The 72,089-nt window shown below is 37.6% G+C and overlaps 2 protein-coding genes and 3 long non-coding RNA genes across 7 annotated transcripts in view; 3 read left to right on the forward strand and 2 right to left on the reverse strand.

Moving 5' to 3' along the window:
- Nucleotides 1–3,722, reverse strand: part of LOC132862088 (purine nucleoside phosphorylase-like) — a 4,640-nt gene extending 918 nt beyond the window's left edge. The window contains exons 1-5 of the mRNA XM_060893939.1: nt 3,573–3,722; nt 1,585–1,754; nt 1,259–1,362; nt 720–895; nt 363–553 (exon numbers count right to left, since the gene is read on the reverse strand). Of these exons, the coding sequence (XP_060749922.1) occupies nt 363–553; nt 720–895; nt 1,259–1,362; nt 1,585–1,754; nt 3,573–3,595 (664 nt within the window). The 5' untranslated portion in view covers nt 3,596–3,722. The remainder of the gene's footprint in view (nt 1–362; nt 554–719; nt 896–1,258; nt 1,363–1,584; nt 1,755–3,572) is intronic.
- An 8,051-nt stretch (nt 3,723–11,773) lies between these two features.
- On the reverse strand, nt 11,774–14,050 carry LOC132858932 (uncharacterized). Its single transcript, XR_009649663.1, has 4 exons — nt 13,767–14,050; nt 13,394–13,485; nt 13,176–13,243; nt 11,774–12,715 (listed from the first exon to the last, which is right to left on the reverse strand). It is a non-coding gene; the product is annotated as an uncharacterized LOC132858932 (long non-coding RNA).
- A 28,490-nt stretch (nt 14,051–42,540) lies between these two features.
- On the forward strand, nt 42,541–56,822 carry LOC132858946 (uncharacterized). The gene is made up of 3 exons (XR_009649669.1): nt 42,541–42,866; nt 43,078–43,145; nt 56,787–56,822. It is a non-coding gene; the product is annotated as an uncharacterized LOC132858946 (long non-coding RNA).
- LOC132858939 (uncharacterized) lies at nt 54,518–55,862 on the forward strand. Its single transcript, XR_009649668.1, has 4 exons — nt 54,518–54,580; nt 54,933–54,998; nt 55,082–55,184; nt 55,303–55,862. It is a non-coding gene; the product is annotated as an uncharacterized LOC132858939 (long non-coding RNA).
- A 10,295-nt stretch (nt 56,823–67,117) lies between the features above and the next one.
- LOC132862324 (NACHT, LRR and PYD domains-containing protein 3-like) overlaps nt 67,118–72,089 on the forward strand; it is a 15,821-nt gene continuing 10,849 nt past the window's right edge. The window contains exons 1-6 of one of the 3 annotated variants that reach the window (XM_060894293.1): nt 67,118–67,565; nt 67,724–67,838; nt 68,279–68,395; nt 69,044–69,092; nt 69,299–69,503; nt 69,733–71,509. In XM_060894293.1, the coding sequence (XP_060750276.1) occupies nt 67,786–67,838; nt 68,279–68,395; nt 69,044–69,092; nt 69,299–69,503; nt 69,733–71,509 (2,201 nt within the window). In that variant the 5' untranslated portion in view covers nt 67,118–67,565; nt 67,724–67,785. Of the gene's footprint in view, nt 67,566–67,723; nt 67,839–68,278; nt 68,396–69,043; nt 69,093–69,298; nt 69,504–69,732; nt 71,510–72,089 lie in introns of those variants that run through there. The other 2 variants (XM_060894302.1, XM_060894309.1) reach the window with 2 other exon arrangements.

A 72,089-nucleotide genomic window follows, 5' to 3' on the forward strand; every position in this document is an offset into this window, starting at 1 on the left:
TAAATAATCTTAAGTACAATATATTTATTCCCATTACATTTGTTTATAGAATTGTATATTTTTAGTACATTTTACTACAGTATATGTCTCTGATTTAATCATAACTGCATGTGTTCTTAGCTCATTTTTGGTTCTGTTCATTTTTGCACTGAGGGATGAGTCACTAAGGAAACCCTTTCACTCCATTACATCACATGTATAAAATGTATATCTGATAAATAAAGAACATTCAGGATAATAAACGACTCATATTATTTTGTCTTATTTTTCACATGTAAATGAACTTTTGTAATCGTCTGCTTGATAAATAACTCTGTACTCATTTTATGTAAATATTAGATAACGATTTCATCCTAACTCACCCACAGCATCGGCACCCAGGCGGTTAAGCATTCTGCATTCAGCGATGGTCTCGAACGACGGCCCGCCGAGCACACAATACACACCTTCTTTAATGAAGTGAGAGTAGCCGAGCTCAACACCCACATCATGAGCCAGATGAATCATCTGCTTGTCATAGGCATCAGACATGCACGGGAAACGAATTCCAAACCTGAGAGAGAGAGAGAGAGAGAGAGAGAGAGAGAGAGAGAGGAGCACTTAATATGATTCAACATGATATGGCATGTCCAAAATATATCATGATTAAACACGAACACTGCTCTGCACATTACACACAACCACACCCTTACACACAGTGTCCTTTCCCTCTCCCTCACCTATCATCGTTTTGTCCGCACAACGGATTATTTCCAGCGAAACCTGGCATGTTTATGTGGTCTTTAATTATCATGACGTCTCCAACTTTGTAGTCTTGGTTCAGTCCTCCTGCAGCGTTCGTCAAGATGACCATCTCGACGCCCATCAGCTTAAAGATGCGGATGGGCATGGTGACCTAACACAGAAGGAACTTAACATGTTAGAACATCATCCACCATCCAAGGACACTAACATAACATTATAGATATTTGCTACAGTGATACTGAGGTTTCATTTTAGTTCAAATTTGTTGTTGGCAAATGAAAACAATCCTACATGCACTCAGCATTGATTGAAGTTGTAATGACATCGCTATTGTTCCATTCACTAATTTCATCAGCATAACGCTTTAGCTCTGATAAACAAATAAATCTATCAACAATCCAGTTATAAATGTGTCATTATATATGTTATTATATACGTTATTATATACGGAATATACGTTAGTAATATAAGGAATATAAGCGACTAATAAAAAATGCTGGTGACGGAATTTTACCTTTTGAATGGGATATCCTTCATAGAGGTGGAACCGTCCCTGCATGCAAACACATGGCTTTCCTTTAAGTGTGCCAAACACCAAGCGACCAGCATGACCATGCACTAGGGAGCACACAGAATGGAAATATGGCAGTCATTATCCAATCACGCTCACTCAATAGAAAAGTAAGAGTTAAAAGTCACATCAAACTGATAGGAATGCATGATAAACAATAATCTCATATTCAGATCTTTGGATTGTTGCCATGACACAACTGTTATATGAATTCATCAACACATGACATGTTAGATGTTTAAACATATTCACATAATGTAGCAGCTCACCTGTGCTTTTTGGAAAGTTGGGGATATTGCTGTAACTAAAAACCTTCTGATCCTTCAGCATGTCAGCGAGGCCTCCAAGGCCTGAGCCACATACGATGCCCACCAGGGGGCGGACTGGAGCCTGTTCCAACAGCCAGTCAGCTGTCTCTTTGCAGGCCTCATAACCATAACTGAAGAAATGGGTGGGAACAGAAAGGTATCCAGTCAACATAACATGTTATAAAACAGTGATCACAGTGCCTCTGTACACAAGGTGAGTCACGAGGATGAGGGAGTGGATGAGAGAGTCACACGTGTCATAGCCGGAGGGTATACGAGACAGAAAATGAAATACGAAGCACCAGGATCTGAATGTATGTAAATCTTAAAGTATGTAAATCATACTTTTTAATTTTTTCCCCCCACATGCCCTCACAAACACACCCATAAATAATGCAATGATTCCAAACATCTCAGAATACAACCATCATTACATACAACCACTTTGTTAAATGATGTTTGCTTTAGTCATAATGATTAAACACAGTAACAACATAAAGCCACAGTATCTAACAGGAAATAAAGCCACATGACCATATCTCAAAATCTACAAATAAGTGACAAATTAAAGGAAAGCCCAAAGATAACCAACCTTTTTAGGCCTCTAAATGCCTCAAGACCAGTTTTTTCTCTACAGCTGTATTACTACTGTATATAATAGTATAATATTAACTTATACCTTGAATTCATAGAAAATAGATGTGCCACAATGTACAAGCTACGTCTTTCCCAGTCACAACGCACTCGCATGACAACGTGATACTTATTTTTCATCAAGACTCATTTTAACATCCAGACATACAGCTGTGTCCAGGCAACATGACAGATACAGATAGCTGATGCTGGGACAGTTGTAGATTCCATAAATATGTTGTTAGAAGAACGTGAGGAATAGTTAATAACGGTACACACAATGGAAATGTATGGTTTCATGTTTATGTACTTGTTTTTGTAGATTCCAGATTTATTACTGGTGCCGGATGCCGAGGAGAATCAAGGATTTATACTAAGATATGAACTTCAATAAAGTCAACAAATGAACTACAAAGTCAAATAAACTCATGCGAAGACGCTGCATCTGTCATTTATATATAGATCTATTTTATTTCTTAGTATTCTGACTATCATGACTGAAAATGTTCCAATATTTCAAGCCAAGAAGCTTTTTCCTCTGTAAGGACAAAATAAACCCGAATATATAGCAAAAATAAAGATGCCTGAAATGTGAATGCGAAGTCACTTTAGATATTAGACATCAGCCATGTCCTAATTCAGACAAATAACAAAAGGAAATCATCTCCATTGAGAAACATCCAGAAACATGACGGAAGTCACGTCGCGTCCGCGGAGGAGGAGGAAGAGGGTTTCCATGGTTACGTCACAAAAACACAAAAAAACCGCACAAAAAGCGCATTGTTTAAGGATGCTGTTAATACGGAAAAGTTTGGGACGTTGATATCATTTACAATCATTATGAGTCACAACATCATGTCTACAATAAGATAATTATTTACCGCGTTTTAATGTACTTGTTCGTGTATAAATGATTATGGATGATTTTTCTGATCATAATAAAACGGTTCAAAAGTAAAACAACCGACAGCGAAAGGATAACATTATAATGTGGATTATATAAATGACCCACATCACGTCCTCTGATGGTCTACTGGGTCTTGCATCATCCCATAAAACACACAAAAGTCTCACACGCTTGTTTAACGGCTGACGTTTTAATCATCAGTAAAAATAAACTATTATAAAATATTATCATGGTAAATATAAAGATCTCCGTTATTCCGTTACATTGTAGAACAATCATGACTTTTTCCACGTGAAATCATCTTCCGCCTTCTTTCTCATCGTGGTCATGATGTTCAGCCCTAATCCTCCATCTGCTTTTCATCATCACTGTAAATACACGTGAAAAGTGTAAATACACGTTTACTCACTCTGTGGAAGACTCGGGAAACATGCTAGGCTTTTTCTCAACCTCTCGGAAATAGAAGAAAACACAGAAATCGTCGCGCGTTCTCTGTCTGTCGTCGTTACTGAGCGGGATTTTCACGAGCGCACACGATTTTACACGCGTTAGTCTCAGATTCTCGCGCTGCTATTGGCTGAACGCGGAGGCGTGTGTTACGTCACAATACTAACCCACAGCCCCACCCACTGTTTGTAGGAAAAAATGACGTTTTATGAAAAAGTACGTGTAAAAAAGGAACTTCACAATGTAACCCGTTATATCGTGAAATATCACATATATACTGACATATTGGTGATGTGAATAGGGCTTAATGATATTTATTTGTTTGTTGGTGCTGTATTTTCACTAGTGATTAGTGAATAAAGTGGTCCTACCGGAGTGATGTCACATGGGACACCGTGAACGCTAGTGCACGTGTTTCCTCCAGTTCTGACATTAAAACATCACACAGTCATTAAAAAACAGAAACAGAACTTACGAGTAGATCCAACAGTATCCACACATGCAACCTGATGTAGCTGTTATGGCAGATAGATTGATTAGTGCCACAAATTCAGGAAGTCACTAAAATAACAGAAATAAATACAGTTATTGCAAATTATTTGATAGGACAATAAAACAGAATAATCCATAATAGAAAAATAAAACAATGCAAAATCACAGACTTTGTTAAGCTCACAACACAAACAGTATAAATTATACAAAAACTATACATCCTTGGATTATGGTATATTGTATAGTTATCATTAACTAATAATAGTTAATAGTGTGCTTTAACTCTCTTCATTTGAATATATTGTCTTCTGGTAAAGTAGGTTCCTGACTTTTGTATACTATCTGCTTAACTCACTTTGTTCTAGAGTAGTGTGATTTGAATTGTTATATTCTATACCATTGTTGATTTTTAGTGTTGGTCTTTGTTGTTCTCTCAGCTGATTAATCAGGAGTAGTTTCAGTCTACCTTAAGGTGTGAATTGGGGGCAGGGCTTACCTATTTAAATTGAAGGTTCTCCGCTATAGACGCTAGCGTAAGTATCTCTCTCTCTCTCTCATTGTAAACTTAGTGTCTAATACTGTTTTGCTATATTCTACCATACATTAATTCTCACTCTTGTTTGACTGCAAATATGTGCCTTAAACCCATCTCTGTACTCAATTCCTACTCTCGCCGACGCTCTCATCCACAGAGCAGAGGTCACAATCCCAGTAACCTCATCTACCCTCCTCTGTTGTGTAAGTCTCAAACAGTGGTGGTAGGTGGGCTCTGGAATTGCCAGTCTGCTGTGAAAAAAGCTGATTTTATCTCTGCTTTAACTTCCCATTACTCCTTTGATTTTCTTGCACTAGCAGAGACCTGGATATCCCCACAGAACACTGCTACACCAGCTGCTTTATCCTCTGCCTATGCTTTCTCTCACTCACCACGAGAAACAGGCAGGGGTGGTGGTACAGGTTTATTGCTGTCAAAGAAATGGTGCTTTACACCTCTCCTCTTTTCTCATTTAACCATCTCTCTTTTGAATTCCATGCCATTTCAGTTACTTCTTCTGTAGCTTCTGGCACTCTTTCTTCCCTTCCTGATCCTGAGTCTTTTTCCTCACTACCCTTGGACTCGGCCACAGATACTTTCCTCTCATCTCTTTCCTCAACTATGGACTTCCTCTGCCCTATGTCCACTAAACCCAAGAAAACTTCTTGTTCTGCTCCTTGGCTTTCAGATGTGCTGCGCAACAATCGAAGAGAGCTAAGATCATCAGAGAGAAAGTGGAAGAAATCACAACTTGATGCAGATCTTGATGCTTACCGAACACTCATGGCCAAGTTCTCCTCAGATGTGACTTCTGCCAAGACTTCCTTCTACAAGGAAAAGCTTGAAGCTTCCTCACATGACCCTCGGAAATTCCACAACATCATCTCTTCTCTGCTCAACCCCCCGGCTCCACCTTCTTCATCCTCCCTGACTGCAGAAGACTTTGCTTCTTTCTACCAGGAGAAGATTGAGGAAATCTGCCGGAACTTCACTTCAGCTCCGACTGCACTTACATCTCAGAGTATGGATTCCCCTACACCTTTGTTGTCGCATTTCTCAACTGTAACAGCAGAAGAGATTCTAAAACTCATCCAGTCTTGCAATCCTACCACCTGCCCATTGGATCCACTCCCTTCCACTATGCTCCAGACCATCTCGCAAGACCTTCTGCCCTTCATTACCACTATCGCCAATAGATCCATAGCATCTGGTCAGGTACCAACTACTTTCAAGAGAGCAAGGGTTATTCCCATCCTGAAGAAACCTGCTCTGGATCCATCAGACATCAGTAACTACAGACCGGTATCACTTCTCTCGTTTCTTTCAAAAATTCTTGAACGCATTGTCTTTAATCAACTGTCTGTCTATCTCTCACAGAATAACCTCCAAGACCCCAACCAATCTGGCTTTAAAGCAGCTCATTCCACAGAGACAGCCCTTTTAGATGTCTCTGAGAAACTACATGCTGCTAGATCAGCCAAAATCTCATCCGTCCTCATCCTCCTCGACCTTTCAGCAGCGATTGATACGGTCAACCATAAGACTCTCTTAGCCACCCTCAGGAGTCTTGGGATTTGCGGATCAGCTTGGGAATGGTTCGCTTCCTACCTGGAAGGATGCTCATATCAGGTAACATGGAGGGGAGTGACATCTGCTCCACGTAGACTCTCCACTGGCGTCCCACAAGGCTCAGTACTTGCTCCTCTTCTTTTCTCCCTGTATACTCACTCTCTTGGTGAAGTTATTTCCTCACATGGGTTCTCTTACCACTGCTATGCTGATGATACACAACTTATCTTCTCTTTCCCACCCTCAGATGCCACAGCTTCTGACCAGATCTCAGCATGTCTGGCAGAAATTTCATCATGGATGACTGCTCATCAGTTAAAGCTTAATCCTAGCAAAACTGAGCTGCTCTTCATCCCAGGTGATTCATCCCCAGGTCATGATCTTGCTATATCCTTGCACAACGATCTGATCTCCCCTTCAGCCACAGCTCGCAACCTTGGGGTAACCATGGACAATCAGCTGTCCTTTTCCTCTCATGTTGCTAATGTGACTCGCTCATGTCGGTTTCTTCTCTACAACATTAGAAGGATTCGGCCATTTCTGTCCACACAGGCTGCTCAGGTACTTGTTCAGTCTCTTGTCATTTCTAGACTTTCTAGACCGTTCTACCTATGAACGCAATCCGTCCTCTGCAAATGATCCAAAATGCAGCTGCCCGGCTTGTTTTCAACCTACCACCCCGCTGCTGCGATCCCTCCACTGGCTTCCGGTAGCTGCACGCATCAGATTCAAAACACTGATGCTGGCCTACAAAGCCAAAAATGGACCAGCTCCCTCTTACCTCAAAGCCCTCATAACTCCTCGCACTGCACCCCGCACCCTCCGATCTACCAGCACTGCTCGATTGGTTCCACCATCTCTCAGGGTAAGAGGCAAGTATACTACAAGACTCTTCTCTGTTCTGGCACCAAGGTGGTGGAATGAACTTCCCCTAGAGGTCCGGACAGCTGAGTCACTGGATATTTTCAAGCGGCGGTTGAAGACCTACTTATTCAGGAAACACTTCAACTAGCACTTCTTTCCTTATCTTTCGCATTTAAAAAAAAAAACAAAAAAAAAAAAACCCTTTGACACTTTTTCATTGTAACTTTGAACAAATGTTTTAAACTCATGGTATCTTAAGTATGTAACTTAGTGAGCCAGCATTAATGTATTCAATGTTAGAGATTTAAGCACTTATGTATGTCGCTCTGGATAAGGGCGCCTGCCAAATGCTGTAAATGTAAATGTAAATGTAAATAATAATATTTAATATAATATATTTAAATGTGAATAATATTTAAAATAAAATAATAACAATAAAAATAATACAAATATTTAAAATAATAATTTTAAATGAGAGCCACAAGTACAATTAATCCAGATATGTTTATGGGCAACATGTTATGAGTTAGTTTCCTTCTAGAAACATGAAGGAAGTCACGTAGCGGTTCACACATGGGTCAGAGGCTACATCCAAGCAGCATTTTATGGTGCTCTATTTAAGGATACTATTAAGAAAAACATGATGTTACAGTGCTGACCTACTGCTGAACTTTGTGACCTACACAAATGAAAGTATCTCATGAAATGATCTTTGATAGCAATGAATCAGATCGCACTAGATGGATGATGCAAGTCTTGGTACAGTTTCATGCACTTTGTTGCATCAGTCCACTGTAGAAAACCACACCATCTTTGGTTTTTGAATGTGTCCCAGAAGAAGAAATTGAAACCTAAACATCACTTCCTTGAACATTATCTATGGCTTACAGCTGCTTTTAGACCAGTTTTCCTGTACATCACTGTTCTGTTGTCCTGTGTGTTTTTTATTCTGTGTGTTTGTTGTCCTGCACCTTTATTTACATGTTCACAATGGTTCTGTGTTTTGTGTAGGGACTCGTGGCTGGTGAGGCACTGACCCTTTCAGAGTAATATTTACAAAATTATGAATTCAATAAGGAGTTTGGGTCGCATTGCCGGCAGTAAGTCAGAGGGACTGTGGAGGGACTATGTCTCTCGGCTGGCCTGGGAACGCCTCGGTATTCCCCCGGAGAAGCTGGAGGAAGTGTCTGGGGAGAGGGAATTTTTTAAATATTTATTATAATATTAAAATATATTATTATATTTAATATATTTTTTGAATATTTAAATGTCTACACAATGACTTAATTAACATTTACTTCTGTTCAATTTCTGAAAAAGGTTTTGAAATGCTGGAGCCACATGAAGAGGTTCAGAAGGTCCTTCAGAGGTCCTACATTAAAGCTCTATTCTATAACCAGTGTATAATCTGGAAGTGGAGGAGCAGCATTTCATTTTCTTATTAGTTGTAAAAAATGTCAGCAGAGCATCTCTGTTCTATAAAACATCATACTGTGAAGTCTTTTATTATTTTTTTTTACTTTAAACCATATTTAAAATGTATATACTGTATAACCACACACTTGTGTGATGCACATTAAAGGTGCAAAAGAGAGTAAACAAATTCAGATTATGTTGAAATGTAGAGAACATTAGTATTTGTGTTATAGGATCATATTTGCTTTTGTTCTTTAAGGGTTAAAATAATTCTGTACTCTCCTGTTGATGTTATTCATATTAAATTTAAATAATTTGAATGAATATTTTAATAACAATAACGTGCAGGGCTTTTTATTTGTTAAAATGATTAGTTGTAGACTATTTCCACAAGATTACACAAATTCTGTTTGCAAGGTAGGTTAATTGGCATCTCTGGAAAATTGTCCATAGTGTGTGAGTGTGTGAGTGAATGAGAGAGAGTGTGTGTATGTGTGTGTGCCCTGCGATGGGTTGGCACTCCGTCCAGGGTGTATCCTGCCTTGATGCCCAATGACGCCTGAGATAGGCACAGGCTCCCTGTGACCCGAGAAGTTCGGATAAGCGGTAGAAAATGAATGAATGAATGAATGAATGAATGTTTGCATTATTAATATAGATTAGATTAGATTAGATTGGATTAGATTAGTAGTACAGCTAATAGAACTAGATGTTTCAATCCCTTCAGTAGGAAACTTAATAGTAGCAGTGGGTATGGAGTGGTGAAAAGGAAGGTAAGGTATGTCATTGGGGTCATCAGGTGGGAACTCTGCTTCATCAAAGTTTCATTCAATGAGGCCCACAACATCTCCAGAAGGCTCAACAGTGTACGCAAAGTCCCAGGTAGACCCCCGTCCATGCCATACCCTCTATATCCCTGATGGGCTCTGCATGGCAGGGGCGTCCTTCTCCCTGAGTCAGGCCTACACCTGACCACATACCATCTGTATCTACTTCGCTGCCCAGATTGGGTCCTTACGCTTGATCCAGAGCCAGTTACTGCTTTTTTCGGCAACACTTGTCACTGACTTTATGGCCTGTTAGAGAGCGTGACCCTTTATTTTTTTTTAGCAAACTGGTGGTAGATCCCTCCCACCTCTACCGGGAAGATTTTGATCTTCCAACCATTTTGGGATGCTTCAGCTGCAAGGTTGAAATATTTGTTCTTTTTCCTTTCATAAGCCTCTTCAACCCCATCTTCCTATGGTACTGTTAATTCCACAAAATATGCCATTCTATCTCAATATTCTATCTTGTTTCTTGTCTTTTCATGAATTGTTGTGCAGAATCGACTCCAGTGATTCATTGTCACTCAAATGAGAATCGGAGTCAACTACAGGATTTCTCATTTTGAGCAGCATAGTAAGGTATTATGTTAGAGTATGTCATTATATAAGAGCTGGATAACTCAAGTACACATCAAGGCACATTGGTGACTTCTCTATTATCTGTTTGGGTGGGTATCTGAGCAGTAGGGTTGTGAGGCGGAGCCATGTGTGAATGTGACAACCTCGAACCAATCGGCAGACATAAAACATTCCAACACTTGGGGTAGGTTAAGGGTTAGGGTTATTTGAATTAAACAAAACATATTAAATTATACAGTGTAGTGCTGTTGGTTAGTAGCCTTATTTTTCTGAGATTTAATTACACAGAATTTATGTTAAATTCATTATTTTAAAAAATGTCATAAAAACCGGGGCTCCCTGGCACCATCTCAGGGCCCCCAGTTTGAGAACCACTGGCCTATAGACTACTTGTTCTGAGCAGGTGTTGTCAGTGAACCGGGGCCCCCTGGCACCATCTCAGGGCCCCCAGTTTGAGAACCACTGGCCAAGACTACTTTTTCTGAGCAGGTGTTGTCAGTGAACCGGGGCCCCCTGGCACCATCTCAGGGGCCACAGTTTGAGAACCACTGGCCTAGACTACTTGTTCTGAGCAGGTGTTGTCAGTGAACAGGTTGTAAAATTGTTGCCTAAGTTACAGACACTCATGAAAAGCTGATGCTGATTATCCGGGAAACGTCTCTAACAGCAGTCACAATGTCATTGTTTATGTCAAACAAGTTGTGAATTAGTTGTAACATTACAACAGGAGATCATGACTTACTCTGTGCTCAAAGTGATGCTCGCAGCTCCAGTGCTTTTCTCTTTGGGTGAACGAGGATGATGCTGAACAATTCCAGGATTTACTTTTTTTCACTGGTTGTTGCATTGAAAAAGACTCTTTGAGAATATTAAAAGGAAATTGGTTTGGACTTAGAATAATAAATATTGCATTAATAATAAAATTAGTGAAGTATATTTTAAAATTATCCACCTAATTTATCCAACTAACCAATTTCTACGTAAATTAAAAAATAGCAGATTCTTGTACATTCTGTAACATAAATACAGAATCTGCACCTTGTTATTGATTGTATGTGCACTTGTTTTTTTTTGGATTGACACCGAACATGTTTTTGAATCATTACGTGGGACAAAAATTAATATACAGAGTAAAATGTAAAATGGTCATATTTTTATTTGAAATCTTTCCAATTTTAGTTGGAAAGTTTCATATCTATAAATGTAAGTGGTCTGAAAAGAGACCAAACATTTTTCATTTTAAGCTGGAAATAAAAACTCGTTTTGAACCTTTAAAAGGTCTTACAATCCAAAAAGCTGTCAAAACTCTGGACTTTTACAAGGCTGTTAATTCCTCTTTTCCGTGTTAATTGTATTGCTCGATACCCCTTATGTGTAAATTTTTCTTTTTTTTTTTTTTATTTATGTTATGTTACTATGCCAAATATTAATAACGATTATTGTCAAATGTTTTTTTGTGTGTGAAACTAAATAATTAAAAAGTTTAAACTTAACAAGTTAAACATCACAGAACTATTCGGTCTGTTGTGGATAATATGATTTACTACTTATATTTGTTTCATTTTATACAAACAAGTTTCAATTAAAAAAAGAAAGACAAGGCACATAAATATACGCATAAAAGCCGTTGCTAAGCACCGTATCTAAGCTATAACTTCTCTTCCTGTCTTGATTTGATTGGATGAATCGCGATCCAATCAGCACAAAACAGGAAGCGACGTGATTCGGTACTTTGTAAAATACGATACAACACGTACATCAGTGACTAGGCAAAAAAATACAGAAAGTCAACATGATTTATTTTTGTAATCTTAAATACACACTGTTTATATGTCTGTTAACATGCAGAATGATTTTCCTTAAGATCATTGTCATGTTACACAGTAAATCTACATTGCACTTTTTAAATATAAAAATGTATTAACAATATATTTTGCAATCAGTAATCAGCACATATTTTCATATTTAAACTTTCTGCGAAAAAAAAAGTCATGTGAAATGATCCGCATTTATTTTCCTGTGTGTTTTATTAGCCCCTTCTTCGACATACGTGTTGTTCTGTACCACTTACAGATCATGGAAATTTCTTCTGACACAACACACACTGGTTACGTTTAATCGACGCACTCAGTAGATCTTGCATAATTTCTCTAAATGGTTGTGAAAGACTTGTAAAACATCATAATGGCTTGTTCTGGACAAAAACGTGATCATTCACAACAATTGTTAATATAGTATCTATTACTAAAGCAAATAGATATATATTTCAGTACACTGATTTAATCTAATGCTTAAGTCTAATCATATTTTAAATATAAAATAAATGTTACTCTCCATATTTAAATAGAAATGTACAATAACATTTAATACTACATTTTTTTATTAGTGCTCTTTGCCTAGGGTTCTGTCACAGCACATGACTCCACAGCTTCTGCTAACTCATAGTGACCAAACATGCTTATGTTGATGTTTATTAAAATATATAAAACAAGTGATTTGTTACATTATTCTGGAATAAAAGTTTAGCTAATCATTAGTGTTTGTCTTTATAGCTTTCAGCATAAAACAGACAGTTTTTCCATTAAGAGGATCATCCCGGTATCATCATTATTCTCAACTATGGTTTAATACTTCCTGCAGCTTTAATACAAAGTTGTGTTATAAAAACATTTACATAAGAGCAGTACGATATATAGACCAGAAATGTCTATCAAACTACACACAGTAGACTACACACTACCTACAGCATAGTATATGGCAAAATAAATTTGCAGCTTCAATCTTGTGTCTTCTCACAAATCCAGCACCTCATTAATGGATCTCCTGTAGGACAGAACAGATAAAATTAATATACCACTTCTCGAAGGGCATGTTGCTGAACAGATCGATCACAAATTCTTTTGTATGAGGTTTCTATAACTTGACAGCTAAGGAAATGCTGTCAGGCCTCAAACCACCCCGAGTTTCTCTAGCAGACATACAGGAAAGGACAAAGTCACGTGTTAGACCAAGCCTTGCTGAACAGCCTGCAGGCTCCAGGAAAAGGGAGACGGAAAAACACACACACTTCACATGACTAAATTAAAGTGTTAATTTAGTAACGTGAATTGGTTATGCCACCTGTATGTATGTACGTACATACATACATACGTATGTACGTACACACACACACACCTTATCAGTCATGTTAAGACTGAAGATTTTCTGATCTTTTCTGGTGTGTTGCAGCTTCATTTGCATTAAAAAAAGTAGTAGTTATATCCACAAAGAAATCATATCTTACCGATAATCCCAAGGCATCAGGGCCCGAGGATCCAAAATCATTAGAGATATTATCTGCAAATGATGTATCTGTGAATTAAGTAACAATAACAAGTTAAATATCAAAACAATAACATTATAAATGATCAAAATCTATACACAATGAGGTTTCTTCAGCATCACTGGACTTCAAACCACCACAAGACTCTTTTAAAGGACAGAGACAGAGATTACACTCACCTGATTTAATGCAGACTTTAGAGATCTTTAATCTCAGATTTCTTATGAAACACGAGGAAGTCTCTGGTCATCGAAATTAACTATGAATCCACCTGAAATATAAGTTCACAATAAAACATTTATTACACCTAAACACAAAAGCAACACATGTTTACAGTCATACATGAGAGACTTATTAAACGCATTATCAGATCTAACTTATAAATTAAACAGATAACTTGTGAGACAGAAAAATCCAAAGTGTTTCCTGAACACGTGGCACAAATCTCTACAATTATATTCCCGCGGAGTCAAATGAAGCATTTTACATCTTATTTAATGACCACCAGGAGTGTTTATTAAAGGATCTTTAACCTTTTTTATTCATATTTACCTTCGTTCCTCTTCTTCATCTGTTCACCTCCACCCACGTGTTCCACTGAAGTGTTTTAATCTGATTCTACGCCGATCAGTAAACATCTGAATCATAAGAATTTTAAGACCAGATATAATACAATTTGTTTTGCAAGTAGAATCTGGAAATTCTGACATTTTAGCTTGGAAAAGCTGATGACTTCACAGAGAATACAAAAACACGTGTTCTTGCTTTCTTTCTTCTTTGGTGTTTATTGGCGTTTGGCAGCCAACCTAGAAGGTGCTTTCCCGCCCCCTACTGGATTGGAGTGTGAAATGCGACTCATACATGTTCTGCGCATGCGCTTTTTAACTTCTAGTTCTTTGAATTGAGGCGCTGTTCAGATGACTTTATGTTGTATTTATCGCCATCTCACGATATAAACTGGTATTCCTGGTAATCAATGTATTTCTGAATTTGCATAATAGTTTTGTTATTTGTTTTTGTTTTATAATATTATAGTATTGTTTAATTATTTATTATAGATAAATAAAAAGCTTCACGTGGATTTAGGTTGGATGTTTGTAACAAATAAACGACGACGGGTGTGTTTTGTGTTTTATTGTATGTTTGAGCATCTTCAAATCTCAGCAGCTTCATTATCGGAATCAGATCTCTGGCTCATCGGCCACGTGACCTCATCAAGCAAGAATAAATCTCTCTTAGGTCAATAATGTTTAAGGAACTAGGTTTAAGACTCCATAAACACACAGGGTCACTTTAGTGTGTGTAGCTGAGTCCTGACCATGGTACTCAGGGGCGATTCTAGAATTTTCATTTTAGGGGGCTCAGCCCCCAGGGTAGGGTTGTATACTACTAACCTTATTGCAATCCACTATTCCATTGTATTCGCTGTATTTCACTGTAAAAAATGTGTATGTAAAAAAATGTAAAAGATGTGACCAGTCACTAGAAGATTTTGAGTTGTGAATGTAGTATTTTTTTACAATGAAGACTTCCTGATTCATTACTCACTGTACAAACACACGTACACACGTTTCCAGTACAAACACAACATTTTACTGTTTGCATTTCTATGCTCACATAAAAACCTCAGATAAGGAACTTTTTTGACAAAATAAAATAAACTTTTGACCAACTTTTAACCAGAAAATAACAAAAGCCGTCCCTGCGGATTGAAAAACGCGCTCAATCCACGCAGACTCAGTTCAGGGGAGGAGCTGAAATATGACGCAGCTTGTCGCCGCTTCAAACGCGTTTTTAAAGGGGACTAAAGCGATCAAAAAATAATTAATCAAATAATTTTTTAGGGGGGCTGGGCAGAAGTTTAGGGGGGCTAAAGCCCTAGTGGCCTAGTGACGCCCCTGATGGTACTGATGTTAGAGAGATTGCGCGCACCGCCGCTGGCCAAGGTGCTGAACCACCGCCTTTTACACTCTATCTCTTCTTGGCTGCCGATGCAGAGGCGAAGAGAAGTTCTTCCTCCATGAATTTGCGGCAGTCACTATATGTATTTACTAAGTTATAGTAAATACTGTTCATCAGTTATTACATAGTTCATAACTGTGGGTTTAATGATGTTCAGCTATTAATTTCTAATTCTGTTTTATTGAGCTGGAATTTTAGAGCTGATTATTTTACAGCACTTTTACTGCTGCTGTGTGAGTCTTTTACACCAACATTTATAAGGGAAGCATGTATATTGAGACAAGCACATGTCCTAAAACTGATCCTTGAGGGACCCCATGATTAACTGCCAATTAACTGGAGGAGTAGTGTTTTCAAATATCAAATTTTTTTGTTAATAAAGCCACTGTGCTAAATAAGGGATTGTATTGACTATTTTCTAGCAGCTTTTAGAGCCTGTTTTCAGCTGGAATGTAACATATGTGATATACTGATAACAAGATGTACAGTGTGACAAACTGCTAGCAAAATAGTGTTGTCTAAAAATGACACATTTATAAAAATGTCCTGATCATTTAAATTACATGAGAAAATGCTGAGACCAGATTTAATCTAAGCCTGCAGGATCTTTAGCGTTCCTGTACATCACTGTTTTGTTGTCCTGTGTGTTCCTTTTATCCTGTGTGTTGATTGTCCTGTTCTCATCTCATACTGTTGTGTATTTGCACTTTATGCTGCAATTTTATGTACTGTTATGTGTTGCACCATGGTACTGGAGATATTTTTGTTCCATCATATATAAGATAAAAACCCACTTGACTTGATATGATGTTTTATTTGTGTTCCTCTACAACAGTTCGAATACCTCAAGCATAACCCTTTTAAATAAATGACACGTCTCTATAGTTTGCATTGCATCCAGGAGGAAGACAGTAACAGACTTCCTGCAACCTTAAACTATTGTCACCCTTTGACAAAAGGGGAAAAAAAAATTAATCCAAATCCGTGAGCATTTTACATCACCTGTGTGTGTATATTCTTTATTTTTAATGTTTTACTGTAAGGTGGATGAAGGAAAATGAACTCTAAATGAAATATGGAGTATAAAATATTATTGATTGTATTATTGTCACATCCAGGAAGGAAGGAGACAGACCCGTATGCAGGATAGCTTCAAATGAAAGGGGTTTAATAAATAATGAAGACAAAGACAGAAAAGATGATAACTGAAACAATACAAATGACGACACTTAACAACGACTAGACATAACGAAGGGGTAAACATAATGATTCCGCGCTGCCATCGGCAACACGGCTCACTTAAATATAATAGACAATGATGACACAATATGGATCAGGTGTGACGACAGGGAGGAGCAGACGAATGCGGTGCAGACACGTGACAAGGAACAATAACAAATGCACATGGCCAAAAAGTCCGGGCTGAGTCCTGACAATTATGTTCATTGTTGTGTTTGTTTAGTGCTGCCAGACTCCAGCAGTCACACAAAACAAAAAGGAAACACAATTTAAAGGCATTTTAAATGTCTACACAACTCCTTAATTAACATTTACTTTATTTTACTTTATAAAACTTCTGAAAAAGGATTTGAAATGCTGGAGCCACCTGAAGAGGTTCAGAAAAGATCTTTCAGAGGTCCTAAGAGACAATTCTTTAACCATTTCTTTTTCTCATTAGTTGTAAAAAATGTCACCAGAGCATTTTATAGAGCAAAACACACTGTGAAGTGTTTTATTAATTTTGATTGTGATTATTTTGACCATATCATCATTTTATCCATAATTTCCAACTCCAAGCTGTATAAACTTGTATGCTAATTGGATTCAATGCGTATCAGGTGATGTGCATTTGTGTAACGAGGGAGGGTGTGGCCTAAGGGGATCAACACCCTATATCAAGGTGTGCATTATTATTAAGCAGATTCTTCTCCTCAGGAAAAATGTGCCGTAAAAGAGATTTAACTGACTCTGAAAAGTCAAAAATTGTAAAAAGGCTTTCAGAGGGATGCAGCACTCTTGAAATATCTAAGATTTGGGGGTGTGATCACAGAACCATCAAATGTTTTGTTGCAAATAGTCAACAGGGTCTCTCGCAAGAAACGTGTCAAGAAGAAAAGACTTAAATTAACCGCCAAAGATTTGAGAAGAATCAAACATGACTCTAGCAGGAACCTGTTATCCTCCAGTGCTGCCATATTCCACAACTGCAACCTATCTGGAGTGTCAAGAAGTACGAGGTGTTCAGTTCTCAGACACATGGCCAAGGTAAGAAAGGCTGAAACCCGACCACCTCTGAACAAGACACATAAGTTGAAACGTCAAGAATGGGCCAAGAAATACAGCTTTTTCAAAGGTTTTGTGGGCCGATGAGATGAGAGTGACTCTTGACAGACCAGATGGATGGACCCGTGGTTGGATCACTAACGGGCACAGAGCTCCACTTCGACTCAGACGGCAGCAAGGTGGAGGTGGGGTACCGGTATGGGCAGGTATTATTAAATATGAGCTAGTTGGACCTTTTGGGGTTGAAAATGGACTCATCAACTCTCAGACCTACTGCCAATTTTTAGAAGACACTTTCTTCAAGCAGTGGTACAGGAAAGTCTGCATCTTTCAAGAAGACTTTTATTTTTATGCAAGACAACGCTATAGCGTTATGTATACATCACATGCATCAAAGTACTCCACTGTGTGGCTGGCCAGTAAAGGCCTTAAAGATGGAAAAACTAAAGACATGGCCCCCTTCACCTGACTTAAACCCTATTGAGAACTTTTGGGCCCTTCTTAAGCAGGAAATTTACAGTGAAGGTTAACAGTACACCTCTCTGAACAGTGTCTGGGAGGCTGTGCTTGCGACTGCACAAAAAGTTGATTCTGACCAGATCAAGAAACTGACTGACTCCATGAATGGAAGTCTTGTGACTGTTATCGAAAAGAAGGGTGGCTATATTGGTCACTGAGGTTTTTTTTTTAATTTCAGAAATGTTTATTTGTAAATTGAGTTTGTTTATTCTCAGTTTAACAGGTAGAAATAAACAAATGAGATGGGAAAATCTTTGTTTTTTATTTAGTTGAAGCATAATTCTGCACACTAATAGTTTCTAATAAAGGTGTACATATAGATATTATCTTAAGAAAGCCAAACCATCACTTTTACTATTTAAATGTTCAGGTTTGAGGGTTTGTTAACATTTTGGATTGACCAAGAGCACTGTAGTTGTACAATAACAAAAGTAATCCTCAAAAATACAACTGGCCTAATAATTGTGCACACAGTGTATATACTGTATAATGATACACTTTTGCGATGCATGTTAAAGGTATGAAAGATAAAATGTTCCAAAAACTGATGGACAAATTATAAAATTAGAACGTGTTGAAATTTAGAGAAGAGTTCTCTCTCTCTCTCACACACACACACACACACACACACACACTTATGAGTAGGTAATATATAAATAATAACACTAACATGTTAAAAGCAGGACTTTTTTATTTGTTATAATTTTGCTTTGTAGATTTCCACTAGATGGCTCCAGATTAGAAAAAATCTTGCTTGCATTAATAATATAAATCTGTTTATTTATTTTTTAACTATTTAGTTTTCGATAAAGCATCATGAAGAGAAATCACATGTTTTTATGACAAAAAAGAATTAAAAAGAAGCGAGATTGATTATTTAACTACCAACAGATAGTTGTTTCTCATTAAGTGTTCTCCGTCTGGTCTATTGTCTTTGGCACTGTATTATTAACCCTGCCACTGTACAATACATGTTGGACTATCTTTTTTGCTCAATGACTCAATTAAAAACAGAGGATGTATTATGAAATTTGTTTTATTGAAAATTATGAACTTATTTAATGCCATAACATAGAACATTTTTCCTATTGAGAATTGACAGTCTGGAAATTGTATTTATAATATATTTTTTAAGTAAATTAAATGTTTATTCATTACTTTCTATTTGTCTGTTTTTCATGAAGTCGCACCTACAACCCCAACTATCCGCTCTGAGTTCTTCAAACCTTGCCAAGACAGCCAAGAGTTAGCCTTCTGTCTGAATGAAGGAGAATGCTTTATCATCGAGACAGTGGCAGGAGTTCTGCAGGTAAGACTTTATTTACTCTCACAGGTGAAACTATTTTTAGGGTTGCTTCATTCTTTGCACATGTTTCTGCTACATGATGCTGCAACAATCCGTGTCTATGATTCAAGTTTTTGTTAGTTATTTTACTAATAAGTATCCATAAACAACATAAAATAAGCTTTTGATAAGCTAATAGCATGCGTGGTGGGCAGTGGAAATCTGTGTATTTTACGTCAAGCCTACACATTGAACGTGAAGTGCCTACACATTACCTGGACTTTATTACGATTCGCCAATCACCTGTACAGTATATACATACATACATACATATATAATGGCTGTCAACGTTAATGCATTAATGCATGCAATTAATACAAAATCAAATTCATAAAACACACAAAGGTGCATCATTAACGTAATTTGCGTTATGCAGACAATATTGGGGTCGGGAGTTTATCACTCTTTGCATCATACATATATATATGCAGCATGTAGGCTCGAGTGGACAGAGCACTTGCTTTTCAAGAAAGATTAGTAGGAGAATATCTACAACAGCTGAACCAGCTCAATGTTAGACACAGTTAAGCAGCATGCTGCCATGGCAGCCAGCGCCACAGGTGGCACCCACTTATCAAGCTCTTCCACTCATTGCACACCCAGAAATATACCTATAATCCAGTCCTGTGTAAGAGTTTCTTGTTACATTGTTCCCTATATTCAAGTGAATAGGGCGGAATTTCTAAGAAAGAGGTGAGCCTGTGTCATTTTTTGAATGTTTCATTGAATGCTTTCCTCAACTGTTTGCACCCTACTCAGAGGGAAAGGATTCAGGGAAAGGGTTCCATGATATCAAACAGGGAAACCAGATCTTCTCTATATATTGTCTAGAGTCCGGGGCACTGGTTGCCAGTGGTAGATGGCTAGTAGAACAAACCAAAATTAAAGACAGTGTACCAGCAAAGGATTATGTCTGGACATCATAACATTTCCATGACAATCAGGCTACACTAAATTCATTTACTGACCTGTCTGTTTGCCCCTGCCAGCTTCTGAAATGGTGAGGCACATAACCCTTGGAAGAATAGTCCTCTCCTAACCCAAGAATCATAAAGCCTATAAAAATAGAGCCTGCACAAATAGAACACCCAGAATAATGGCATCATAGCACACTAGGTTCTAGTAAAAGAACATTGCCTTGAAACCCTGTCCTTTTCAGTCTCCACTCCAAATACAAACCCTCTGCCGAGGACCAATTGGAGGTGGCAAATTTCACACTTTGCCAAACCCATTTAACTGCAAGTCAGTACCCTCCACCAAGTTCCCAGTCATGCTTGGTTTTTCTTGGGACCATTGAGAGCATTCTGAGCAGCTGCATCATTGTCTGGTTTGGGAACTGTACCATCTCAGATCGTAAGACCCTGCAGTGGATAGTGAGGATAGCTGAGAAGAACATTGGAGTCTCTCTTCCCTCTATCATGGACATTTACACCACACGCTACATCCGCAAAGCAAACAGCATTGTGGATGACTCCCTCTGCCGTCTGGAAAAAGGTACCGAAGCATTCGGGCCCTCACAACATGACTGTGTAACAGTTTCTTCCCACAAGCCATCAGACTCCTTAAAGAAAAAGACATTATTTCGACTCCAGCCATTTTATGAACACAAAGGAAAGTTTAAGGTGTTTGATTACTGACCAGAAGGTCATGAGTTCGAATCCCAGGTCCACCAGGCTGCCACTGCTGGGTCCCTGAACAAGGCCCTTAACCCTCAATTGCTCAGTTGTATAAATTGAAATAAATTGTAAGTCACTCTGAATAAGGAAGTCTGATAAATGACAGAAATGTAAATGAAGATGAAAGAAAAAGAGGATTTTAAACATGGGGTGTTAAAGGTGGGCCAACATGACACTATAATTATGTAATACAAAACAACTTAACCTTTTTTGTTTGGTGGAAGCTGATTGGTGGAGGTGTGGCCACGCCCCATACCATGATATTAAAAATAAAACAACAACCCTGACTTACTAACTTTCTATCAGTTCATTCACTGTTTTTACAGGACAGCTGTGTGATGAGAGAGACGTGTGCTTGAACACGTGAGTAGATAGACGTGAGTGTCTTGTCCCTGAATCAGGATTTTTTCCAAACAGCCCTGGAGACGGTGCGGCTTCTTCGTGTCCTCGGTCTCACCTGCAAAAGTTTACATCACAACCCACATAATGAAGCATAGAGTCTGTGTAGAGATATTTCACAGCTATATTTTTATATCTATCAAAGCGTATAAGTTTATTATGTTAGTATTACTGTCATTTATTGTGTAGTGTTGATCACTATGCCTCCAAAATAATCACCAAAAATAAAGTATAAAACGATTTGCACACACAATTAGTGAATAATAATAATATAATAATAATATTATTATAGATATAATAATAATAATAATAATAATAATAATAATAATAATAATAATAATAATAATAATAATAATAATAATAATAATAATGAAAAACATGAATTATTTGATTCACGAAATTGATTCAACATCAAAATGACTTCTGATTTCTCAGAAAACGGAAAAATGATTTAATTTGGAATAAAGTTTTTTACTTTTTAAAGCTGGGGTGTACGTTGTTTGAGAAATGCTTCAGAAAACTGAGGTGGAGTCGGGGTTGGAGGAGGGATTTTAAATCGCAGCAGCAGAAATGCGCTAGAAAGCTGGGAATTTAAAAGGTCGGATGTTACGGATGTCGTAACCGGATTGGTGCACACCATGAGCTGATTATCAGCTGATGCTTGCTTGACTGAGGTGGCCTGCTGACCTAACGCGATGCTTGGTTTGGTTGTCTCTGTGGTTATATTTGTAATAGCCAGAATCCACAAGAGATTTGAGAAATGTTGAATCATTGCTGTGACTAATGGGCTTTCATGGAAAATTCTGTGTCAGACTAGGGAGAGAGAGAACAGGATGCCCATGTTCCTGCCATAAATGTTGCCAAAATAAATACCATATTTACTTTCTTTGCCAACTCTGAGTCTGATTGTGTTTTATATGTAGATAAAAACAGCCACCACAGCATCTGACCAGAAGTTCAATAAGAAGCAAGTTCATGATGTACAGTATTTACAATAAAAACAGTATAATATACAGATGAATATGTTATAGACAAGATGTACAGGTTCGGTGTTATAGACATAATGTACAGGGTGTTATATATTATACTGATATGATATACAGGGGTCGGGGTGTGAGGCAGTGTTCAGTAAGGTGACCGCTCAAAGGGAAAAGCTGTTCCTCAATCTGTTGTTTTTTTTGTCTGGAGGGTCCTAGAAGGGAAGTGGTACAAACAGTCTGTAGGCAGAGTGAAAGGAGGCAAAGAATTCTTTGGCTGGAAGTGAAATTTGGTGTAATGCAATGGGCTGGTGAGCTTAACACAGCTGGTCAGGATGCCTCCGCTCACACAAAGGTGCAAGAGAAGTTCATAAATTTCATCCTGCTGAACAACCTCAAGCCAGTGGGTGAACAGATATTAGAACATGAGGCATTTCAGTGTCTCTGACTATTCATCTGGCAGGATTAAAAGCATTTACAGCCAGAGAATTTCTCAGTTCATATCTCAGTTCCTGTTTGTACAGAAGTCCTCTATTCTTTAAGGGTTAAAATAATTTTGTTCTCTCCTGGTGATGGTATTCATATTAAATTTAAATAATTTAAATCAGTATTTTAATCACACTAACATGCAGGGCTTTTTATTTGTTAAATTATTCTTTGTATACTATTTCCACTAGATTACACGAATTCTGGTTGCATTATTAATATACAGTAGATTGGATTAGATTCAACTTTATAGTCATTACAGATGTACAAGTAAAAGGCATATGTTAGTTATATATTATACATTATATTGCTATAATATACAGGGGTCAGGTTGTGGTCACTGGAAGGCAGTGTTCAGAGTTTCCCTTCAGAGAAATCGGTTCCTCTGTCAGCGATGCGAGGATAAAAACAGACCCTAATGCAGAATAAAAAAAAAAATAAAAAACACGGTTTATTAAATAAAAGAAACAAAACCAAACAAAAGACACAATAAAAGACAAGGATTCTGGCTAAATTCTAAAGACAATTAGACACATAAGGGACAGGTGTGTTGAGGTGGACAGGAATACTGATATAACTCAGAACTCAGTCTAGTGTTTAATTTTCCAGATGCTCTTGATTAGTCATGCTACACATATAGTCAATCCCGCACTGAACAAATCTAGCCAATCGGTGGCATTCCAGTGTTTCTGACTATTTATCTATCAGGGTTAAAAGCATTTACTGTACAGGTGGAGAATTTCTCAGTTTGTGCTTTTGTACGTTCCTGCTCCTACAGAAGTCACATATGAGCCTGTGATCTAAAGGTAAAGCTCTTACCTGATTCGTGCTGCACAGAAAAAGAGTTTGAGAAACGTTTTGAAACGTTTATTGTGAATCTGTAAGTTTTCGATCTTTTTCTGTTTGTGTTGTTAAATTGTAGTAACACTTAAGTATAAACAGACACACAGTAACTTTACAGCCGTAAAGTCAATGTGGTGTCAGATAATATATCTTTATGTGTGATGATTATTTAATCTTTATTTAAGTCTTTTAAGAAGCACTCTGTTAACTCATAGATCATCAGCTATAGCGTGTGTGTGTTTATGTGTGTACGTGTTAATATGTGTGTGTCTACAGTATGTTTGTGTGTGTGTGTGTGTGTGTGTGTGTGTGTGTGTGTCCGTGTGTGTGTGCATCAGCTATAAAGTTTCCTTTTCTTTACATCATGCTGCTCTTGTAGGTAACTCTCTTATAGGACTTTCTGAAACACCATGAAGTGGCTTTTAATTCCTGGCATCACTGTGATGGGTAAGTGATACTGTTTATAGTCCTGTATTAAACACTGATGACAGATTCAAACATTTCTTGACATGATGTTGTGTTTATCCTAGTTGTGTTTTACCCAGAGCCGATCGGCCGCTATACGCTCACTACGCAAGTTGCGTAGGGCCCCGCAAATTACGCAAGGCCCCGCCTCCCCCGCCTCATTTTACAGCGCGTGTTAATATTTACTGTGTAGATGACAATATGAAGCGGAGCTATCCATCTGGCTATGAAAAGAGAAAAAAGAAAAAAATGAGAGTGAAATGTGAGAACAGCAATCAGGTAAACTTGTGTTCTCTTCGAGTTTGATGTCAGCAAGAGCAAATAACAGTAAAGTTAAGTTGATTCTGTCTCTAGTCTCTATCTGACTAGCTAAATTAGCTGTGCAGTGCTGCCGGTGCATCTCGTGGCCTGTCTGTCACACAACTATTTATTGCGTGAACATACGCGTGAATAAACGCCCAAGGGCAACGGTGTTTATAAACGGCAGCTCGGTAACCGCACCGCGCGTGAACATGCGTTCTTATGCGCGTGCAATCGTGCACGAATTGACACGCGCGCTTTCCAGCAGCAACATCTGTGTGGGGACCAGTGCAAAAAGTAGCGTGATAGCGCTCCTAAATGACAATGTTTATAGTCTCTCAATCAAGGGTACAACAACGTTAATGCAATATGGAAACCAATGGATTTACATTGGAATGAGCATAATGCCAGGTCAATGCACATCCCTCAGTAAATAATAAGCATCAGGGATCAAGTATTGCTCTCATGCATACTATAAAACACAGTAATACGGTATGGCAAGCCATTTTAGCTTTTATACATTCACATGATATGGATTTTTGATATCAAGAATTCAGTATTCGATACTTAAAATGTAAATATTAAGTGTGATTTCTAGTAGTAACCATATTTTTGATATCAGGAATTACATTTTACAATCTGCTATTGCATATTCACTAGTTGAATATTGCAAGAGCCAAGTCATATTATAAATAGTATTTTATATTTGAAAATGGATATAGAGGAATCTGAGGTAGGCAGTTTAAGTGGGGCTATTGCTAATATTCAACTCAAAATTCTATTTAAAATATTCCATTCAATAAAGATTTGTTTATACCTCATTCAGTTCTGTATTGTTTTACTCTTTGACCGAGAGATGGAGCAAACTTTTTTAAAATGAGGGAGGTTGGAGGGCCCCTTAGCAGAATTTTGCTTAGGGGCCCAGGGAGGTCAGGATCGGCTCTGGTTTTACCATGGAACCTCTAGTGGGATCCAGAATATTGTATGGTGGCGTTTTGGACAAGAGAGATTAAGAATATAAGACAAGAGTAGAGACATGATGGATTGGATGGGGTTCTGTCGGGGTTCTCATTAAACCTATTAAAGACATTTAAGCTTCTGTCTAAGTGACTATAAGACAAACAAGAATGTTTAAGTCGACAGACAACAGCAGCAACTATATTTGCAGTAAATTTCTGTAAATATTAACATAATGTAGTAACTGAAACATAATGTGCAGTGATGATACACTGACTACGTTACTAGTAGCATTTATTTCTGGATAGTGAAGGAGACACCGCGTTAATCAGAGTATCTGTGTTTAATTCTGTAAGGAAGTGAGATTCGTCCCATAAAGTAGAGTTCACTTACAGTATGTATGCATGAATATTTTCTCGTGTATGAATATCAATGAATTTAAGCAGCTGCATAATTATGTGTGTGGTTGTTGTGTTATTTGTGTGTTGGGGTTTGTTTTGGGTTGATGCATAAACAAATTCATTCATTCATTCATTCATTCATTCATTCCTTTTCTACCGCTTATCCGAACTTCTCAGGCGTCATCGGGCATCAAGGCAGGATACACCCTGGACGGAGTGCCAACCCATCGCAGGGCACACACACACACACACACACACACACACACTCTCATTCACTCACGCGATCACACACTACGGACAATTTTCCAGAGATTCCAATCAACCTACCATGCATGTTTTTGGACCGGGGAGGAAAGATCCGTTTTTGGACCCGGAGGAAGATCTCTTATTCTAATGATACTTACAGACCTTGTGAACTGAAAGTTAAAGGTTTTGTTAAGTTCCTGTGAGCTGAGTGAACATTCTAGTGTAGAGTTTATTTGTAAATTCAGTCCCACTTTGTACGGTTTTTATACTGATGTACTGTAGTCAGTCTCCATGCATGTCAGGTAGTGTGTTAACATCCAAATGACACAAAATGTCTTTTAGTGTTGAAGTTCTACAGTTTCTCAGTCTACAGCTTTGAAAATGTCCTAATAGATAATCAAATAATATATAATATTTTTTCCCAGGGCAACAACAATTCATGACCAACAACAGTGTTCCTGTTTGTTTACATTATGAGAATGCAGAGACAGAACCAGATTTAATCCAAGACTGCAGGATCTTTAGCTTTCCTGTACATCACTGTTCTGTTGTCCTGTGTGTTTCTTTTATTCTGTGTGTTTATTGTCCTGTTCTCATCTCACACTGTATGCAATCTTATGTACTGTACTGTTAAATGGTACATGGTATTTTTGTTCTATTGTGTACAAGCTATATACTGTAGCTGTGATGTGTGAAGGGACTCGTGGCTGGTGAGGCACTGATTCTTTCAGTGTCAGATTTACAAATTCATGAATTTAAACGAGTATCTTAAATTCACCATTCAGGTGGCTGCTTGCACATTGATGAATGTTTATTTATTATCTCCTGTTTTAACTTGAACAGACATATTAAATGAAGAGGAAACACAACAGTATTTAAACATCTACACAATGACTTAATTAACATTTACTTTAGTTTACTTGTATTCAACTTCTACTGAAAAAGATTTGAAGTGCTGGAGCCACCACAAGTGTTTTATTTCCTTTGTTTTAAACCATATTTAAACATGCAGGTACTGTATAAAGATATGCTTTTATGATGATTATTAGAGGTACAAAAGTGACAAGACGTTCTGTCCTAAGTCTAAGCCAAAAACTGCTGATCAAATTATGAATATGTCGAAATGTAGAGAACGTTTGTATTTGTGTTAGATGATCATATTTGCTTATGTTGTTTAAGGGTGCAAATTATTCTGTAATTGACTGTAAGAGAAACACAGATGCTGTTTACTCTCATGGTGACGTTTATGATATAGACTGTGTGATTGTCTTTAATGATTGTTTATAAGAATTTGTTTAAAAGTCATATTTTGGATCTTATTCATATTAAATTTAAACACTTTGAATGCGTATTTTAATAACATGCAGGTTTTTTGTTAAACTGGTTCTGTATGGACTATTTCCACTAGATTTTACACATTCTTGTTTGTATTATTAATATAAACCTGTTTATCTCTTTTTCCCTATAAAAGAGAGACATTATTTTGCGATGCTTTTATTTTGTGTTTTTCACTTTGATTTTTTTCATTTTGTAATAAAGTAAATAAAATGCAACTAACCAAAAGCACAAACCGCTTCAGGCTCTAATTCTTAAACCAAAGATTAAAATAAAGATGTCTAACTGTCTGAGGAGGTTTGTACACAGTTCCAAAGAACTTCTCTATGGTAAGCCACACTTTTTAATCTTTTAAAAGCCCCACTGAAGGAACTGAAAGATCAAGAAGTGTGGCCACACGTTTTGATCTTTCACTTCCTTCAGTGGGGCTACAGTATGACTAAGGCTATAGCTGTGGTAGGAATTTAGCAAATAATTTGTAATTCCTAGAACTCTGGCGCGCACTTTGGTTCTGGCATGTGTAGAATACTACTGACTTTGTTTAGGTCTGCCTGTAGCACTTTTTCTGTGACTTTGTGTCAGACGAAAAGTATTTCACTTTTACCAAACTCACATTTTTCATTTAGGGTGAGTCCGTTAAGACCTTGTTCAGACGCTGGTCATGTTCAAGTTTGTCTTGGCCGAAAACAAGAATGCATTCTTTGGGCTTTGAACTCAATACAGATGCTAGACGAAAGCGTCAAACCGTCTAATCCATCTCGGGTAATCTGCTGAGTTAGAGAAGTCAAACGGCAACGGCCATCTTTCAGTCTGTTTGCTGTACTGGTTCGCTGTAACCTATCCTTAAGGTTCACTTCTGACACCATGTACTGTATAATATTCATTCATTCATTCATTCATTCATTCATTTTCTACCGCTTATCCGAACTACCTCGGGTCACGGGGAGCCTGTGCCTATCTCAGGCGTCATCGGGAATCAAGGCAGGATACACCCTGGACGGAGTGCCAACCCATCGCAGGGCACACACACACTCTCATTCAATCATGCAATCACACACTACGGGCAATTTTTCCAAAGATGCCAATCAACCTACCATGCATGGGGGAGGAAACCTGAGTACCCGGAGGAAACCCCCGAGGCACGGGGAGAACATGCAAACTCCACACACACAAGGCGGAGGCAGGAATCGAACCCCCAACCCTGGAGGTGTGAGGCGAACATGCTAACCACTAAGCCACTGTGCCCCCCTGTATAATATTCTACATATTTTATTTTATGATTATTTTGTGATGCTTTCATTTTGTGTTTTTCACTTTGATTTTTTTTCATTTTGTAATAAAGTAAATAAAATGCAACTAACCAAAAGCACAGTGATTGGTATCAAAATTGGTATAATATACTCATGGTATCTTAAGTATGTAACCTAGTGAACCAGCATTAATGTGTGTTTGTGTGTGTGTGTGTTTATGTGTGTGTGTGTGTTTCTGTATGTCTGTCTAAGTGACTACAAGCTCCTGCGCCTGCTCAATTTAGAGGTGTATGTGTGTGGTGTTGTATTATTTTCCTGTATGAAATAAATAAAAGAAATTTAAAGTAAGTAGTAAAAAAAAATAATAATTTCAATAAGCTTAAACATGAGACTTCACTATCTTTAGACGTCTCCATCGCCCATAAAAGAGAGAGAAAAAAGTCTTATCTTCAGATAAATTAAAATTACACATCATTTAAAAAATACTTAAGTCCTGTTGGTCCAGTAATCACACTGTAATGTTTTTATGTTCACATCTAAATCTAAAGTCTAATCCAATAGTCCACGTCCACAGTAGAACTGCTCTGTTTACTGAAATATATTTTAGTTTCAGGTTTATTTTCATTACACACAAGGGACTGATGGAATAAAGTTCAAAGTATCACCTAACTGACTTGTGTGAGATCTTTCTTTAACATTCTCAAAAGTCTGGACTGTTTGTTTCTGGAGCCTGTTGAGTTTTGTCCCTTGGTTCGGTTTATTTAAACATATATGAACACAGCAATCGTGCTCAGATCTGCACTGAATCAATCAGGCTTAGACGACCTGAACAATGTACTGAACAAGGATTGTTTTCCAAAAGAAACAGCTTTAAATTATGGATTTATGGTGTGTCACATATTCAAAATATATTTTCTGATTTATTCTCTGATCTGTTAGTTTACCTGCTGATGCAGCAGTGCCAAGCCTTCATCGTCACAGAATCGATGGTGAATATAGCCCCGACCCTCCCGTGTAACTGCTCAGGAAATTGTCCAGTGGTTCGGTGGATCCGCTTCATTCCTGGTGGAGCTGATGTTGTTGCTGAGAGCTGGGACTGTTCAAAACAAGAGCATTGTCAGAAAAGATTTACACTACCAGGAGATACAAGCAGAGGAGATTTCTCCCTGATGATCAGTTCAGTAGCCTACAATGATGCAGGCTCTTACATGTGCAGCTGTAATGAAAAATTACCTATTATCTACAGCTTTGAAAGTGTCCTATATTATATATTTTTCCAGGGCAACAACAATTCACAACCACCAACAGCGCTCCAGTTTCAGGATGGTTTGTACTGCTAGGATTTTTCATATCTGTATGGATCAACATCATCGTCCTGATTATTTACATTACATGAGAAAATGCAGAGACCAGATTTAATCTAAGACTGCAGGATCTTTAGCTTTTCTGTACATCACTGTTCTGTTGTCCTGTGTGTTCCTTTTAGTCTGTGTGTTTTTGTCCTTGTGCAAATAGTTGACTATAAGAGAAACACAGATGCATGAGATTTACTCTCATGGTGATGTTTATGATATAGACTGTGTGATTATCTTTAATGATTGTTTATAAAAATTTGTTTAAAAGTCATATTTTGGATCTTATTCATATTAAATTGAAATCATTTGAATTTGTGTGCCAGTTGTGTGATGCTGCTGGTATGTGTTGTGAACCTTTTCCTGAGAAGACCAGGAGACTTGGATTTCCTTGTGCAGTAGTCTTTATTGTAGACACTCGATGAACGCTATTTAGTCGGGACCACTTTGTCAAATGAAGATTTATTAGATGATATGCATACAGTTAGTGTTGGTGGTATGGTTCTGTTCTGTGGCATTTACTGTAAATCACTGAACGGTGTTCATCTGTGCACCAGAAGTTGATGGACCTTCCTCCTGCTCTTCTTCCACACTCGGGGGGTGTAGATTGTGAATGTGTAGATTGTTTGCCGTGTAGACACATAATATTAACATTACCTCTGTAGACCTCTCTGTGGCAAAAGAAACGGTTTATTCATCATCCCCATCATCCTGTAAAAATGAGCATTCCATAAAGTACACTTTATAATATTATTTGTCATAATTTATGGTGTATTGAGTAGGCTACTTACAACTGCCTGGGGTTCTGTTGGGACAGGAGGGTCCAAGAGCCAGATAGTATCATACGAATATGTTGGGACCAGTGTTGTAATGTAACGGAGTACAAATACAAATACTTCGCTATTTAAATTTATGTCAGCTTTCACTTTTACTCCACTTCCTAGATAAAATATATACTTTTACTCCGATATATTTCCACTAAGCATCTTCGTTACTCGTTACTACAAAATAAAATCAGAAGAAATGTGTGCGACTTCCTCGAGTAAAATCGTTTTACTCATCATCTGCCTCGAAGCCTCTTTTAATTCATTTTAACGCTCACGTCACGTTCTTGTGCAATTATTGTGTGTGTGTGTGTGTGTGTGTGTGTGTGTGTGTGTGTGTGTGTGTGTGTGTGTGTGACAACGCGCTTACGTCAAAGCGGAAGGAGACGCAAGGAGTTAGATGTCTTTTGATGTGAGGGCGCGTGCTAGTGCGGGCTGCAAAATGTAAGAGCGCGATAACAATGTCAATGAGCAAAGAGAAGAAACAAACAGGAGAAAACGACAGAAAATGTCCAAAGGAAACATTGCTTCAAAGCGCAGGGCAAGCCTCAGTTCTGAGCATGTTGATATGTTTACCTTTTTTCATTGCAATCACATGCTCCTTTAAAGACTTTTAAAGCACACACACGTTGAGAGAGACTTTTATATTCTGATTAATATATATATGCTTAAAGCACTCGGTGTGAAACCATGCATGGACTCCTAGGTCCAAGTTCCTGTCCATGTTTTTGCCTCTTAAATACCACAAAGCATTCCAAGAAGACAGTAAAGGCTTATGTTATGCCTGAGCTGTAGATTTTGAATCTTTTAGTTCTGAAAGTTAAGTTGCATGACTTAAAGGCAGTATTTTGGTATTATTATTTATTTATTTATTTATTTATTTATTTAATTTGAAAGTAATAGATTTTTTTGTTTTTGCATCTCAGAAAAGGGTTCATTTAAAACCCAGAATTGTCAAATGAGGATTTATTAGATGATATGCACAGTTAGTGTTGGTGGTATGGTTCTGTTCTGGGCAAAAATCCACGCGCCCGTCCGTGCGCATGTATGGACAGAGCGGGGAGAGCAGCGACTAGAAAATAAAATGAGAAATATAACAGTATAACAGCAGAACCATTAATCATGCATAGTATTAAATATGCTCACTTACATGTTTTGTAAATAAATAAATAAATAAATAGAGAGAGAGGGAGAGAGAGAGAGAGAGAGAGAGGGAGAGAGAGAGAGAGAGAGAGAGAGAGAGAGAGAGGGGAAAAAAACGAATACGTAATGAAGAATTATAACGTAAACTGGTACACGAACAACGGGTTCCGGCTAGGTGGAGTCGGGGTTGGAGCAGGGAGTTTAAATCGCAACAGCAGCGATGCGCTAGAAAGCGACTCAAAGCATGGGCATAAATTCCGAGGGTGGACGGAGGGGACATGCCCCCACCCCCCCGGCCCCGAATCCCCCCAAAAAATATTATTGGCCAAAAAAATTGGTCTCCCCCAAAAAAATTATTTAAAAAATATCGCACTCTCTATTGTGAAAAATATATGTATGTATACCTAAATAATTGTCTAAGTAGAAAAAACCCGCAAAGAATGCATTTAGAAACAGTTGATTTCCCCCTCACCTTCCTCACAGTGATTTGACCCACTGCCTGCTTTCCCAGTTCATCACCTACTCTGCACACACGAGACAGGTGTGTGGCTGCGGCTCAATTAATGTTGAACTCCATTAAGTAGGGGATTTTATTCACTTTAAATAAAGCGATTCTCTTTAATGTGGTTGATGCAGATTCATTCATAAATTAGTTGCGGCAAAAATGCTGATTAATGATATAATTTTCCAAGAATCTGCTATATTAGCGATTAAAATATAACTTATCTAGTTAACGTTAGCTTGTTTACAATAGCTTGTTGCATAGTGCACTGCAATTAACACGCCAAAGACGTTTTGTTTTTATACATAGAGCAGTTACTGTAAATTCATTATTTAATAATTGATTTTGTTACAAAACATTACTGATTTTATATATATTTTTCACAATAACAGTCATGTTTATATTTTATTGTATGTTGGTGGCTTAACTTTAAACAACACAAACAATGCAATAAATAGTTAAAGAAAAATCTGCTTTGTCATGGAACCTGAGAAAAACTTTGAAAATAACCATAATGACGCAGTCTCCATGCTACAATGATAATGATAGAAACAAAGTTTTTCACTGTGGGGGCATATCTTTATAAGTACAATTAGACTTATTAGTTGGCTCAATCAATGGGAATTTAAAGGGTCGGATAATATGGATGTAGTAACCGGATTGGTGCGCGTCATGAACAGCTGATTATCAGCTGATGCATGCTTGATGACGTTACCTGCCTGAACTAACGGGATGCTTGATTTTTCTAAAAAAAAAAAAAGGAAACCAATTAGTTGTTCATTTTAAGAGACCTGTCTTATTTTCTCTTGTATATTTAATATTGCTCTTTAATTAAGCAAAAATACATTTTATCCGATTACTCGATTAATCGATTACTAAAATATTCAATAGCTACAGCCCTAGTGCGACTGCAATAAGGGAAGTTTGGCGAATCACTGCTCCTAGATTGCATTACGCTCGCATGCTCTATTTCAGCGTAATGTTGCCAAAAGGAGAACAGGGTGAAGAAGATAACGTTATACACCCGTGGCCCTATTTGCAAGAAATGTTTCTGTACATTGGAATGAAAAATGAATTCTTCCTACCGGATGAAGTGCCTCTTATGCCTACCGAAAGTCACTGAAATTTTACTTTTTACTTTTACTTCAAATAAGTTACTTAAGTATTTGAAGTAAAAATAAAAAGTAAAATTTCAGTGATTTTCGGTAGGCATAAGAGGCACTTCATCCGGAAGAATCAGGGGCGGTTCTAGGGTCTCATCTTTAGGGGGTTTTAACCCTCAGAGAGAATTTAAAACCAGAAGAGTTTTATATTATATATTATATGACTAAATAGTAAGCCAAAAGTTATGGTATTATTTAAAATGGCAAAAGTGGACACCAAAATTTTATACATGATGTAATGATGTCAGTCTTGAATCAGATCAGTTCATGTATGTGTACATTCTCTACAAACAGTGTGTCCAATGAATGCAGTAATTAATAAAGAAATATTCACAAGACAAAGACCAAATCAATAAATGTTATTTTTATTTAGTATTGAATGGATTGTTTGCATTAATATTTCGTTACAACTCTGGTACAACTCTGGTAATAAGAATAGTGAAATTTCACTTTTGGTTGCCGTCTTTGCGGCTTTCCGCCGATTAACGTTATAGATAAGTGCCTCCAGCTCTGACTGCGCGTGCACTGCGCCTCCAGCTCTGACTGCGCGTGCACTGCGCCTCCAGCTCTGACTGCGCGTGCACTGCGCCTCCAGCTCTGACTGCGCGTTCCTGTGCTTCTCCGTTCAAATAAAGCAGACACTTTTGAAAGACTACAACGCACGTGCGTAAAAGCAAAGTAAAAAATCGCTCTTGGATCAAAGTGATAAATAATTTTCTTTCCCATCGACGACATGTCCTGCATTTAACGTAATTTTTATTGTTTATTTATGAAAGTAAAAATTATACTTTGTTTTCGGGTGGTTGAGATCACATACAGGGGAGCTGAAGCCACCCTAAAAAAGGCCTGCTTAAGTACATTAAATATCCGAAAATTACTTTTGATACTTAAGTACAGTAAATATCAGATACTTTAAGACTTTTACTTGAGTAATATTCTAAAAGGTGACTTTCACTTCTACCAAAGTCTTTTTCTAGTACGATACTTGTACTTTTACTCAAGTATTGCTTTCTAGTACTTTATACAACACTGACTGAACTGAATACTATTTAGTTATTTAATATGTCAAATGTTTGTAAAGCCATGTACTTTACACCTATGATATGCTCAAGGCTTACCTGATTGAATTATGTTTTTATATTTAATTTGAATCTGCTGCCACGTTCTTTTAATGCGTGCAGGATTGCACCTATACATGAAAATTAAATTAATAGGTTTAATAAAATACTGTTCTTCCAGTTTCACCTCTGATATAACAGTTGGGAATTTACTCTAAAATAGTTCTTAATTACTAAATACAAATTATATCTTCAACCAGTCTAATTAGATTAATTACTAATTTTTATTTTAATTAAAATAAAAATTAATTACTAATTTTTATTAGAGATAATTACTGTCTCTAGAAAGTATTGGTCTACTTACTAATTTGGTCTACTTACTTATGAATTACTTTCTATATCCCAAATCAACCTCAACCACTTGAACAATAAGGAGAGACAAGAAACTGCACTTCTAATGCTTTGAAATAAGTTCACTTGCATGAATTATCCTTGAATTGACCAAAGTGTGTAACTAGAGGGAGAAGGTTACATTAAAAATATACCTTTTAAAATTTGATGTTAAATCCACTATTGTTTTATACAGAATTGTTTTATAGTCTTTAATTAACGTACAGTATTTAGATTACTTAGTAATTACATTTACATTTACATTTACAGCATTTGGCAGACTCTCTTATCCAGAGCGATGTACATAAATGCTTAAATCTCTATCATCGGATGCATTAATGCTGGTTTACTAGGTTACATACTTAAGATACCATGAGTTTAAAACATTGTTCAAAGTTACAATGAAAAAGTTTCAAAGGTTGTGGTTTTTTTTTTTCTTCAATAAATGCAAAAGATAGGGAAAGAAGTGCTAGTTGCAGTGTTTCCTGAATAAGTGACTCAGCTGTTACTCAGCTGTCCTGACCGCTTGGTGCCAGAACAGAGAAGAGTCTTGTATTAAACTTAGCTCTTACCCTGAGAGATGGTGGGACCAATCGAACAGTGCTGATAATTAATTACACCCAACACTGTATAAAAGTAATTAAAATGTAAACTTACGCATTTCTACATTTTCATAAACACTTCTGCTGGTGAGAAATATTTTACTCGAGACATGGTGACTCGTTATATATAATAAGCAAAGGGAAAAATAAACAAGAGCAAGCTAACAAAATGAAAAAGCCAAAATCCCCTTTTCCCGCGCTCGTGAATCGTCCGGGAATTTGTACGTGTTCAGTAACACCGTAGCTCTTGGGATGGTGTGTGGACCGATGACTTACATGTGCAGCTGTAAAAATTACCTATTATCTACAGCTTTGAAAGTGTCCTATATTATATATTTTTCCAGGGCAACAACAATTCACAACCACCAACAGCGCTCCAGTTTCAGGATGGTTTGTACTGCTAGGATTTTTCATATCTGTATGGATCAACATCATCGTCCTGATTATTTACATTACATGAGAAAATGCAGAGACCAGATTTAATCTAAGACTGCAGGATCTTTAGATTTTCTGTACATCACTGTTCTGTTGTCCTGTGTGTTCCTTTTAGTCTGTGTGTTTTTTGTCCTTGTGCAAATAGTTGACTATAAGAGAAACACAGATGCATGAGATTTACTCTCATGGTGATGTTTATGATATAGACTGTGTGATTATCTTTAATGATTGTTTATAAAAATTTGTTTAAAAGTCATATTTTGGATCTTATTCATATTAAATTGAAATCATTTGAATTTGTGTGCCAGTTGTGTGATGCTGCTGGTATGTGTTGTGAACCTTTTCCTGAGAAGACCAGGAGACTTGGATTTCCTTGTGCAGTAGTCTTTATTGTAGACACTCGATGAACGCTATTTAGTCGGGACCACTTTGTCAAATGAAGATTTATTAGATGATATGCATACAGTTAGTGTTGGTGGTATGGTTCTGTTCTGTGGCATTTACTGTAAATCACTGAACGGTGTTCATCTGTGCACCAGAAGCTGATGGACCTTCCTCCTGCTCTTCTTCCACACTCGGGGGGTGTAGATTGTGAATGTGTAGATTGTTTGCCGTGTAGACACATAATATTAACATTACCTCTGTAGACCTCTCTGTGGCAAAAGAAACGGTTTATTCATCAACCCCATCATCCTGTAAAAATGAGCATTCCATAAAGTACACTTTATAATATTATTTGTCATAATTTATGGTGTATTGAGTAGGTTACTTACAACTGCCTGGGGTTCTGTTGGGACAGGAGGCTCCAAGAGCCAGATAGTATCATACGAATATGTTGGGACCAGTGTTTAATGTAACGGAGTACAAATACAAATACTTCGCTATTTAAATTGATGTCAGCTTTCACTTTTACTCCACTTCCTAGATAAAATATATACTTTTACTCCGATATATTTCCACTAAGCATCTTCGTTACTCGTTACTACAAAATAAAATCAGAAGAAATGTGTGCGACTTCCTCGAGTAAAATCGTTTTACTCATCATCTGCCTCGAAGCCTCTTTTACTTCATTTTAAAGCTCATGTCACGTTCTTGTGCAATTATTGAGTGTGTGTGTGTGTGTGTGTGTGTGTGTGTGTGTGTGTGTGTGTGAGTGTGTGTGACAACGCGCGTACTTCAAAGCGGAACGAAACGCGAGGAGTTAGATGTCTTTTGATGTGAGGGCGCGTGCTAGTGCGGGCTGCAAAATGTAAGAGCGCGATAACAATGTCAATGAGCAAAGAGAAGAAACAAACAGGAGAAAACGACAGAAAATGTCCAAAGGAAACATTGCTTCAAAGCGCAGGGCAAGCCTCAGTTCTGAGCATGTTGATATGTTTACCTTTTTTCATTGCAATCACATGCTCCTTTAAAGACTTTTAAAGCACACACACGTTGAGAGAGACTTTTATATTCTGATTAATATATATATGCTTAAAGCACTCGGTGTGAAACCATGCATGGACTCCTAGGTCCAAGTTCCTGTCCATGTTTTTGCCTCTTAAATACCACAAAGCATTCCAAGAAGACAGTAAAGGCTTATGTTATGCCTGAGCTGTAGATTTTGAATCTTTTAGTTCTGAAAGTTAAGTTGCATGACTTAAAGGCAGTATTTTGGTATTATTATTATTTATTAATTTATTAATTTATTTATTTATTTATTTATTTATTTATTTAATTTGAAAGTAATAGATTTTTTTGTTTTTGCATCTCAGAAAAGGGTTCATTTAAAACCCAGAATTGTCAAATGAGGATTTATTAGATGATATGCACAGTTAGTGTTGGTGGTATGGTTCTGTTCTGGGCAAAATTCCACGCGCCCGTCCGTGCGCATGCATGGACAGAGCGGGGAGAGCAGCGACTAGAACATAAAATAGACCCCCGTATAACAGCAGAACCATTAATCATGCATTTTATTAAATATGCTCACTTACATGTTTTGAATAAATGAATAAATAAATAAAGAGAGAGAGAGAGAGGGAGAGAGAGAGAGAGAGAGAGAGAGAGAGAGAGAGAGAGAGAGAGAGGAAAAAAACGAATACGTAATGAAGAATTATAACGTAAACTGGTACACGAACAACGGGTTCCGGCTAGGTGGAGTCGGGGTTGGAGGAGGGAGTTTAAATCGCAACAGCAGCGATGCGCTAGAAAGCGACTCAAAGCATGGGCATAAATTCCGAGGGTGTACGGAGGGGACATGCCCCCACCCCCCCGGCCCCGAATCGCCCCAAAAAATATTATTGGCCAAAAAAATTGGTCTCCCCCAAAAAAAATATTTAAAAAATATCGCACTCTCTATTGTGAAAAATATATGTATACCTAAATAATTGTCTAAGTAGAAAAAACCCACAAAGAATGCATTTAGAAACAGTTGATTTCCCCCTCACCTTCCTCACAGTGATTTGACCCACTGCCTGCTTTCCCAGTTCATCACCTACTCTGCACACACGAGACAGGTGTGTGGCTGCGGCTCAATTAATGTTGAACTCCATTAAGTAGGGGATTTTATTCACTTTAAATAAAGCGATTCTCTTTAATGTGGTTGATGCAGATTCATTCATAAATTAGTTGCGGCAAAAATGCTGATTAATGATATAATTTTCCAAGAATCTGCTATATTAGCGATTAAAATATAACTTATCTAGTTAACGTTAGCTTGTTTACAATAGCTTGTTGCATAGTGCACTGCAATTAACACGCCAAAGACGTTTTGTTTTTATACATAGAGCAGTTACTGTAAATTCATTATTTAATAATTGATTTTGTTACAAAACATTACTGATTTTATATATATTTTTCACAATAACAGTCATGTTTATATTTTATTGTATGTTGGTGGCTTAACTTTAAACAACACAAACAATGCAATAAATAGTTAAAGAAAAATCTGCTTTGTCATGGAACCTGAGAAAAACTTTGAAAATAACCATAATGACGCAGTCTCCATGCTACAATAATAATGATAGAAACAAAGTTTTTCACTGTGGGGGCATATCTTTATAAGTACAATTAGACTTATTAGTTGGCTCAATCAATGGGAATTTAAAGGGTCGGATAATATGGATGTAGTAACCGGATTGGTGCGCGTCATGAACAGCTGATTATCAGCTGATGCATGCTTGATGACGTTACCTGCCTGAACTAACGGGATGCTTGATTTTTCTAAAAAAAAAAAAGGAAACCAATTAGTTGTTCATTTTAAGAGACCCGTCTTATTTTCTCTTGTATATTTATTATTGCTCTTTAATTAAGCAAAAATACATTTTATCCGATTACTCGATTAATCGAAGACATTTTCGGTAGAATAATTGATTATTAAATATTCGATAGCTACAGCCCTAGTGCGACTGCAATAAGGGAAGTTTGGCGAATCACTGCTCCTACATTGCATTACGCTCCGCACGCTCTATTTCAGCGTAATGTTGCCAAAGGAGAACAGGGTGAAGAAGATAACGTTATACACCCGTGGCCGTATTTGCAAGAAATGTTTCTGTACATTGGAATGAAAAATGAATTCTTCCTACCGGATGAAGTGCCTCTTATGCCTACCGAAAGTCACTGAAACTTTACTTTTTACTTTTACTTCAAATAAGTTACTTAAGTATTTGAAGTAAAAATAAAAAGTAAAATTTCAGTGATTTTCGGTAGGCATAAGAGGCACTTCATCCGGAAGAATCAGGGGCGGTTCTAGGGTCTCATCTTTAGGGGGTTTTAACCCTCAGAGAGAATTTAAAAGCAGAAGAGTTTTATATTATATATTATATGACTACATAGTAAGCCAAAAGTTATGGTATTATTTAAAATGGCAAAAGTGGACACCAAAATTTTATACATGATGTAATGATGTCAGTCTTGAATCAGATCAGTTCATGTATGTGTACATTCTCTACAAACAGTGTGTCTAATGAATGCAGTAATTAATAAAGAAATATTCACAAGACAAAGACCAAATCAATAAATGTTATTTTTATTTAGTATTGAATGGATTGTTTGCATTAATATTTCGTTACAACTCTGGTACAACTCTGGTAATAAGAATAGTGAAATTTCACTTTTGGTTGCCGTCTTTGCGGCTTTCCGCCGATTAACGTTATAGATAAGTGCCTCCAGCTCTGACTGCGCGTGCACTTCGCCTCCAGCTCTGACTGCGCGTGCACTGCGCCTCCAGCTCTGACTGCGCGTTCCTGTGCTTCTCCGTTCAAATAAAGCAGACACTTTTGAAAGACTACAACGCACGTGCGTAAAAGCAAAGTAAAAAATCGCTCTTGGATCAAAGTGATAAATAATTTTCTTTCCCATCGACGACATGTCCTGCATTTAACGTAATTTTTATTGTTTATTTATGAAAGTAAAAATTATACTTTGTTTTAGGGTGGTTGAGATCACAGACAGGGGAGCTGAAGCCACCCTAAAAAAGGCCTAGAACCGCCCCTGCTTAAGTACATTAAATATCCGAAAATTACTTTTGATACTTAAGTACAGTAAATATCAGATACTTTAAGACTTTTACTTGAGTAATATTCTAAAAGGTCACTTTCACTTCTACCAAAGTCTTTTTCTAGTACGATACTTGTACTTTTCCTCAAGTATTGCTTTCTATACAACACTTGACTGCTAGACACTGAATGCTATTTAGTTATTTAATATGTCAAATGTTTGTAAAGCCATGTACTTTACACCTATGATATGCTCAAGGCTTACCTGATTGAATTATGTTTTTATATTTCATTTTAATCTGCTGCCACGTTCTTTTAATGCGTGCAGGATTGCACCTATACATGAAAATTTAATTAATAGGTTTAATAAAAGTCTGTTCTTCCAGTTTCACCTCTGATATAACAGTTGGGAATTTACTCTAAAATAGTTCTTAATTACTAACTACAAATTATATCTTCAACCAGTCTAATTAGATTAATCTCTAGAAAGTATTGGTCTACTTACTTATTAATTACTTTCTAAATCCCAAATTAACCTCAACCACTTGAACAATAAGGAGAGACAAGAAACTGCACTTCTAATGCTTTGAAATAAACAATATACAGTTGCATGAATTATCCTTGAATTGACCAAAGTGTGTAACTAGAGGGAGAAGTTTACATTAAAAATATACCTTTTAAAATTTGATGTTAAATCCACTATTGTTTTATACAGAATTGTTTTATAGTCTTTAATTAAAATTACAGTATTTACATTACTTAGTAATTACATTTACAGCATTTGGCAGACTCTCTTATGTACATAAGTGCTTAAATCTCTATCATCGGATACATTAATGTTGGCTCACTAGGTTACATACTTAAGATACCATGAGTTTAAAACATTGTTCAAAGTTACAATGAGAAAGTTTCAAAAGTTGTGTTTTTTTCTTCAATAAATGTAAAATATAGGGAAAGAAGTGCTAGTTGCAGTGTTTCCTGAATAAGTAGGTCGTTTGAAAAAAGCCAGTGACTCAGCTGTCCTGACCGCTTGGTGCCAGAACAGAGAAGAGTCTTGTAGTAAACTTACCTCTTACCCTGAGAGCTGGTGGGACCAATCGAGCAGTGCTGTAGATCTGAGGGTGCAGTGCGAGGAGTGATAATTACACCCAACACTGTATAAAAGAAATTAAAATGTAAACTTAAGCATTTCTGCATTTTCATAAACATTTCTGCTGGTGAGAAATATGCAGTGTGACACTGTTGCCATGCTGACTCGTTATATATAATAAGCAAAGGGAAAAATAAACAAGAGCAAGCAAACAAAAAGAAAAAGGTCTTTTCCCGCGCTCGTGTATCATCCAGGAATTTGTATGTGGTCAGTAACACCGGATTAGCTATTGGGATGGCGTGTGGACCGATGACTGGCGGATGAATCACAGGACCTGCAATATGTAATAGTGAGAAAAGGAGAAAGAGAGAGAAAACAATACGGGACGTAACAGTGGCAATCTATGCGAATGCTTTTTTTTATGTTCTGGCACTTCAGAAAACCCAAGTAATGAAAACAAACTGACAATTACCTTGAAACAAATATAAACAATACAATTATAACCCAAGTATTTTGAAAAGGTTATCCCCCAATGTGGAAATGTTGTTTTTTCCTTTTCTAGGAATGCAAAAAAAATATGTAAGAAAAATGTCTCAGTCACGGGCAATGTACATGAAGTAAAGTCTCAGTCCTACTTCCCCATAAATACATTATATTTATGATACATAAACCTATTATATTTAATCAGCTGTCTTCTGTCTTCATAGACACTGTTCAGAACCTACAGTAGGCAAACCAAGGAGGCAAAGATGACCAAACAAAAACAACTAAGTTGGTAAAAATGGAATGAAACCCAGAAATTGAATGAACCCAGGCTGTTCTGTAATTGTAGAATTTATTTTCAGCAGTTTTTCTATCACTGAGCCTTCCGTGATGTCCTCAAAGTATCGTGCTACTTTGTTAGCACAGCTGTCTTTCCAACTGAAGCTGCCAACAGATCTGCACTCTAGGGAGTTTAAAAAGTATATAAAGGTGGGAGGAGTGTATAAAGGGAGGTCTTTTCTGACGTTTCAGCTTGCAGGATTTAAATAATTTGCACGTGGAGAATTTCTCAGTTATTATCCCAGGTCCAGCGCCTCAGAAGTCTCATATGAACCTGTGATCTAAAGGTATCTGCTTCGTGCTGCACACAAAAGGAGTTTGAGAAACGTTTGGAAACGTTCCTTGTGAATCTGTAAGTTTTATCTTTTTCTGTTTGTGTTGTTAAATTGTAGTAACACTTAAGTATAAACAGACACACAGTAACTTTACAGCTGTAAAGTCAATGTGGTGTCAGATAATATATCTTTATGTGTGATGATTATTTAATCTTTATTTAAGTCTTTTAAGATGCACCAAAATCAGCTATAAAGTTTCCTTTTCTTTACATCATGCTGCTCTTGTAGGTAACTCTCTTATAGGACTTTCTGAAACACCATGAAGTGGCTTTTAAGACCTGGCATCACTGTGATGGGTAAGTGATACTGTTTATAGTTCTGTATTAAACACTGATGACAGATTCAAACATTTCTTGACATGATGTTGTGTTTACCCTAGTGAGGGAGGGAGGGAGGGGGGGGGGGAAGAGAGAGAGGAATGAGAGGAAGGAGAAGTTGTTGGAAATAGACAGTGTACGTTCTGTGAATTAAAAAGTATAACACGTCTAATTAGGTGTTGAACCTGAACAATCAGTGTAGTGTTTCTGTTGGGAGTGGAAGGAAACCTCGGAAAGACATTGATATCACTTACTGCACCATGTGCTCCTTCTCTGTTGATTTTTTCTCTATCTGACACCTGTACGGTGTTCAACCAACTTCATCACATGTACTATTTCCCCTTTGTTGCCCTCACGGTGAAGTATCCGCTTTGTTTGGCTTCCACGAACCCCAGCTACATACAGGCCTGAACTGTTAGACTGAGTACTGCTTATTAAGAGGCTTTTATTATTTATTATTTATTTTATGGCCATTTATTGATTAATAATTGGGATGTGTTATTAATAATTATCTTTTCAAACTGAACATTTGAGTTTGAAAAGTAATCTGGTCAATATTTTACACGAAATCCATATATAGTAAACTGTTTGTATCGTTTATGTTGTGTTGTGTTGTGTATATTTACAAGATTAAATTGAATTTCACATTTCTTGATACCTGTCAGTTTAATAGGTAATTATCAATAGAACCCACACTCAATGTAAATCAGAGATAAGACAAATAGATTAAGTTTAAGATTTTCAGTGAAATTAAAAGAGCTCAGGTTCTTCACCCCATAATAGCCAGTAACACTACACGTGTATTAAATAAATAAAAGAAAGAAAAAATAATAAGCTTGAACATGAAACTGCTCTTTCTTCAGACTTGTCCATCGCCCCTAAAAGAGAGAGAAAAAAGCTTTAATGAGTATATTGAATATACCTGTTGAGTTTTGTCCCTTGGTTCGGTTTATTTAAACATATATGAACACAGCAATCGTGCTCAGATCTGCACTGAATCAATCAGGCTTAGACGACCTGAACAATGTACTGAACGAGGATTGTTTTCCAAAAGAAACAGCTTTAAATTATGGATTTATGGTGTGTCACATATTCAAAATATCTTTTCTGATTTATTCTCTGATCTGTTAGTTTGCCTGCTGATGCATCAGTGCCAAGCCTTCATCGTCAGAGAATCGATGGTGAATGAAGCCCTGACCCTCCAGTGTAAGTGCCCAGGAAACTGATCAGTGGTTCAGTGGATCCGCTTCATTCCTGACAAAGTTGTCATTGTTCAGAGCTGGATTTGTTCAAAACAAGAGCATTTTCAGAGAAGATTACACTGATCGTGGATGGTGCTATGGAGACTGTTCACTGTTTTGTTGTCCTGTGTGTTCCTTTTATTCTGTGTGTTTATTGTCCTGTTCTCATCTCACACTGTTGTGTATTTGCACTTTATGCTGCAATCTTATGTACTGTTACGTGTTACACCATGATCCTGGAGTCATTTTTGTTCTATCATGTACAAGCTATATAGCTGTGATGTGTGAAGGGACTCGTGGCTGGTGATAGAAATTTGTGGAGTAACTGCCATATCACGTGTAACTGCCATACAACGTGCACCTGGTTATCTAGTGTTAATTTCGTATATATATATATATATATATATATATATATATATATATATATATATATATATATATATATAAAAAGTAAATTACCAACTTAATGCAAGTTATACATGGTATTGCACACACCATTATTGATGATATTTGGAGCAATATTACATGTAATTGTTAAACTTGATTCCCTTACATATACATTTGCTTTTAAGCCTAATTATTCATTTTGATTATAATAATCTAGCCATGGGGGTCACAGTCCAGTGACTTCTGTGCCGGTCCCAAGCCCGGATAAATAGAGAGGGTTGCGTCAGGAAGGGCATCCGGCGTAAAACATTGCCAAATCTAACCATGCGAATCGTCAGTACGAATTTCATACCGGATCGGTCGAGGCCCGGGTTAACAACGACCGCCATTGGCGCCGTTGACCTACAGGGCGCTGGTGGAAATTGGGCTACTGTTGGTCGAAGAACTAGAGGAGGGAGGAGAGTACACAGACAGAGAGAGAAGAGGAAAGGTAAGAGTGTAGGACTGAGAATAGGAACTCTGAATGTTGGTACTATGACAGGGAAAGGTAGAGAGCTGTCTGATATGATGGAGAGAAGGAAGGTGGATATACTGTGTGTACAGGAGACCAGGTGGAAGGGTAGCAAGGCTCGTAGTATAGGAGCAGGATTCAAGCTGTTTTATTATGGTGTGGATAGTAAGAGAAATGGGGTAGGTGTGGTCCTGAAGGAGGAGTTTGTGAGGAATGTTCTGGAGGTGAAGAGAGTGTCAGACAGGGTGATGAGTCTGAAGTTAGAGATTGAAGGAGTGATGTTGAATGTTGTTAGTGGTTATGCCCCACAGGTAGGTTGTGAGTTAGAGGAGAAAGAGAGATTCTGGTGTGAATTCGATGAGGTGATTGAGAGTATTCCCAAGGGTGAGAGAGTGGTGATAGGAGCGGATTTTAATGGACATGTTGGTGAGGGGAACACAGGTGATGAGGAGGTGATGGGCAAGTTTGGAGTTAAGGAAAGGAACCTTGAAGGACAGATGGTAGTGGACTTTGCTAAGAGGATGGACATGGCTGTGGTTAACACTTATTTTCAGAAGAGGGAGGAACATAGAGTGACTTACAAGAGTGGAGGTAGGAGAACACAGGTAGACTACATCCTTTGTAGAAGAGGCAATCTGAAAGAGATTAGTGACTGTAAAGTGGTAGTGGGAGAGAGTGTAGCCAGACAGCATAGGATGGTGGTGTGTAGGATGACTCTGATGGTCTGTAAGAGGAAGAGGTCAAAGATAGAGGAGAAAACTAAGTGGTGGAAGCTGAAAAAGGAGGAATGTTGTGAGGAATTTAGACAGAAGTTGAGGCAGGCTCTGGGTGGTCAGGTAGTGCTGCCGGATGACTGGGAAACTACAGCAGAAATGATCAGGGGGACAGGGAGAAAGGTGCTGGGTGTGTCATCTGGAAGGAGGAAAGAAGATAAGGAGACTTGGTGGTGGAATGAGGAAGTTCAGGATAGTATCCAGAGGAAGAGATTAGCCAAGAAGAAGTGGGATATGGACAGGACTGAAGAGAATAGACAGGAATACAAGGAGTTACAGCGCAGAGTGAAGAGGGAGGTGTCTAAGGCCAAGCAGAAGGCATATGAAGAGTTGTACACTAGGTTAGATACTAGAGAAGGAGAGAAGGACTTGTACAGGTTAGCTAGACAGAGGGATCGAGATGGGAAGGATGTGCAGCAAGTTAGAATTATTAAGGATAGAGATGGAAGGCTGCTCACAAGTGAGGAGAGTGTACAGAGGAGATGGAAGGAATACTTTGAGGAGCTGATGAATGAGGAAAATCAGAGGGAAAAAAGAGTAGAAGGGGTGAACTTTGTGGAACAAGAAGTAGATAAGATTAGAAAGGATGAAGTCAGGAAGGCTTTAAAGAGGATGAAAAGTGGAAAGGCAGTTGGTCCTGACGACATCCCGGTAGAGGTCTGGAAGTGTCTAGGAGAGGCAGCAGTGGAATTTTTAACTAGTTTGTTCAACAGGGTATTAGAAAGTGAGAGGATGCCTGAGGAATGGAGAAGGAGTGTGTTAGTGCCGATCTTTAAGAATAAGGGTGACGTGCAGAGTTGCAGCAACTATAGGGGGATAAAGTTGATGAGCCATACAATGAAGTTGTGGGAAAGAGTAGTGGAAGCTAGGTTAAGGAAGGTGGTGGAAATTTGTGAGCAGCAGTATGGCTTCATGCCCAGAAAGAGCACAACAGATGCAATTTTTGCTCTGAGAATGTTGATGGAGAAATATAGGGATGGTCAGAGGGAGTTGCACTGTGTATTTGTAGACTTTGAGAAAGCGTATGACAGGGTGCCAAGAGAAGAGCTGTGGTACTGTATGAGGAAGTCAGGAGTAGCAGAGAAGTATGTCAGAGTGGTGCAGGACATGTATGAGAGGAGCAGGACAGTGGTGAGGTGTGCTGTAGGTCAGACAGAGGAGTTCACAGTGGAGGTGGGACTGCATCAGGGATCGGCTCTGAGCCCCTTCCTGTTTGCTATAGTGATGGACCAGTTGTCAGAGGAGGTCAGACAGGAGTCTCCTTGGACGATGATGTTTGCAGATGACATTGTGATCTGTAGTGAGAGCAGGGAGCAGGTGGAGGAAAACCTGGAGAGGTGGAGGTTTGCGCTGGAGAGAAGAGGAATGAAAGTCAGTCGTAGTAAGACTGAGTACATGTGTGTGAATGAAAGGAAGGGAAGTGGAACAGTAAGGTTACAGGGTGAAGAGGTGAAGAAGGTACAGGAGTTTAAGTACTTGGGGTCAACAGTCCAGAGTAATGGAGAGAGTGGGAAAGAAGTAAAGAAGCGAGTGCAGGCAGGTTGGAGTGGTTGGAGAAAGGTGTCAGGAGTTCTGTGTGATAGGAAAATATCAGCAAGAATCAAGGGGAAGGTGTACAGGACAGTGGTGAGACCGGCCATGCTGTATGGTTTAGAGACAGTGTCACTGAAGAAGAGACAGGAGTCAGAGCTAGAGGTAGCCGAACTGAAGATGTTGAGGTTCTCTTTGGGAGTGACAAGATTGGACAGGATTAGGAACGAGTACATCAGAGGGACAGCTCATGTTGGACGTTTGGGGGACAAAGTTAGGGAGGACAGATTAAGATGGTTTGGACATGTTCAGAGGAGGGAGAGTGAGTATATTGGTAGGAGAATGTTGGACATGGAGCTGCCAGGCAGGAGGCAAAGAGGAAGGCCAAAGAGGAGGTATATGGATGTAATTAATGAGGATTTGAAGCTAGTGGGTGCAAGTGTTGAGGATGCAGAAGATAGGGATAGGTGGAGAAAGATGATTCGCTGTGGCGACCCCTGAAGGGAAAAGCCGAAAGAAGAAGAAGATTCATTTTGATTATAATGTGATTGTGACAGGGGCGTGGGAAGAGGTTTTTAGGTTGGGGGTGCTGAGTTTTTTCTGTTACCACTTTTGAATAAGAAACAATATCAAGGATATAAAACTTGTCAAAACTCTGCGAATCACAAAAGTATCAGTGAGATCAGTTACTTTATTAATACTGCTTTTAATCGTAATGCAAAGACCGGTCATCGGGACATACTGTAAGCTGTCATGTACAATAAAAGATCCTGTGCAGCGACAGGAAATATAATTTAACACAAAAAGCCTGCCTAGACGGTGGACTTGCGCTCAGTTTTTTTTTTTTTTTGAGCGGCGTGTGGACGAATTGTTTCTACGCAACATTTAAAATTGTTTCTATTTTAAAGGCGTAACAGCTGATGAAAAAGCAGAGACAATTGTAGACGAAAATGAAGAGAGATTTTATCTTAGTTTTTATTTTATACAAAACATTTTCGTCTCGTCTTTTTTCGTCAACAATAATGCATGTTAATTTAGTCTTAGTCAGCGTTTTTGGACAGTGGTGCAGTCTCGTCATCGTCTCGTCTTAGTCATGAAAAAAAGGTTGTTGACGATCATATTTCGTCTCGTCTCGTCTGACGAAATTAACACTATGGTTATCCTTATGTGACAATCTCATCCAATACAATAAAGAAACAAAGTGAAATTAAGAGAAAAATGAAATAAAAGACAAAAAAAAGACAGAAAGCAAAGAAAAAGGAAGCTATGGAAAATAAACTAAAAGAAATGGGGAAACTGTTGTATGAAATAAAGAAATTGAATATATCTGATTAAATCTGTAAAGAAAAGATCCAGAAGGAAGCTGGTTCAACCAAAAGAGGAACAGACACTGTACCACTGTATGCTGCAATCTTATGTACTGTTATGTGTTGCACCATGAACCTGGAGTCATTTTTGTTACATCATATATAAGATAAAAACCCACTTGACTTGATATGATATGTTTTATTTGTGTTTCTCTACAACAGTTCGAATACCTCAAGCATAAACCTTTTAAATAAATGACACGTTTCTATAGTTTGCACTCTATAGTTAGGAGGAAGACAGTAACAGACTTCCTGCATCCATGTCACCTATTGACAAAAGTGAAAAAAAGTTTTAATCTGAATTTGTGAGCATTTTACATCACCTAAGTGTGTATATTTTTTTTGTTTTAATGTTTTAATGTAAGGTGGATAAAGGAAAATGAACCATAAATGAAATATGGAGTATAAAATATTATTGATTGTATTATGTTCATTGTTGTGTTTGTTTAGTGCTGCCAGACTCCAGTAGTCACACAAAACAAAGAGGAAACACAATTTAAAGGCATTTTAAATGTCTACACAACTCCTTAATTAACATTTACTTTATTTTACTTGTATTAAGTATAATGCTGGAGTGACCTGTAGAGGTTCAGGAAAGGTCTTTCAGAGGTCCTAATAGACAATTCTTTAACCATTTATTTTTCTCATTAGTTGTAAAAAATGTCACCAGAGCATTTTATAGAGCAAAACACATTGTGAAGTGTTTTATTATAAACTTTGCTTTAAACTGTATTTTAAGATATATATACTGATACATAATAATGTATGAATAATGATACACTTTTGTGATGCATATTAAAGGTACGAAAGATAAAAGTTTCCAAAATTTAGAGAAGAGTTTTCTGAGAAAATGTGTATTTGTACATTTACACACACACACACACACACACACACACACACACACACACACACACGCACACACTTGTAGAAGTAGGTAATATATAAATAATCACACACGTTTTAAAAGCAGGGGCCTGTTTCAGAAAGCAGGTTAAGTGAAAACTCTGAGTAAGTTAACCCTGAAATGAGGGAAACTCTGGGTTTTCCGTTTCAGAAAGGGAGGTAAGTTAAACCCGAGAAAGCAGGTTAAGTTAAGCCCGTTTCTGAAAGAGAGGTAACTTATACTCAGAGTCAGTTACCATAGTAACTTACTCTGTGAACCTAACCTGGTCGGGAGCAGGGGGCCTGTTTCAGAAAGGAGGTTCAACCAACTCTGAGTTTAAACTTGAACTCTGAGTTGACAAACCCCGAGATGGGAAACTCTGAGTTTTCGGTTACAGAACAGCTGAAATGAGTTAGTTTTATCAACTCCAAATTGACTGACTCTGAGTTAAGCACTTGCACCACAACTAAAAAAAGCCATTATCAATGGAGCGCAGATATAATGAGTCACCATGGCAACAGCGTCAGACAAAAGAAAAGTCTGCATATTTCTCACCAGCATAACCGGAATTTTAAAAAAAAAAAAAAAAAAAAAGCAACACTGCTGTATGAAACTATAGTATATATATATATATATATATATATATATATATATATATATATATATATATATATATATATATATATATATACTATTGTGTATATATGTACCTTTAAAAGTTTTTTTTTTTTTTTTATATTTTTGATGTAAACTTCTCCCTCTGGTTACATTTATACAATCGATCCTGTTGATGAAGAGTCTGTATTAATTCGTTTGAGCCCAGAGTGGATTTTTGCATTTTTATTTGAGCGATATTGTTTTTCTTTACAGTCAATAAGATCCATAATCTCATCCATCCTTACATCAGCCATCACGGCCGTGCTCTTACATCCGAGCAGATGCTTTGCGTTGCCTTACGTTTCTTTGTGAATTGTAGTTTTGTGTAGAACATCGGGGATGCAGAACATATTAGTAAGGCTACTGTTTGCAGAGCGGTCTGGAAATTGTGTCTCGCTCTTAAGCGCTTTCTGACAATTTTTGTGTTGTTTCCTGATAAAATAAAATACTGTTCTTCCAGTTTCACCTCTGATATTATAACAGTTGGGAATTTACTCTAAAATAGTTCTTAATTACTAACTACAAATTACATCTTCAACCAGTCTAATTAGATTAATGTAATAATTACTATCTCTAGAAAGTATTGGTCTACTTACCAATTTGGTCTCCTTACTTATTAATTACTTTCTAAATCCCAAATTAACCTCAACCACTTGAACAATAAGGAGAGACAAGAAACTGCACTTCTAATGCTTTCAAATAAACAATATACAATTGCATGAATTATCCTTGAATTGAACAAAGTGTGTAACTAGAGGGAGAAGTTTACATTAAAAATATACCTTTTAAAATTTGATGTTAAATCCACTATTGTTTTATACAGCAGTGTTGCTTTTTTTTTTTTTTTTTTTTTTAAATACCTGTTCAAATTCTCCATATGCTTGCATAAGCACTTCCAGTTCTGCTGGTGAGAAATATGCAGACTTTTCTTTTGTCTGATGCTGTTGCCATGGTGACTCGTTATATTTGCGCTCCATTGATAATAGCTTTTTTTAATTGTGGTGCACACGCTTAACTCAGAGTCAGTCAATTTAGAGTTGATAAAACTAACTCATTTCAGCTGTTCTGTAACCGAAAACTCAGAGTTTCCCATCTCAGGGTTTGTCAACTCAGAGTTCAAGTTTAAACTCAGAGTTGGTTGAACCTCCTTTCTGAAACAGGCCCCAGGAATTTTATTTGTTGTTATTTCCACTATATGGCGCTAGATTACAAAAAATCCTTTTGTTTATTTTGGTTATACCAGAGGAAGTGGGACAGGGGCCTGTTTCAGAAAGATGGTTCAACCAACTCTGAGTTTAAACTTGAACTCTGAGTAAGTTAAATATTAAATAAATAAATATATATAATAACAATATATACATATAACATTTAATATATTGAACCTGATCATTGATTATTTTGGCTGTTTCAGCAATTTAAATGCTCTAATGCCAAAAAAAACAATAGAAGATTACAGAGATTTGTCCTCAATTTTTGTATCTCCATTGTTACACCTGAGTCCTTCAGGGTTAAGGGCCTTGCTCAGAGGCCCAGAAAAAGCAGCTTGGTGTACTTGGAAGTTGAAATCACGACCTTAGTAAGTAGTTTACTACCTTAACACTGATCTACCACTTCACCTCGTTTTGTACAGTATGTAATTGATTAATATGTCTTTCACTATTTTGAATAATTAAACCATTAGTTGTTGTTTTTTTATTGCTAAAGGCATATATGTTTATGATGATTTATTTAATCTGGTTTACATCATAATGAAGAATGATCTATCAACTCTGATCGTGTTTTGTGATGTGTTGCCTGTTCTGAAAATGTATCATTTTATGTCAAGTCAAGAAGCTTTAAGCGTTAAGTGTTGGATCAACTGAAGCCTCCTGTGCTCCAGGTCAGGGCAGGGTCAGACCTCCGTGAAGTTGGCACCCCATAAAAAAAAATCACCAAAACTATGCCATTTGTTTGTGCTACGTTTGTGCTGATTTGTGCCACAAAAACGAATGTTTGTGCTGGTTTGCTGTTTGAGATATTAAACATTATTTTTTTGACCGTGTGACGTCAAAAAACGTCACAGGGTTGTGTTTGTGACATAGCTTGACTTTGGATCACTTTAATTTATACTGCGTGGACATTCTTCAAAAAAAATCTCATTTTGTGTTGCTAGCAACAAAGAAATTCACAGACATTTTAGGATGACATGAGGGGCAAGTATATAATGACAAATCTCATTGTTGGGTAAAACTGTTCCTTTAGCTGGTTTGCCATTATGATCCATGGTTGGCAAGGTTAATCATGCTAACAACATGCCAGCACACTATCAAGTCATCAGGTAATTAAAACAATTCTTCTATGTATTGTTTTAAAAATATTTTGAACAAAAAGAAACACATCTCACCCGTCATTGCTTGCTTGCTAGCATAGTTTTGGTGATTATTTCTTTTTATGGGGTGCTAACTTCACGGAGGTCAGGGTCATACTCAGGGCACAAAGCCACAGACACTTAAGGCCTAAAGCTCGCCTGAGGCTGAAACACAATTAATCAAGGATATCTTGTACGTAACCTGTAGGGGGATCTAAAATGTAGATTGTAAACAACTATTTTAGACTTCCCTTACTTTAGACTTGTCCATCACCCCTAAAAGAAAAAGTGTTATCTTAAGATCATTTAAATTTACATATCATCCAAAAAATACTTAAGTCAAGTTGGTCCAGTAATCACACAGTAATGTTGTCTTTATTCGGCACTCAACACACTGTTACGTGTTACACCATGATCCTGGAGTCATTTCTGTTCTATTGTGTATATAGCTGTGATTTGTGTAAAGACTCGTGGCTGTTGAGGCACTGACTCTTTTAGAGTCAGATTTACAAATATATAAATTCAATAAAGTATCTGATATTCACCATTCAGTTGTCTGCTTGCACACTGATTAATGTTTATTTAATGTCTCCTGTTTCAACTTGAACAGTCATCCATCCATCCATCCATTATCTACCGCTTATCCGGGGCCGGGTCGTGGGGGCAGCAGTCTAAGCAGGGATACCCAGACTTCCCTCTCCCCAGACACTTCCTCCAGCTCTTCCGGGGGAATACCGAGGCATTACCAGGCCAGCCGAGAGACATAGTCCCTCCAGCCTGTCCTAGGTCTTCCCCGGGGCCTCCTCCCGGTTGGACATGCCCGGAACACCTTCCCAGGGAGGCGTCCAGGAACTTGAACAGTCATAGTTATAGAATAGATCTTTCAAAATCTTTTTCAGAAGAAGTTGAATACAAGTAAACTAAAGTAAATGTTAATTAAGTCATTGTGTAGATGTTTAAATACTGTTGTGTTTCCTCTTCATTCCAGTGTATAATCTGGAAGTGCAGGAGCACTATTTAATTTTCTTATTAGTTGTAAGAAATGTCAGCAGAACATCTCTGTTCTATAAAATCTCAGATTGTGTGAAACACTCATGTTTTTTGTTTTTTTTTACTTTAAACCATATTTTAAAATGTATATACTGTATAACCACACACTTGTGTGATGCATATTAAAGGTACAAAAGAGAGTTCCAGCGTAGTGACGATAAATTGTGTCCTAAGTCTAGGCCAAAACTTGATAAACAAATTCAGATTATGTTGAAATGTAGAGAACATTAGTATTTGTGTTATATGATCATATTTGCTTTTGTTATTCATATTAAATTTAAATCATATGAATGAATATTTTAATCACACTAACATGCAGGGCTTTTTATTTGTTAAAATTATTCTTTGTAGACTATTTCCACTAGATTACATGAATTCTGTTTGCATTATTAATATAGGTTAGATTAGATTAGATTAGATTGGATTAGATTCAACTTTATTGTTATTACACATGTACAAGTACAAGGCATATGTTAGTTACATATTTGTCAGGACTCAGCCCAGACTTTTTGCCATGTGCCTTTGTTTACGTTCCTCGTCATGTGTCGTGCATAAGAGCACGTGATCTCGTTTAGAGTTCGTTTAAAAAAAGCTCCCGAGCAGATGAACTGAGTTTGTATCCCAGTTCCTGCTCCTACAGATGTCTCATATGAACCTGTGATCTAAAGGTAAAGCTCTTACTGCTTCGTGCTGCACACAAAAAGAGTTTGAGAAACGTTTTGAAACGTTTATTGTGAATCTGTAAGTTTTTTATCTTTTTCTGTTTGTGTTGTTAAATTGTAGTAACACTTAAGTATAAACAGACACAGTAACTTTACAGCTGTAAAGTCAATGTGGTGTCAGAAAATATATCTTTATGTGTGATGATTATTTAATCTTTATTTAAGTCTTTTAAGATGCACTCAGTTAACTCATAGATCATCAGCTATAATGTGTGTGTGTGTGTGTGTGTGTGTGTGTGTGTGTGTATGTATGTGTGTGTGTGTGTGTGTGTGTGTGTGTGTGTGTCTGCTCTTGTAGGTAACTCTTATAGGACTTTCTGAAACACCATGAAGTGGGTTTTAAGTCCTGGCATCACTGTGATGGGTAAGTGATACTGTTTATAGTTCTGTATTAAACACTGATGACAGATTCAAACATTTCTTGACATGATGTTGTGTTTACCCTAGTTGTGTTTTACCATGGAACCTCTAGAAAATGACTCAATGGAGTCATTTTCGTTCTATCATGTACAAGTTATATAGCCGTGATGTGTGAAGGGACTCGTGGCTGGTGAGGCACTGATTCTTTCAAAGTCAAATTTACAAATTTATGAATTCGACCGAATGTCTTAAATTCACCCTTCAGTTGTCTGCTTGCACATTGATTAATGTTTAGTTGTGTTTATTAGTGGGATCCAGAATATTGTATGGTGGCGTTTTGGACAAGAGAGATGTGCTGGATTGGATGGGGTTCTGTTGGGGTTCTCATTAAACCTACAAGTGACTACAAGACAACAAGTTGACAGACAACAGCAGCAACTATATTTGCAGTAACTTTCTGTAAATATTAACATAATGTAGTAACTGAAACATAATGTGCAGTGATGATACACTGATTGTTACTAATAGCATTTATTTCTGGATAGTGAAGGAGTCACCGCGTTAATCAGAGTATCTGTGTTTTATTCTGTAAGGAAGTGAGATTCATCCCATAATGTAGAGTTCACTTACAGTATGTATGCATGAATATTTTCTCGTGTATGAATATCAATTTAAGCAGCTGCATAATTATGTGTGTGGTTGTTGTGTTATTTGTGTGTTGGGGTTTGTTTTGGGTTGATGCATAAACAAATTGTTTAAGTTAAATATAAAAAGTTTTATAAATTAATGTTGTAAAAGTTAAAATTTGTTGTGCAGCAGAGTGATGTGATGTATTATTTATTTAATGCTTTTTATAAATACTTTAAATATGCTGGTAAAAATTATTATAAAACAATTTGTATTTTGTTTGTAAGTTTTATTACATAATGTGTCATGTGATAGGAACAGAGCTGAGAGAAAAAGAGGGAGGGAGGGAGAGTGAGAGAGAAAGAGAAAGAGAGGGAGGGAGGGGGAGAGAGGGAAACAGAAGTTTTGGAAACGGAGCTGCTGACCTTAAAATAGACAGTGTACGTTCTGTGAATTAAAAAGTATAACACGTCTAATTAGGTGTTGAACCTGAACAATCAGTGTAGTGTTTCTGTTGGGAGTGGAAGGAAACCTCGGAAAGACATTGATATCACTTACTGCACCATGTGCTCCTTCTCTGTTGATTTTTTCTCTATCTGACACCTGTACGGTGTTCAACCAACTTCAACACAGGTACTTATTTCCCCTTTGTTGCCCTCACGGTGAAGTATCGTTTGTTTGGCTTCCAGAAACCACAGCTACATACAGGCCTGAACTGTTAGACTGAGTACTGCTTATTAAGAGACTTTTATTATTTATTATTTATTTTATGGCCATCTATTGATTAAGAAGTGGGATGTGTTATTAATACTTTCTTTTGAAACTGAACTTTTGAGTTTAAAAAAGTAATCTGGTCAATATTTTACACTAAATCCATATATAGTAAACTGTTTGTATCGTTTATGTTGTGTTGTGTTGTGTATATTTACAGGATTAAATTGAATTTCACATTTCTTGATACCTGTCAGTTTAATAGGTAATTATCAATAGAACCCACACTCAATGTAAATCAGAGATAAGATCTGCACTGAATCAATCAGGCTTAGACGACCTGAACAATGTACTGAACGAGGATTGTTTTCCAAAAGAAACAGCTTTAAATTATGGATTTATGGTGTGTCACATATTCAAAATATCTTTTCTGATTTATTCTCTGATCTGTTAGTTTACCTGCTGATGCAGCAGTGCCAAGCCTTCATCGTCACAGAATCGAAGGTGAATGAAGCCCTGACCCTCCCGTGTAACTGCTTAGGAAATTGTCCAGTGGTTTGGTGGTTTCGCTCCAGTCCTGGTGGAGCTGGTGTTGTTGCTGAGAGCTGGAAGTGTTCAAAACAACAGTTTTGTCAGGAAAGATTTACACTACCAGGAGATACAAGCAGTGGAGATTTCTCCCTGACGATCAGTTCAGTAACCTACAATGATTCCGGCTCCTACAAGTGCAGATGTAATGAAATATCAGTGACTGAAGTAAAGCTGAAAGTTATCAGTAAGTGCTCTTGCTGTCATCAGCAGAACATTCTGTCATTCTTAACATGTCTGTAGTAAAGTCTGACCAGCCACATTAAATGCTAAACTGTAATAACGTGATTTGTTTTTGTTTATCCGGAAGTTCCGACAGTTGTAAAGGCTTTCGAGGGGAAGAACGTCACTCTCCCGTGTTACTGAGAGAACCACGAGCTGTGTTACTGAAGGTAGAAGGTAAATACATCTGTTATTCTAATGATACTTACAGACCTTGTGAACTGAAAGTTAAAGGTTTTGTTAAGTTCCTGTGAGCTGAGTGAACATTCTAGTGTAGAGTTTATTTGTAAATTCAGTCCCACTTTGTACGGTTTTTATACTGATGTACTGTAGTCAGTCTCCATGCATGTCAGGTAGTGTGTTAACATCCAAACGACACAAAAATGTCTCTTATTGTTGATGTTAATAAATAATCAAATAATATATATATTTTTTTCTCCAGGGTAACAACAATTCACAACCACTAACAGTGTTCCTGATCATTTACATTATGAGAAAATACTGAGACCAGATTTAATCTAAGACTGCAGGATCTTTAGCTTTCCTGTACATCACTGTTCTGTTGTCCTGTGTGTTCCTTTTATTCTGTGTGTTTATTGTCCTGTTCTCATCTCACACTGTATGCAATCTTATGTACTGTTACGTGTTACACCATGATACATGGTATTTTTGTTCTATCATGTACAAGCTATATAGCTGTGATGTGTGAAGGACTCATGGCTGGTGAGGCACTGATTCTTTTAAAGTCAGATTTACAAATTTATGAATTCAACCGAGTATCTTAAATTCACCATTCAGGTGGCTGCTTGCACATTGATTAATGTTTATTTAATGTCTCCTGTTTTAACTTGAACTGACATATTAAATGAAGAGGAAACACAACAGTATTTAAACGTCTACACAATGACTTAATTAACATTTACTTTAGTTTACTTGTATTCAACTTCTTCTGAAAAAGATTTTGAAATGCTGAAGCCACCACAAGTGTTTTATTTCCTTTGTTTTAAACCATATTTAAACATACAGGTACTGTATAAAGATATGCTTTTATGATGATTATTAGAGGTACAAAAGTGACAAGACGTTCTGTACTAAGTCTAAGCCAAAAACTGCTGATCAAATTATGAATATGTTGAAATGTAGAGAACATTTATATTTGTGTTAGATGATATATTTTTTTTTGTTCAATGCTTTAATTTTGTGTTTTTCACTAATGAACTAATGTTATAAAACTTTTTCAGTTTTTGTTCAGTGTTTTTTTCAGACACAATAATATAATAAAATGTATTCGGTAAGAGGGCAGAAAAGGGTATTTCATTAACTTTCTCTGCCTTTTTTTATAAACAAAGTGCACACTATTGTTTCTGAAAAATAAAGTAAATGCAAATGCAACTAACCAAAAGCACAAACCGTTTCAGGCTCTAATTCTTAATCTTTTATTTTTACCCTGTTGAGAACTACTGAGTTAGAGGTTTTTGTTCAGTATCAGTAAAAGATTTACACGTTTCCCTTTTGTTGCACTTCTTCTCTGGCTTATTATCTCCCTGTATGTTCTGACCTCAAGACCATAAAAGGTTTCAATACATTTGAAACGACGTCGCAAACAGACTTGTTACACACATGGCAGTTTGCAATGTTTTCACTTACAGAAGTAAATTAGTTCCATACCACGCTTTTTGTATCAAGCATTCACCGTCTGATGCTGCAGGATGCAGACAGAAGTGTGTGCTTGCACTTGGCTTGAGTCATGTTTTGGCAGAACCACTCTTTCCTCATGCAGCAGTAATGCAGTTCCCTTTCGGAACTCACAAAAAAACACAAAAACACAAAAGATATCTGTGCTACAATTATTGCCAAACTCCATGGTAGTGGTATGGCAAATAGTGTAGTTTCATCAATTGTTAGTGATTTGGAAGAACTTGCTGGTGGACTGCACTCCCAAGTAAAGCAAGAAATACTGTCCACTGTGCCAAAAGATAACCCTGTAAGATCTACATTGGAAAAGGGGATTGTGGAGCTAGTGGAAAAAAATTTAGGAGTTTGATATGATACAAGGCGTAATAAAAATACAGGTACTTATGATCAGGTCCCAGTGAAAGACACTTTTGTTTACATTCCAATTTTGGAAACCATCAAATTTATCTGCCGCAATTCTTATATTTGTGAATTACTTGCAAAACCATGTGTATCAAAAGACAGATATGAAGACTTTTCTGATGGAAGTTATTTTAAGTCACATCCATTGTTCTCAAAAACACAGACTTCTTTACAAATTCAGCTTTACTATGATGACTTTGAGACTGCTAACCCACTGGGTTCAAAACGTGGTGTTCACAAAGTTGGTGCTCTCTATTTTGTCCTCCGAAATCTGCCTCCAAAGTTAAACTCTGTATTGATGAACATTCATTTGGTTGCACTGTTTCACACAGAAGATGTGAAAAACTATGGCTTTGATCCTATTTTACAGCCTCTGATTGATGACATCAAAATATTGGAGAGTCATGGCATTGATTTGCCTTTCTCATCTGAAAAGGTCTATGGCACTATATGTCAGATAACTGGGGACAACTTGGGGATGCATGGAATAATGTGTTTTGCAGAGTCTTTCAGTGGACGTCACTTCTGTCGTTTGTGTTTGATTGAAAAAGATGATTCTCAGAATGTTTCCAAAGAGGATGACCCAAAGATAATTTTGCGTGGAAAAGAGCTTTTTGAAATGCACTGCAGTGAGTTGCAATCAAATCCACAAAAGCTATGTGTGTTTGGTCTAAAGAAGAATTCAACTCTTAACAGCCTACAGTACTTTCATGTTTGCTACAACTTTTCTTTGGACATAATGCATGACATACTTGAAGGGGTGGCTCAGTATGAGAAAGTTACTGTTTGAATATCTCTCTGAAAATGTTTTGTCTCAACCTGGTCTTTTGTCACGAATCTATGCTTTTGACTATGACTACTTGGAGCGCAAAAATCGTCCGACAAGGGTCAACTTGGACAGTATAGGCAATGATATAGGACTCAACTCTATTCAGACTCTTTGTCTGGTAAGAAACATTCCTTTGATTTTTGGTGACATTGTGCCAGAAGGAAACCAGAACTGGACTTTGCTGTTGCTTTTACTGCAGATAATTAACATCATATTCTCTCCATCTGTTACACTAGGCATGACTGTGCATTTGAAGCATTTAATAATGGATCATCATGACTTGTTCAAACACTTGTATCCAGGTAGAAACCTGATTCCTAAACATCATTTTATGTTACATTACCCGTCTTGTATTCGAAAAATTGGACCATTAATACATATGTGGAGTATGAGATTTGAGGTAAAACACAGGGTTTTCAAAAGCACACTTAAAAACTTCAAGAACATCACAGTATCACTTGCCAAAAAACATCAAATGTCCATAGCATCCAATTGGGAAACATCTTCTGTCACGGACGCGGGATAAAAACGGACCCAAATGCAGGACAGCTTAACAGAAACAGGGTTTATTAACTTATAAAACCACTAAACAGGACAAAGACAAAACAGACGAAGACAACAGAGGATTCCGCTCTGCACAAGGCAACGCGGCTCAACTAAATAGTACAAATAATTAATCCGACATGAGGGACAGTTGTGCAGAGGCGGGGAGGAAAAGACAAGGGCGGGGCAGACACATGAACACAGAACCGTCCATTGTTTCGGCTCTCACTTCTCATTGGAGGCTTAGAAAACTACAATTCGGTGTCAGATTTGTAGTCCAGACTATTAGGAATCAAACAACCCCTCACATGAGCCAATCGGTGCTCGTAGAGCAGAGATAGACAGCTTAGAAGCCAATGATGGCTCTCCATTCCGTTCGGCCCACCCTCCGTTTGTTTGGCATTTGTTCCAGCCAGTAGCAAGAGCAACAAGAGCATCAGGAAGGTGGCGACTGCCAGCCAGAGAGCTGTGAAAGCAGGCATGATGCAATTCACAGGCTGAATTGCCCAATCCTGGCGCACAGACAGAGAAGGCCTGTGTTTTTTGAGCAGATTCTACTGCCTAGTGGTTCAGTTTAAAGAGGTTAAAAGGTTATAGGCCTTTCAAACTCTTGTAAACAAGTGTAAACAAGGTTTATTTGGGGGCAAAAAATGGGCAAAAAACAAAAATGCACAGGTCTTTTGACTTAAAATTTTTTTTTGGTCAAAGCTAAGACATGTGGCTATGACCTTTAGTTGTCCATTAGCTCCTTGCATGTGTTTACAGTAGTGTTTTTTAATAATTTTACAGTAAATTTTTAAATAAATCCTACATTCTAGCCTCTGTAACTTTGTGCCAGTAAGGCTTAGAATCATTCTGACACTTGTATCTGAAACTAGAGATTGTCTTCTTTCCAATGAGATCAGGCCCACCCCTGTGTGTCAAAGTATGTGGGAGCTGTACCACTTTTTAGTTGGGTATGTCATGTAGGCGAAAATCATAAAAATCAGGGCGTTCTCTAACAGGTTGAGTGAATATGATCCTATAACACAAATACTAATGTTCTCTACATTTCAACATAATCTGAATTTGTTTATGAAGTTTTGACCTAGACTTAGGACACAATTTATTCGTCACTACGCTGGAACTCTCTTTTGTACCTTCAATGTGCATCACACAAGTGTGTGGTTATACAGTATATACATTTTAAAATTAGGGCTGGGCAAGTTAACGCGTTTTTATCGCGTTAACGCATTAATTAATTAACGCTGACAATTAGTTTATCGTGCGTTAACGTACTTTTTATTTTTAAAGTCCGTTGCTCACTGCGTTTGAATACACATAGATAGACTATAATAATACAACCGAATACAACACAAACCATGGGTCACAGGAGGGGTGGGATGTTTATCAGTAGGCTACTGGCTGCTTGGGATGAGCGTCATCACACGTCTCAACCAAAGAAAGCATTTGTTGTGTGCCTAAGAGAGCTACAGCGCGAAACAGAAAATATCTGGTGCGGACAGAAAAATGGAAAAGGTACATAAATGGACATTTTTATTTTAAACCTCTTCCACACGGTGGAGTTGATAGAACTAAAGCTATTTGTAACCACTGCAAAGCTGAATTGTCTTATAATCGGAGTACTTGGAGTCTGAAGTATCACTTAAATGTAAAGTTGGAAGAATGGATACATGCAGTTTATTTTGTCCACTCAACCTGCATCACTAAAAGTTTTTTTTTTTTTTTGGACTGAGATTCTCAGTCTCTTTAAGGAGAATGATGTTGTTGCTCGGAAGGGGCCAGTTATAATGTTATGATCGAGGTTCTGGACATAATATATATTTTTTTTTTTTGCAAACTAAACAAAACAATAATGTTTTATTTAATAAAACATTAATGTTTTAATGTTTTATTTATACGTTAATGTTATATTTAATTTGATTACATTAATGTTTAAGTTAAGGTTTACAAGAAGTGTTAACTGCTACTAACTTTTAACTGCTGTAAAAAAGCACTTTATTTGTTTAAAGTTTTGACAAACCAAATGTTATTGCACTTTTGTTCATACAGCAGTACTTTGAAAGAATAAAATTACACAATACACTACTTTTTATTTCATTATTGAATTTTGCGCATGCTGCGATTAATCGCGATTAATCACAGAAAACTCATGCGATTAATCGCGATTAAAATATTTAATCGTTGCCCAGCACTATTTAAAATATAGTTTAAAATGTATGTTATACCGTATATACATTTTAAAATATAGTTTAAAGTAAAAAAAAATTCACAATATGATGTTTTATAGAACAGAGATGCTCTGGTGACATTTCTTACAACTAATAAGAAAATGAAATGCTGCTCCTCCACTTCCAGATTATACACTGGTTATAGAATAGAGCTTTAATGTAGGACCTCTGAAAGACCTTCTTCAAGTGGCTCCAGCATTTCAAAACCTTTTTCAGAAGAAGTTGAATACAAGTAAACTAAAGTAAATGTTAATTAAGTCATTGTGCAGACGTCTAAATACCGTTGTGTTTCCTCTTCATTTAGTTTGACTGCTCCAGTTAAAACAGGAGATATTAAACTGTGCCTCACCAGCCATGAGTCCTTTCACACAACACAGCTATATAGCTTGTACAGGATGGAACAAAAATGTCTCCAGTACCATGGTGTAACACGTAACAGTACAGAATGTTCTGCAATGCTGCCGATGACTGCAAGAGCACTTACTGAAAACTTTCAGCTTTACTTCAGTCACTGAAATTTCATTACATCTGCACACGTAAGAGCCTGCATCATTGTAGGATACTGAACTGATCATCAGGGAGAAATCTCCTCTGCTTGTATCTAATGGTAGTGTAAATCTTTTGTTAAAATGCTGTTGATTTGAACACTTCGAGCTCTGAGCAACAACAACAGCTCCACCAGGAATGAAGCGGATCCACCGAACCACTGGACAAATTCCTGAGCAGTTACACTGGAGGGTCAGGGCTTCATTCACCATTGATTCTATGACGATGAAGGCTTGGCACTGCTGCATCAGCAGGTAAACTAACAGATCAGAGAATAAATCAGAAAAGATATTTTGAATATGTGACACACCATAAATCCATAATTTAAAGAGAAGTTTCATGTTCAAGCTTATTATTTTTTCCTTCTTTCTTTTATTAATTTATTTAATACAGGCAAATAATACAACACACACACACACACACACACACACACACACACAAACACACACCTCTAAATTGAGCAGCTGCATGAATTCATTGATGTTCATACAGGAGAAAATATTAATGCATACATACAGTAAGTCAGGGGGTCAAACTCATTATCACTGAGGGCCACATCAGCATAATGGTTGCCCTCAAAGGGCCAGATGTAACTTTGAGGCAGTATAAATGTCGCTAAATGTAGCTAAATGTAATGTAAAATAAATACAAATACTCCTTAATGTTAAATAACTCTGGATTTTTATTATTCAACTTATAAATATTACATATATATTTGCATAAATGTAAAAATAAATGTTTGCTTGTTGCTCTATTATAACATAAATTCTTTTAATTTGTCAGCTTATGAAACCCACATTACTCCATCTATATCACATCATATATTCGCCTTCCCATCTTCCTTGAAACAGCCTTCCAGCTGCATCAAGTTTTCTCTTCCTGGACATTTTGGGATCATTGTTTGTAAATCTTAATTTGGAAAATGGCGCTGATGTGGAAACACTGCAACCTAGTGGTGAATACCGTCACTTCACGGGTCACAGGCATTATGGGAAATGAAGTTTGTCTTAAATGTAGTTTAACCCGTTTGACTAGTTTATTATAAGATAATCAGACCTTTTCAGCTCTCGCGGGCATTGAGTTTGACACATATGCTGTAAATGAAGTGAACATATTCTGTACTCTCCTGGTGATGTTATTCATCTTAAATTTAAATAATTTGAATGAATATTTTAATCACACTAAAGTGCAGGGCTTTTTATTTGTTAAAATTATTATTTGTAGACTATTTCCACTAGATTACATGAATTCTGTTTGCATTATTAATATAGATTATAGAATGCACCTAAAAGGGAAGTGACAAAAAAAAAAAAAAAACAGTGTATATGCAACGTGAGAGGTGTCTGAAAGACTGCTGAGTAAGAAAAGGATGCTTGTAGTCTACGGGTGTGACTCATACAAATAATCAGAATGATCTCAGTCAAAAAGCAGTAAAAGTTCATCCGGATGGCTGAATATGTAAAACTCCTAAAAAGGAGATTAACAAAGCAATAAGAACACGTGCTGCACTGATGACTTCCTTGACTCTGTTTTCAACATTAATCCAAAAAAAAAAAAGACATGCATGTAACAACAGCTCAAAACATTATATCAATACTTGCAGTGATAACTGGCTATAAACATGAGACTTTAACAACTTCATTTACAGTAGAAGAAACAAGAAAATACAATCAACAGTCCACTTAACAAGCATCATCCTTTTTTACAGTCAACACTCAAACCTCATGATTTTACAATGAAATAAGATTTTCACAATGTTCACAAATGCTGAGAGAATATATAATGTCATTAATCTCTATCTTTAACAATGAAATGACTGTATGACATCTGTAATGTAATAATAAATGTCTAAACACTGCTCCATCTGTAGCACCCAGTGCATTCAACAAAATAAAGATAACGTGATTAAGACAGATGACATACTTAACTCACAGTAGTCTAATATAACAGGGGGAAGTGGTTATAATGCACAGATTGTTAGGTGCGAGTTTACTGAAACTCAGGGAAAACATCCAGTAATAAGATGATAGAAACTAACTATCACACTAACCTCAAAGCACCCATTGTTATACATGTGCTTAAACATGCTGACCTCATGACATGACTTGACTTTTAACACATTTGCATATTCAGTCACACTATAACATTAGATTCATTTTTAACAGTCATGGTCAAATGGGTAACAGTCTTTCCTGACCCAAATGCACTAGAAAGACAGGAGATCTTTCTTGACCAGGTTGAGGTGTTAGTGGTCCAGGATGTCCTCTGAGATGTGGATCCTGAGGGACTTGAAGTTGGAGACACATTCACACGACAACTCACTGGTGTGTGTGTTTGTATGTGTGTATGTGTGTGTATGTGTTTGTGTGAGTGTGTGTGTCTATGTGTCTGTGTGAGTGTGTGTGTTTATGTGTATGTGTCTGTGTGTGTATGGGTAAGTGTGTGTATGTGTACGTGTGTATGTGTGTATCTGTATGTGTGTGTGTCTATATGTGTATGTGTGTGTATGTGTGTATCTGTATATGTGTACAGTATGTGTGTCTCTGTATATGTGTGTGTGTGTATCCTCTGCCGACCTCTTTCAACTTGCCTAAGTTCTCCACACCACCCCGCTGCTGCGATCCCTCCACTGGCTTCCTGTATCTGCACGCATCAGATTCAAAACACTGATGCTGGCCTACAAAGCCAAAAATGGACCATCACCCTCTTACCTCAAACCTCTCATCACTCCTTGCACTGCACCTCACACCCTCAGATCTACAGCACTGCTCGACTGGTTCCACCGTCTCTCAGGGTAGGGAGCAGGTATACAACAAGTATACTACAATACTCTTTTCTGTTCTGACACCAAGGCAGAATGGAATTCCCCTAGAGGTCCGGACAGCTGAGTCTCTCGTTACTCACTCGTGAGTGTGTGTGTGTGTGTGTGTGTGTGTGTGTGTGTGTGTGCCCCTCCTCTCTCTCTCCTGAAGTCCATGATTAGCTCATAATAAATCTGTTTATTACTTTTTTCCCTATTCCCTGAAACAAATAAATATTAAAAAATAAAATTTTAATATTATATAAATATAATATTAAATTTATTAATATAAAATATTAATAAAATTGACCTGGTTCCAGGTATTTGTGATTCGTGAGTGGACTCTGAAGCTGGAAGTGGAAAAAGCTCATATTTACACAAATAAAAACTCAACCAGACGCCAATGATCAATCACTGTATGTGTAAAACACCTTGATAATAATCTTCATAGTGACGTCCGATTTAAAAACAGTGATATTATGATATGTCTGATATTAAATACGTGATAGGAATGTTTTATAAACTATTAAAGTTAGTGGTTCAGCAGGAAAAACATAATAGCTAGAACATAAGAGTTGGCAGCTGTATTATACTATATTTAATTAATAATGCACTGTTTATTGTATTCTATCTCGTTTTCCTGTCTTTTCATGAATTGCTGTGCAGAATCGACTCCACTGATTCATTGTCACTCGAATCAGAATCGTAGTCAGCTACAGGATTTCTCATTTTGAACAGCATAGTATATATAGTATTATGTTAGAGTATGTCGTTATGTCAAGGCACATCGGAACTTCTTGCATCGGGTGTGGAAGTCCACTGTTGTATTCTCTTTGTATATCTCTGAGTCTCTTGTCTCTGATTGGTCAGCTTGCCTGAGTAAACCGTTTAGAGGCGGAGAATTTCCCCATTCGTATTAAAAGCGCTTCCAAGAGGTGACAACCTCCTAGATGTCTCATATGAACCTGTGATCTAAAGGTAAAGCTCTTAACTGCTTCGTGCTGCACACAAAAAGTAAGTTTTTTATCTTTTTCTGTTTGTGTTGTTAAATTGTAGTAACACTTAAGTATAAACGGACACACAGTAACTTTACAGCTGTAAAGTCAATGTGGTGTCAGATAATATATCTTTATGTGTGATGATTATTTAATCTTTATTTAAGTCTTTTAATACGCACTCAGTTAACTCATAGATCATCAGCTATAAGGTGTGTGCGAGTGTGTTTGTGTGTGTGTGTGTGTGTGTGTGTGTGTGTGTGTGTGTGTGTGTGTGTGTGTCTTTGCTTTTCCCCCGCAGTATAAACTGTAGTGAAAGTGAAAGTAAGCAGCTCCATTTTGTGTGGAGTGAAAACTAAAAGATTTCAGGAGTAAAAACACAGTGAGTATCTAAAGCTCTAATAGACAAACACACTGAAGTGACACTACTGTAGATGCAGAAGAGTTTTGTGGGTTTGTACTGAAGTTTTAATGTACACAGGTTGTTTTATAACTTGATAGCATGACTATTTCCTGTAAGTGAACTCTCTGCTGATTCAGGGTTTAATTTAACACACCGAGTGAAGTAAACGTGTGTCCTGCTGTAATCTGGAGAAGGAGACATGACCTCAAACATGAGTGTGTCTGGAAAACAGGACTTAAAGAAAGACGAGAGGTGACTTACTTTTACATTCACCAGCAATAAATACACACCGTCTCATGGGAGCAGATCTGTATCTCTAAACACTTTGCTTCTCAACTTTGCTTTAATGTGTTTAATAGCAGTGAATATATCACTGATCTGATCTAAGAACACTTTAGACAAATCATTCACTGAGAGAAGAGTAAAAAGGACTGTGAAATGTGGAGCATAAGAGCAGCATAGCTTTGAGCCAGTGAACTCTACAGGCTTTAAGACCCAGCTGAGTCAGTTAGCTGTGATTGGGACTCCTGATATCAGTGTAATTCCTGACTTATGAGGCATGCTTCTGTTTGAATAAGTGTACAGACTGGATCTGAATTAAAAAGATGGAATTATTGGTGCTTAATGATGAACACATTGGTGCTGAGACAGCAGAATATTAATTATTGCTGATATTTCTGTTGTAATTCTAGAATGATGGAGGGAAAGAGATCAGACTCACCAGAACCCAGCTGTGTGTCCATGAAGAGTGACCAGTCAATGGGATGTCCAATAGGCTTCAGAGACGGCGACAGTTCTACTGATGTGAGGTCAGTATAGTGAGGTGTTTTACAGCAGTGTTCCACCTGATCAAACTCACTCGTCTCATTATGAAGCCCTTCATGAGCTTTATCAGGTGTTGAAGCAGTAAAACACTAAACTGTGCAGTGCTGCAGCTCTCTGACTGGCAGTGAGGAAAAGTGCTTTAAGAGTTCATTTCAGTCTGCAGTCCCTGAGCTGGAGGGTCTGTGGTGCTACAGAAGAACATTTACACCTGGGACATTAATGACAATATAAAGATTTTATTAATTTATTCAAACATTTGTTTCTAAACATGTTGGTGTCAGTTAGGAAATCCTGAAATCAGTGTATTGTGTTAAGAGGATAGTGTTAAATATCTGTCTCTGTATTTATTAGTGTGTGATTTGTGCAGCTATGAATACATATAGTCCATATTACATGATGTGTTTTGTTTGTTTGTGGGATGTGGTAGGTCAGTGGTTAAGGTGTTCGATTACTGATCGGAAGATCATTGGTTCGAATCCCAGATCCACCAAGTTGCCACTGCAGGGCCCCTGAGCAAGGCCCTTAACCCTCAATTGCTCTGGTGTATAAACTGAAACAATGTAAGTCACTCTGGATAAGAGTGTCTGCTAAATGCTGTAAATGTAAATGTAAATGTAAATGTTTGTTCACAGACCACAAAAATCAAACATCATCAGAAATCAGCTGGACTCTATATTCAAGGTGTGTGTGTGTTGTTTTTAAAGTGTGTAATGTGTGAGTTGTGATCCCTTGTAATGGCTTGATGTGCAGCAGCATTAAGGGTAAACGGTTGTATGAGTTTTAAATGTGATGATAAAAATAGACTTTTCTTCTTTTGATAAAATAAAAGCCTCTCTCACTGTGTAACATGATCATATTTAGATCTGTTCCTGTGTGTTTCTAACCAGGAGCTGGAACACAAAGTCATCACTCTGATAAAGAATGAGCTGAAGAGGTTTAGGAAGCTCCTGAGTCCAGATTACCCAGCATGCACTGAGAGGAAGGTGGAGGATGAGGAGGATCTGCATAGTGTCAGAGAGGGAGCGCTGAAGATCACACTGCACGTCCTGAAGAACATGAACCACACAGATCTTGCTAACACACTGCACAACAGTAAGAGCTCTGAGTCATGATTTTATTCCATCAGGTTCACTTTAGAAAGAGGAAAAAGTTTTAGATATAAACACATTTAGTTTTAAATTTAATTTTAATATCATGTTGTATCTGTTCATGGTCCAGCTTCAATAATATTTAGTACATCAGTCAGGAATTAATAGCAGTATTTGAACGATTTTTCATTATAACTATTTATTACTAAACTAGATATTACTTTGTTTATTAGAACTCGCCTCTGTGTATCAGCCAACGTTGAAGTCCAAGCTGAGAGGGAAATTTAAAAGAATTAATGAAGGAGTCTCACAGCACAGAAGCTCAGCACTTCTGAATGAGATCTACACTGAGCTCTACATCACAGAGGGATGGAGTGGAGACGTCAATAATGAACATGAGGTGAGACAGATTGAGACAGCGTCCAGGAGACCAGCAACACAGGAGAAACCCATCAAATGTAATGAGATCTTTAAAGACAAGTCCATCAGAACTGTGCTGACTAAAGGAGTTGCTGGAATTGGAAAAACAGTCTCTGTGCAGAAGTTCATTCTGGACTGGGCTGAAGGAGAAGTAAATCAGGACGTCACCTTCATGTTTCCACTTCCCTTTAGAGAGCTGAATCTGATGAAGCAGCAAAATCTCAGTCTGATGAATCTTATTCATCACTTTTTCCCAGAAATAAGAAAACTAGAATCGATAGACTGTGACTCCTACAAAGTGGTGTTGATCTTTGATGGTCTGGATGAGTGTCGACTTCCTCTAAATTTCCAGAAGAATGAGATATTGTGTGATGTGACAGAGTCAGCCTCAGTGGATGTGCTGCTGACGAACCTCATCAAGGGGAATCTGCTTCCCTCTGCTCTCCTCTGGATAACCACAAGACCAGGAGCAGCCAATCAGATCCCTCCTGAGTGTGTAGACCAGGTAACAGAGGTACGAGGCTTCAGTGATCCTCAGAAAGTGGAGTACTTTAGGAAGAGGATCAGTGACCAGAGCCTGGCCAATAAAATCATCACACACCTGAAGTCTTCAAGAAGCCTCTACATCATGTGCCACATCCCAGTCTTCTGCTGGATCTCAGCCACTGTTCTAGAGAGAATGTTGGGTGAAGCAGAGAGTGGAGAGATCCCCAAGACTCTGACTCAAATGTTCACACACTTCCTGATCTTTCAGATCAAACACAAGGACCAAAAGTACCATCAGAAATGTGACCCTGATCCTCAGCAGACCAGAGACAGTATCATGGCACTGGGAAAACTGGCTTTCCACCAGCTGGAGAAAGGAAACCTGATCTTCTATGAGGAAGACCTGAGAGAGTGTGGCATTGATGTCAGAGCAGTGTCAGTGTACTCAGGAGTGTGTACCCAGATCTTCAGAGAGGAGTTTGGTCTTCATCTGGGGAAGGTGTTCAGCTTCGTACATCTGAGTGTTCAGGAGTTTCTGGCTGCTTTATATGTATTTTTCTGCTTTATTTTAAGAAATACAAATGTGCTTGTGGGGCAAAGCACTGGACTTTTTAATTTCTTCAGAAATCCAAACATGTCTGATTTCCTCAGGAGTTCAGTGGACAAGGCCTTACAAAGTGAGTATGGACACCTGGACCTGTTCCTCCGCTTCCTTCTGGGTCTCTCACTGGAGACCAATCAAACTCTCTTACGAGACTTAATGCCACAGACAGGAAGCAGATCTCACAGTAAACAGGAAACAGTAACGTACATCAAGAAGAAGATCAGGGAGAATCTATCTCCAGAGAAATCCATCAATCTGTTCCACTGTCTGAATGAACTGAATGATCAATCTCTAGTGCAGGAAGTACAAACTTACCTGAACAGAGGAGGTAACAGTCCTCTCAGTGGAACCAGACTCTCTCCTGCTCAGTGGTCAGCTCTGGCGTTTGTGTTATTGAACTCAGAACAGGAGCTGGATGTGTTTAATTTGAGGAAATATGATCAATCAGATGAATGTCTTCTGAGGCTGCTGCCAGTGGTCAAAGCCTCCAGAAAAGCTAAGTGAGTATTTTTATTTATAAATGTATTACTGCATGGTTTGTTATTTTAATGTAACACTGAACTGCACTGGGGGGACACGGTGGCTTAGTGGTTAGCACGTTCACCTCACAACTCCAGGGTTGGGGAATCGATTCCCGCCTCCTCCTTGTGTGTGTGGAGTTTGCATGTTCTCCCCGTGCCTCGGGGGTTTCCTCCGGGTACTCCGGTTTCCTCCCCCCGTCCAAAGACATGCATGGTAGGTTGATTGGCATCTCTGGAAAATTGTCCGTAGTGTGTGAGTGAATGAGAGTGTGTGTGTGCCCTGTGATGGGTTGGCACTCCGTCCAGGGTGTTTCCTGCCTTGATGCCCGATGATGCCTGAGATAGGCACAGGCTGCCCGTGACCCGAGGTAGTTCGGATAAGCGGTAGAAAATGAATGAATGAACTGCACTGTTTGGATTAATGTTTGTTAATAGTTCCTCTAATCATCTTTAAACAAACCTCTGGTACTTTTACAGAAGATTGTTTCACTTTTTACACTAACATTATATCTGAACTGAAGGCTGGGCCACATGGACAAAATCCTCAAAGTCATTTTAT

Source organism: Tachysurus vachellii, chromosome 2 (assembly GCF_030014155.1).
Source record: "Tachysurus vachellii isolate PV-2020 chromosome 2, HZAU_Pvac_v1, whole genome shotgun sequence".
NCBI lineage: Eukaryota > Metazoa > Chordata > Actinopteri > Siluriformes > Bagridae > Tachysurus > Tachysurus vachellii.